This window comes from Papaver somniferum, chromosome 2 (assembly GCF_003573695.1).
Source record: "Papaver somniferum cultivar HN1 chromosome 2, ASM357369v1, whole genome shotgun sequence".
Classification (NCBI taxonomy): Eukaryota; Viridiplantae; Streptophyta; class Magnoliopsida; order Ranunculales; family Papaveraceae; genus Papaver; species Papaver somniferum.
The window spans coordinates 29,169,647-29,241,735 of NC_039359.1; the positions used below are offsets into that span (position 1 = coordinate 29,169,647).

The 72,089-nt window shown below is 36.5% G+C and overlaps 2 protein-coding genes across 2 annotated transcripts; one reads left to right on the plus strand and one right to left on the minus strand.

Moving 5' to 3' along the window:
- The first annotated feature begins 26,386 nt into the window (after positions 1-26,386).
- On the plus strand, positions 26,387-33,881 carry LOC113347235 (alpha-mannosidase I MNS4-like). The gene is made up of 17 exons (XM_026590848.1): positions 26,387-26,750; positions 27,296-27,415; positions 27,509-27,601; positions 28,175-28,261; positions 28,434-28,524; positions 28,820-28,875; positions 29,101-29,173; positions 29,353-29,462; positions 30,111-30,161; positions 30,377-30,465; positions 30,560-30,641; positions 30,730-30,843; positions 31,003-31,082; positions 31,642-31,777; positions 32,415-32,485; positions 32,852-33,098; positions 33,183-33,881. The coding sequence occupies exons 1-17, from the start codon at positions 26,628-26,630 to the stop codon at positions 33,447-33,449; spliced, it is 1,890 nt and encodes a 629-aa protein (XP_026446633.1). The 5' UTR covers positions 26,387-26,627; the 3' UTR covers positions 33,450-33,881.
- A 4,543-nt stretch (positions 33,882-38,424) lies between these two features.
- Positions 38,425-39,919, minus strand: LOC113347237 (auxin-induced protein 22D-like). Its single transcript, XM_026590849.1, has 3 exons — positions 39,522-39,919; positions 39,079-39,384; positions 38,425-38,984 (listed from the first exon to the last, which is right to left on the minus strand). Exons 1-3 carry the CDS (start codon positions 39,752-39,754, stop codon positions 38,909-38,911), a joined length of 615 nt encoding a protein of 204 aa, XP_026446634.1. The 5' UTR covers positions 39,755-39,919; the 3' UTR covers positions 38,425-38,908.
- Between the last annotated feature and the right edge of the window lie 32,170 nt (positions 39,920-72,089).

Consider the following 72,089-nt stretch of genomic DNA (forward strand, 5'->3'; position numbering starts at 1 on the left):
GCCGCACCACGTTTGAGTCTAACACCAACGTGCCAAAATTTCAGTGGCCATGACTACGCCAGGCGCCACTTGTACCATCGTGCCGCTGGCATGCACAAACTATGCCAGCCATTACACCGTGCCACTGGCATGCACGAACTATGCCAGCCATGCCGCAATGTCGTTGGCATGCACTAAAGGCGCCATTGTGCCATTATCAGGCGCCAACAGAAGGTAGCCATAATCAACGGCTACCCTTCCTCATGAGATTCAATCTCAGCCATCCAAGTTTACCACCGAACTGACAGACTTGTTGCAAATTTTAGGCGACCAGCCACCTAAGTCTAGTGTCCATGGATACGCCAGGCACCACTTGCACCATCGTGCCGCTGGCAAGCACAAATTATGCCATCCATTCCACCGTGCCACTGACATGCACGAACTATGCCAGCCATGTCGCTGGCATGCACTAAAGGCTCCATTGTACCACTATCAGGTGCCAACAGAAGGTAGTCATAATCAACGGCTAACCTTCCATGAGATGCAATCTCCGCCATCCAAGTTCGCCACCAAGATGGCAGGCTTGTGGAAAGTTTTTGGCGACCAGCCGCCTAAATCTAGTGGACGTGGCTACGCCGGGCGCCACTTGCACCACCGTGCCACTGGCATGCACGAGCCATTCCAGCCATGCCGCACTGCCACTGGCATACACCAAAACGCCACTGTGCCATTATCAGGTGCCAACACAAGGTAGCCATAATCAACAACTACCCTTCCCCATGAGATGTGATCTCAGCCATCGAAGTTTGCCACCGAACTGAAAAACTTGTGGAAAGTTTTAGGCGACCATCCAAGACAAGCCTAATAGCATCACATGCTATTTTCCTACAACAAGTCTCTTGGTTTTAACTTGCCACACGTAGCAAAGTGCTATATGTTTTCCACGAAAACACTCGAGACATCAAACATGTCACAAACTGGGGAATACTCATCAGGGTATTGGTCTGGCGGTTTACAGCGTGCGGCGTGCAATACGCATGTTACAAGAAAGTGTCATAAAGTGGGTCGGTTAGTAATGGAAATAAGTAATGGTGTAAACGGATCCTTCATTATGGAAGCATAATTCCTGACGTTACACGTTACTCCACTATTCCACCACTCAATCGTTTTCCACTTCCTACGAGGCCATGGTACATTTTATTACAACTTGTATAAATAGGTTTCACCTATTTCCACCAGACAACAAGTTTTGGTCGGAGAACAACATAGTATCCAGAAATCACCTTGTAGTTTTCCATTCTTCTATCCAGTTATACTTTCTGATACAAGTCATAAGCAACCACACCTTCAGGATCAACAATTCTGGTCTTAACATTTTCTTCGCTTTCCTCCCTAAGACCAACCCTTCTCCTTCACTTTGTGACCGAAGCAAGCCTGGAACGACCATTTCTTAGTTTAGGACAGGACTGTACAGATTGATCTCTCGAATCAAAAGTACTCCCGCGCAATACATTGTTTAGGGTATAGACTCGTTTCTCATCCACACATACGAATTTACTAAAACCAGCAGAAACTGTTTCACTCTCAAACACAAGTATATCACCAACTTATTTATTTGATAGGAGAATGAACCTGTGTGGTACCTTTAACAATCAAAAAAATAACTTTTAATGTGGAATAGTAAAAACCACACAAGAATTTTGTTAACGAAGAAAACTGCATCAACAGAAAAACCTCAGGACCTCGTCCAGTTTCGAGCAATACACTGTATAAACCGCTACTGACACTAGCCTACTCTCAAATTTTGGAATGTATTGTAGTTGAGAGCGAATTAACCCTCAAAGTAATTCAAATTCAGTCGCGCTCTTGTACGTCTCTAAACCCAACATGGTTCTACATACTTAATTCCCTTAGTTGACGTTTTTTTACAGCCTAAGAGTTGTTTTAGCCTCAGTGAATACTTTTGATACTTATATGCCTCTAACAGAGAAGCCTATTGATTTCTCTTCCGATATGTTTCAATCAAGGTTTAAAAATTTGTTTGCAGTAGACAAGTCTAGCAAACCTCACGGATCTTGAACACTTGCAATATTATTAAAGAGAATCTTAGACCACTGCCACCTCACAAGAACAATCCAAAAAACTCAAAGAAGAGTTTAGATATATATATATATTGTGGAATCACAAATTCTGGGACAAAAAGAACTTTTTGATTACTACCGATCTTGTTCCTGATCTAAAGATCGTGAACTTCAATAACTAGTAGAACAAGATCTGAATATAAGAACTATCAAGTATAAAGATAGTCTGACCGGGCTTCACGAATTCGTAAGTGAAGTATTCAAAGTCGTAACCTAATACAATTTTGTCAAAAAACCTAGGCTATAGAGGACGACTCTAGCTTTGCAACTACGGTACAAGAGTGTCAGGAATTAAGAAATCCAGTTATTAGAGTTTCTTTATTTATAGATTTTCAAGGCTATAGGTAGCTTTGAATTCAAGCTAACACTTTCCCAGTTTAAGTGAAATTCTAAGTTAGGAATTCATGTAAGTGTGCGAAAAGTTTGCCTAGAAATTACACAGAAGAATTTGCACTATTGTCCGGACAGTACGGAACCGTGCACAATGATAGTCCATAAAGGAAAATTAAGGTCGTGAATTTCCAAGCAATAACGGTGTTCAAGAACACTCAAGACTAAACAATAATCCACAATCCCAAAGTGAATTTGTGAATAAAGTTGTCTTAGAAGTGTATATGAGAGATACAGCAAAAGTGAATTATAACCATGGCCAAGGTATGCACAAATAGTATACTTAGCCCCAGGCCGTTCGTGTATACATACTGAGTATGCACTTAAGATCCAAAAGTAGGTCAGATTGACCAGGTATACATACTGAGTATGCGTACCCTTGGCAGTTGCGAAATCAATTCAACAAGATGTGCATACCGCGTATGCGTACGCTTGGTACTCAGCGAAGTCAAATCTAAAGGATATGCATACCGTTGGCAATTCACTAATTCGGATCAGAAAGGTGTGCATACTAGGTATGCGTACATCTGGTAGTTCTCGAAGCCAGATCAACTTGGTATGCATACTAAGCATGCGTACCTCCAAGCAGTTTGTTTACTTTGATCTCACATTCATAAACACTCCCAATAGAGTATACATATTAAGTATGCATACCTAAATGGTTCATGCACCGTTTTATTTGGAAATTTTCCAAAAATCAATCTAAAAAAAATAGTTTGTAAATAATAAATTGTTTTAGACTAAGATTGCTAAAGATCTATGAACATCCAATGCTCGAATCAGATTTTGAGAGTTTCAACAAGACAAGCTTGAACTCGAAATTTCTTTTTTATAATATTAAATATTAAAATCAGACTACAAAGTCTCGTAACATAGAATATTCGATGCAATAAAATAGGATAATTCGGTCTTCACGTACCTCTTTTTTTAATGACGTTCTCGCAAATATCTTTGTTTGTTCGTCAATCTTCAATCTTCGAGGTTATTCGATGATATCTGATACTCAACTACCATGCTCTAATCCTAGTCCACGACTTGACTTCAGTAAACTAGAAATCAAGATATGGTTTTGTACTTCTAATATTGACAACAAGTTTGAAATAGCAAAACTTGTGAGTTTGACCAAGCGATGCTCTAACATTTACCATATGAGCAAAAATGTACGACTCGCTTCTGACACTAGTGGTGCTCAATACTAGAGGTATTTTCGTTTCTATTTCCAATTGCAAGTTTTACGACAATGAAGAGGAAAATTGAAAATTTTGTATTTTCATTTTTATTTCACTTGGAAGATTTGAAATTACTCTTTGAGGGCGTTCAAAATCAAGTAGGTGTTTGAAAATTATTTATCTCAAAGGCGTTTCGTCAAAACAAATTAAAGAGTAAAACCGATGATATTTACAGATTTTTGTCTTTCGTTATTCGTTGGGTGATTTGCAAAAAATGAAATAATATTGTGTTTGGGGAAAAAGAAATTCTGTTTGAGGCAAAATCCGTTTTAATATTACGACGCTCTGATCTAGAAATCTTAAAATGTTTTCACTTCTCATTACTAGGAAACATTTTACTCAACATTTGACGATCTCTTTCTAACTAATTCTAAAATGTATATTTTTTTACTATATTTTAACCTTTTATCTGCAAAAACAATAACAAAGAAAATTTTTTTTTTTTGAGGGTAACCAATTTATTTATTTATTATTTTCTTAAGTGTTGGTTACAATTCTGGGAAAGGTAACTCCCATTTTGTCATTGAATACAATCTGTTGGACAAAGGCTGGGAAAGTGTGATCCCAGGTAGTTATTGCCACGGCTGTTGTGTGTTGTAGTTGATCTTTGACCGCTCTATTTGCCAATTCATCCGCAGCTTGATTCGCCTCCCTTATAGTGTGTGTGTGATTTTATAGTTTGGGATACCAGGTAGAAGTCGTTGGATTTCTTGTATCATTTGGGTAAGATACCATGGTTTTGGTTGATGTGATTGTAGAAGAGTCACCAGTGCTTGAGAGTCTACTTCAAACCAAATCCGCAACCATTGGTGTTGAGTCACCATTCTTACCGCTATGACTAATCCCCATGTTTCTGCCAGCATTGATGTGGTTATTCCTAAAGGTGTCGTCATGGCTCTTAGTAAATTTTCGTCACTGTTTCTGTATATGATTCCCGCCCCCTCCGGTCCTGGGTTTCCTTTCGAAGCTTCATCGGTATTTATTTTTATCCAGTGTATTTCTGGTATCGTCTTATGTAGATAGTCGTTGGTGTAATATTTTGTCGTTGTTGTCGTGGTGTTGTTGTGCCATTTTCCATGATTGATGTCGAGTGATGTTGTGCCCATTGGTATTCTTCAAACATTATCAAAATGATTTGGTACGTCTGCTAAGGAGTTTGTTGTTGTCTTTTGTAAACCTTCGCATTCCTTGCCAACAAAATGTGCCATATCGTGAAACCAAATAACGCCTTAGTTGGTGGTAGGTGGTTTGTAGATAACACCTCTTGGATGTTGGTGGGGAATATCGGTTGGTCTGTAGTAGGTTGTTGTTGTTGCTGATGGCCTTGACTTCGTCTTCCGCTATTGCTTCTTAACTGATATATTGTTGATTATAATTTGGGATTCTTGTTAGGTGTGTGATGATTAGTTGCCATATTTCGCTCGAGTTGTTGCATTCGAAGATTAAGTGTTCCTTTAATTCCTCTTGGTTGTTGCATATAGGACAAGTTCTTATGGTGGTGATTTGTAATCGATGTAGTCTTTTGAAGGGGGTTTCACGAGAAAGAGCTCCGGTTTTCTCTCCTTCCCTTTCTTTCTTTGTGTTCTTTATCACCTTATGATTTTGCGCTTCAATGGCGCAAAGTCAAGACAATAATCCGCCTGTTTTAGGCAATCATCAAGATAATCAACCTAAAAGGATATGGAATCAATCTCGAACAAGGAGCATCTATATCCCACGGAATAACGCTGCAAACCCTAATGCTATGAACCCTAATTTGACTGAGTTTGGGAAACAGCACGAAGATAGCAATCCTAACGCGTTTAGGAATCTGCATGAAGATGGCAATCCTATCGCGTTTAGGAATCTGCATGATGATGGCAATCAAGGCGCGCATAAGGAAGGCTCTTATGCGGCTATATTAAAGAAGAGAACACATGTTTTGTCAAGGATTGATGCTGAAACGCTCTCTCACCCTCCAATTCGTTCTACAACAAACAATGATGTTTTGATTAAAATTCCACGAGAGACTCATGCTAGAATTAAGGTTGTGTGGAGATTTAGTTTGTTTGGGCGTTTGATATTTTTCAAAACCCTAAAATTCGAGGATGTCAAAAAAGATTTATTGAATCAATGGAAGCTATCAGGTTCGATTCAATTTATTCCATGGAAAAAGGGATATTTTGTTATTAAGCTTGACAATGAATATGATCTAAAACGAGTAAGCTATGATGGTCCGTGGAGGATTAAATCTGAAACAGGGTTCCAACAACTTAAAATTCATCCATGGACGCCTATGTTTGATCCTGGGAAGGATAAGATTACCAGATCTGCAGTTTGGGTTCGTTTCACGGCTTTGCCAATGGAGTTTTGGGATGAAGAGACGATTTTTCGAATGGCAAGAGGGATTGGTAAGCCGGTTTCTGTTGATCCGCGTACTCTGCGTCATGAATATGGTTAGTTGTTGCTGCTTTGATCGACATAGATTTCTCTCAACCTTTAGGAAGGATTTTGATTGATGGTGAAGAGAATGAAGAAATTTTTGTTCAAGATTATGAAATTTTAAATAGGTCAAGTTTTTGTGATTATTGCAAATCTATTGACCATAAAAAATCTGATTGTAGAACAAAAAATTATGATAATTTGAAAGACAAGGCTGATGAAGAAACTGATCCTGTGATCAAAAAATCAATTGAAGCTGATATGGATGATCTTAAGAATTTCTGGCAAAAAGAACGTATTCCTAAAGGTAAGAAGAATGTACTAGAAGATCCTCCAATCATGGAGAAAGATCAAACTAACAAGCCTGGAGATGATCCAAAAACAATGAAGAATTCAATTCTTGAGATGGCTACTGGAAAACATATAATTTTCCCCGAGCATAGTGCTAGTTCTGGTGAAAAATTGGGTGAAGATGGTAATGAATCAGAGATGCACAATGATGGTGAGGCATTGTCTGTGTCGCATAATGATGGTGCGTCATTATCTGGGGTTCGCAATGAAGGTGTTGTCCACTCTGTGCAGCACAATGATGATGTTTTTCATTCCATACAACGCGGAGATGATGCCAACGATGGTGAGGGGACTCAGCCTGTGCTGCAAAATGATGGTGCAGAATCTGTTTTGCGCAATGATGGTGCTGAATTAGTTTTACGCAATGATGGTGCAGAACTTGCGGAACTGTGCAAGATAATTTGCGCAACGAGGATGATACTACTCTGGAGATGCAAGAGATGGAAGCTTATAAAACTTATGAGGCCATGAAAGAGACATCCCGGCAACGTGAGGTTGATGCTGAAGTTGCTAGAATTCAATAAGAGGTGGCTAAGACAAGGCTAGAGAATTTGAGGAAGAAGGTTTTAGATTTGCAACATGCCAAAACCCAGCCAAGTTTGGTTAATGTTATTGACAATTAACATGATGATACTATGGTAGCAGCTTGTTCCCCAATTGCTAGTCCGACTCCTATGGATGATCATGATGAAGCTAGTTTTAGTGACGCCACTAAAACTTCAAGAAGATCTACTCCGGCTAAATCTTTAGAGAACCTAACGCTTTCTAATAGATTTGAAACTGGGACCGAAGAAATTGATGAGGTAGTTATTGAAACTGATGACGAAGTTGCAGATGCGGTGGACACGGTAGCAACAAATACTTCCAAGGTAGTTGAAGAGGATGCAAGAAATTTGGAGTTACTTGCTAACAAAGAACTGGATGAGCGTGAGAAGAAGGAATTGGTTGACAAAAAAAAAAACCAAAAGTTACTAAAAAGAAGACTATTACTGTGGCAAATGTTAGTCAAGTTCAAACACGAGGCGGTAAATCTTCCAGACAGGGTTCGGCAAGCCCTTCGAAGAACAGAGTTAATTAATGTGTCTTTTATTGGAATGCTCAAGGCTTGGCTAAAGATGGTGCAAGGGCCAAGTTGAGTGAGCTTACCGCTTGCACAATCCTGATGTAATTTGTATTGCGGAGCCGCAGGTTCGTTGCACTACACGTTTTGTTAGGAATTTAAATTTGCTTGATTTTTGTGAAGATGTTATCACTAATGAGGTGAATGGTGAGAGAGGTAACATTTGGGTCTTTTGGAGGAATTCTCTGGCAAGGCCGAATGTTCTATCTTCTTCAAAACAAGCTATCACTTTGGATTTTTCTGGTAATTATATCACGGCTGTGCATGCTTCTTCTGATGCGGTGGCAAGGAGGTCTCTTTGGCGTCAACTGGGGTTGGGATTTATTTCTATTCCGTGGTTGGTGTTGGGTGATTTTAATTGTGTTTTGCATTTAGATGAAAAGAAGGGTGGAAGGCCGATCAAAGAAATATATATGAATGAATTTCGAAGTTGGATCTCTGACAATGGTTTGGTGGAAGCAGATGCTATTGGGAAGAAATATACTTGGTCTAATTGTCGGAGTGGCATTCATAGAATCGTTTCTAAACATGATAGGGCTGTTATTAATGATGCTTGGCATGATAAGTATGCTAATTGGAGGTGCAAAGCTATGCCAAGAATTTGCTCTGATCATTCCCCTCTTTTTGGTTTTGCTTTTGATAGTCCAAGGCCAAATATGGCTCCTTTTAGAATTCAGAAAATGTGGCTTTCTCACCCATCTTTTTTGGATTTTGTAAAGGAAAATTGGAGTGTCGGGTTGGATGGTGCGCCTCCTTTTGTTTTCATGTCTAAGTTGAAGAGACTGAAGGATGCATTGAAGATTTGGAATAGAACTGTGTTTGGGGATGTTTAGTTTCGCTTAAAACAAGCGGAATTGAATCTTGATAAGGAGAATGATATTCTGGATCAAAATGTTAGGTGTGAGCTGCAATTTTTGAAGGTTGTCGATGCCAGGAAAGCTGTTGATGAGGTGCGAACTGAATTGGCAGTTATGCTTAAGCAAAAATCGAGAACTAGTTGGTTAGAAGATGGTGATCAAAATACTCGATTTTTTCACAACACCATTCGAATGAGGAGAATCCAAAACACAATCTCTGAATTGAAGATTTCTACTAACTCTACTTTGTTTTTGCAGGATGAAATAAAAAATTACATTATTGATCACTACCGTGCAAAATTTAATGGTGGAGATGTGCATATTGATCCAAAGTTGTTTGAATATGAGCATGAAAGCATCTCAGCTGCTGAAAGTGCTTTTATGGATGCTATTCCGTCTTTGGATGAAGTTAAGGAAGTTGTTTTTGATCTGGGCGCGGATTCTGCACCTGGCCCTGATGGATTTACAGGTTCTTTCTTTAGAGTCTGTTGGAACATTATTTCTAGAGATTTTTTTAATGCTATTGCAAACTGTTGGGCGATGCGGAAAATTCCTAATGGCATTAACTCTAGTTTTATTGTTCTAATCCCAAAAAATAATAAATTTGATGCTATTAAAGACTATAGGCCAATTGGTTTAAGCAACTTCTTCTTCAAAATCATTACAAAGATTATGGCTACCAGACTTGGTACAATGCTGAATAAATTGATTTCTGAGGAGCAAGTGGCTTTTATGAAGGGAAGAAACATTCATGAAAACATAGCTTTGGCGTCGGAACTGATCAATGAGATTAGTGTGGAACGGAAGCATGGTAATGTTGGCCTCAAACTGGATATAGCCCAAGTTTTTGACACGGTTAGTTGGGAATTTGTTGTTGAGGTTTTTCGTCAATATGGTTTTTCTGATGCATGGTGTTCGTGGCTGCTTAATATTCTTAACTCTGCTCGGATTTCTATTATGATTAATGGTAGCCCTGAAGGTTTTTTCAGTATCACTAGAGGTCTGCGTTAAGGTGATCCTCTTTCACCTTTGATTTTTGTTCTTATTGAAGATGTCTTGAGCCGCAACCTCTCTAAGTTTTTTGCAGCGAAAAGTATGCAACATATGGTAAGTAAGAAAAGTGTGGCGCCAACTCATTTACTCTTCGCGGATGATATTCTTATTTTCTGTAAAGGTAATCTTCACAGTTTGCAGCATTTGAAGGAGATGCTTGGTATGTATCAACTTGCTTCTGGTCAATACGTTAGTTATGCCAAAAGCAAGTTCTATTATGGTGGCGACAGACATTCTCGTGTTGTTGCTATTGCAAAATTTATGGGCATGGAAAGGGCGCTATTCCCAGATAAATATTTGGGAATCCAATTAAAACCTGGTATTGTGCGTCATATTCATGTTCGACAAGTAATGGAAAAGATTATGGATAAACTGGCAGGTTGGAAAGGTAAGCTCTTGTCTTTTCAGGCTCGGCTAGTTTTGATTAAATCAGTGATTTCTAGTTATTTGCTTCATTCCATGGTTGTGTATAAATGGCCATGCACGGCTATCAAGTCAGTTGAGAGGGCCATTCGAAATTTCTTGTGGTCTGGAGATGCTGAGAAGCGTAAATACTTTACGGTTCTTTATGATGATTTATGCCGTTCTAGGCGTGAAGGTGGGCTTGGACTTAAGAAGTTGATTGATGTTAATAGGGCCATGCTTATGAAGTTGTGGGTTTCGATCCGTGACTCTGATAAGACTTGGGCCAGATTCTTGAAGGCGAAGTATTTCAAGATAAATGGCAACTTGATCGATTATAAGTTGGGTTCTTCGATTTTTCAAAGAATCAAATTGGTGCATAATTTTGTGCAAAGGCATACACGCTCAATTATAGGTAATGGTGCTAATACTTCCTTATTTTTTGATAATTGGTGTGCTGATTTTACAATTGCGCAAAGACTTGGCATCACTAAAAAGGGTCCTAATGATTTTAAGGCCAAAGTTAGTGGTATTATTGTTGATGGATCTTGGGTTATTCCTCCAAAGACTAAGGAATTGATGTTACGATGCAATATTGATGTTGATAATTTTCCTCTTATTGGTGGTGGAGATGACTACAAAATTTGGGACTTGGATAACAAGGGCGTGTTCTCTGTCAAGTCAGCTAAGGCTGCCATCAGGGCACCTGTAGAAATTTCGCCAACTGCAGCTCTATTCTCGAGAAGTGTTTTGCATCCTACTTTAAGTGTTCAGTACTGGAAGTTATTTAATAAGCAATGTTGCGCTACTGATGATAATATCATGAAGAAGACAGGTAGGGAGATGCCTTCTATGTGTCGTTTGTGCAGGAAGGATTGCGAAGATGTCAGCCATATTACCTGGCATTGCAAAATTGCTAAGAGGATTTGGAATTGGGCAGCTGATATTTTTAATCTGAAACCGAATGAAGATCTTGCGGCCTCTTACAAGGTTGCAAAAGGGCGGAGTAGGATGATAAAGGATCTGTGGCTTGTTGCAAATCTTGCAATAGTTACGGAATTATGGAAGTTGTGCAACAAGGCTTATTATGAGAACATGCGAGTTTGATGGCTTGAATTTAAGGGATGGGTTCATCAGGTAATTCGTGATAACTCAATTAGAATGAAGGGCCACATGTATAATTCCTTAGATGATTTGCGAATTTTGAATTTCTTTAGAGTGAAGAATAGATGTTGCAAACACTCTGTTCCAATTGCAATTGAAGTTACTTGGACGCCGCCTAATCCAGATGAGCTTATGATATCTTGTGATGGTGCATCACTTGACAACCCGGGCCAAGCTGGTTCTGGTATAGTTTTTCGTGATTCTAACTCGGCAGTTTTGGGAGTTTTGTGTGTTGGACTGGGCTGGCAGACCAACTTCTATGCTGAAGTTTGTGCGGTTTTCTATGGCGCAGTTGTTGCTCAAAGATGGAATGTCAAAAATCTATGCGTCCTATCAGATTCGATGAGTTGCATTTTTGCTCTCCAAAAAGGAGAGTTGCCGTGGAAGCTAATGCAGAAGTGGAGACTGGCGAAGAGTTTTTACAACAATATTAGTTATGTTCATAGCTACAGAGAGGCTAATTTTTCAGCTGATGCCTCGGCCAAACAAGCTTGTTTTTTGGCTGAGGAGAATTATGAGTTTTATGAGGGTAGGATAGGTTTTATTCATTCTGTTGAATGGCCTGGAAAGGTTTATTTTCGTTTTAAATAGGTTTTATTGGCGTGCAGCCTTTTGGCTTAGCGCTAATATATCCTAGTCCCTGTACAGTTTCGTTTTTTAATTCTCTTTTTGTTGACCGAGTAAAAAAAAGTAGTCTTTTGAAGGTGGGTAGACCATGGTTGGTGACTTTCCACAAGAAAAGTCAGATTTTTGGTGGACATTGTAGTTTCCATATTGATTTGAAGTCCACGGGGTGTTTTTTATGAGTTTGTTTTTGTTGGGGGTTTATTATTGAGGTAGTGAGTTGAATGTAGCCAGACTTGGAGTTGTAATTCCCGTTATTGGAGAAAGGCCAGATAATTTTGTCTTTTTGAGGGTCCCTTGGCAGGTATATGCTGATCATGTGTTGAGCCAATTGGGGTGTAAATGTATTGAGATGAGGGTGTGGTTCAAGGTATTTGAATGTTGATCAATGAATTAAGCAACTTTTGCGGTTGGTGGTAAGTGGTGGCTCATGATTTGCTGATTGGGTGAGGACAAGTGAGGGATCCAATTTAGGTTGATTGTTGTATCATTCTCATCTCCAATTTGTGATAAACGATGTACTTGCAAAATAGTAGACAAGTTAGCTAAACATTTCCAAAGGTGACTGGCTGACGATTGAGGCTTTGGGATATTTGTAGAACGATTTGTTGTTCCAAAATATTTCGATGTACATATATAGGACCAGACAGAAGTTAGATGTTGTTACAAATGCGAAACTCTCTTGGTTAGTAAGGACTGATTGTGTGTTTTACTCTTTCTAATTCCCAAACTTCCTACTGATATTGGTTGTGTGATCCTTTCCCATCCAATTGGGTGCATTTTCCTTGAGTGGCTGTCATGACCCAGAAGAAGTTTTTTGTGATTTTGTCGATTTTGTCATAGATTTCCACTGGGAGTTGTTGTACTTGTATAGTGTGGTTTGTCGTGGGTATCAATGTCGTCTTGATTAGGACCAATCTGCCCGCTTGATTCACACATTTAACGATCCATCCATTTTCCTTTCGTTCAATTCTGTTGAGTAACTCTCCTTATGGATGTGACGAGATTCTGCCTTTTCTAATTGGATTCCAAGATACGTTGGTGGCTCTGAGGTTGTGTTGATGTTGAAGGCCACTTGAAGTTGGAGGGTCATATCTGGGTTTAGCTCGGGATGGTGTACCAGTGATGATTTTTCTTTGTTGATCGATTGACATGCTGAGGCTGAGTATTTACCTAAGATATCTTGAAGTGTCGTATAGGATTTATAGTTTGCTGAGCACATGATGAGTAATCATCCGCGTACATGAGGTGTAAAATTGACGATGCCTTTTTTGATATCTTGATTCCCTGCAAAACTCTTTGTTGTTCGAGTACCCCCAAGTTTGTAGAAATCACCTTTGCACATAAAATAAAGATATATGGATAGGGGGTCACCCTGACTGAGGCCTCGAGTTGGTTTGATCCATCCTTGAGACGAGCCTTTGATGTTGATAGAGTATAAAACTGAAAAAGCGGGGGTCTAACAACCACGCCCAATATTTCGTTTAGGCAATCTGTATGGACTAACTCCAATATGATTCCAAGATAATCAACTAAACAGTCAGACTCAATCAAGGAAAATATATCCAAGAGTTATATCTTTGTTTCTCAATGTAATCGATAAATCAAACAGATAGAAATCCGCGGGCCTGATTATTATGACAAACAACTTGAATGGTACCAAAGACCAATGTTCAAGTGTCAATTACCTTCAATCAACAACCAAAGGTTGGATTTACCAATTGTTTGAACTACGCACAACCTGTGATATTTCAATTATATAAACAAGTATAATACGGAAAAGAAATAACACAGACACCTGAAGTTTTGTTAACGAGGAAACCGCAAATGCATAAAAACCCCGGGACCTTGTCCAGATTTGAACACCACACTGTATTAAGCCGCTACAGACTCAAGCCTACTACAAGTTAACTTCGGACTGGAATGTAGTTGAGCCCTAACCAGTTTCACACTGATTAAGGTACAATCGCATTCCTTACACCTCTGAATCCCAACATGACTCTACGCACTTGATTCCCTTAGCTGATCTCACCCACAACAAAGAGTTGCTACGACCCAAAGTCGAAGACTTGATAAACAAATCTGTCTCACACAGAAAAGTCTATTTTAATAGATAAATCTGTCTCCCACAGAAATACATACGAAGTTTTGTTCCGTCTTTTGATAAATCAAGGTGAACAGGAACCAATTGGTAATCCGGTCCTATATTCCCGAAGAGCAGCCTAGAAATATCAATCACCTCACAATAACTTAACTATATGGTAGTATAACAAGTTATTGTAGAATCACAAAGAATGAGACGAAAATATTTGTGATTATTTTTTATATCTTACCTATCGGAGATAAATCTCGATCAACTCTTAGAGAAGATAATACTCAATATGATAGAACAAGTAAGATCAGAACACACAACTACAGAGAAAATAGTTGGGTCTGGCTTCAGAATCCCAATGAAGTCTTTAAGTCGTTAACCTATAATGGTTTTAGGAAAAACCTAGGTTAAAGGAGAATCGACTCTAGTCGCAACTAATATCACACATGAGGTGTGGGGATTAGGTTTTCCACTTGCTAGAGTTCTCCCTTATATAGTCTTCAAATCAGGTTTTGATAACTTTGGAACAAAGCAATTAATATTCACCGTTAGATGAAACCTGATTCAAGATACAAGCTAATATATTTCCACTCTTAGATGGTCATTAGCTTGTTACATACAAATGAAATATACCTTCATTTAGACATGGGTAACCGTACCTAAACGTGTATATTGAGTTGGCTCAATAACAGTTAACCGAAGTTAGCCATATGAACACTTTTCACTTAACCATATTCATCTTAATACTTCTAGATCAAATGATAATCAAATGAATCTAATTGTGTTACTCATAAAGTTTTTCAATTGTTTATATTCTTATAGAAGTATACAAGACACAATTGAAACAAAATCGGATTGATTCAAAGGAATCAGTTCATGAACATTTTAGCCACAGTTTGTAAAGATTGCATTCCTTAATTTATAAATGTATTTTTTCATGAGTATGAAATCATATTTAACCGATTTTAGAACTTGAACCACTTAAGTTTGCAAACGGGTACGCAAACTTAAGTTTCGGACATTGGTCACAAGCCGACAATTTGCAAACGGGTATGCAAACTTCAGTTCCGGACCGAACTCAGTTGAAACCTTTTGAGAACGGGTACGCAAACTTGGTTCCCGGACTTCAACAGTTAAATCAGTTTGCGAGCGGGTATGCAAACTTAAGTACCTTGACTTGAACAGTTGAATAAGTTTGCGAATGGGTATGCAAACTTCCGGTCCTGAATTCCGTCAAAACAGTTCGTACACTAAGTACACAAACCGCAATATATCCAGACATGGGTTTTAGATCTTAACTCCCATTTCAATCATTGAAACATTATTAGAAGACGACAACAACTGTCCCACACAAACTATTAGCTTATAAGCAATTTTCAAGTGATCGAATGATCAATACGAAACATTCTGAGTCTACATAAAATGGCTGTCTCTCACAAATCATGTATGATGTTACTAGGTGATTTTCACATGATCATCTTTTGACTTTCGCCAAGAATAATGATGAACGTGGTTAAAGCAAAAATCTTTCCAACACATACTCGACAAAGATATAAGCGAGTTAAACTCAACTCGAAATATTAAATATGTATCATGAAAAGTCTATATAGCTATATGACTTTGCCTTAATAGGAGATAGAATAGAATAAACTTCTGCGTGAAAGATGAGTTCAAGTCTCCACATACCTTTCGTTGATGAAGTTCCACAAGCTCCCCTTAGTAGTTCTTCGTCTTCAATCGATGAACGTCGTGAAGTATAAAGCTCAAATACAAATTCTATCATAATCCAAGACATAGCTATAAGTATACTATAAATTAAGACTTATAGTCTTGACAACTAAACTTGACAAACAAGATTGAGATAGAAACGCTTGCGAGTTCGACCTAGCAGTGCTCTAACAATCTCCCCCTTTGTCAATTTTAGTGACAAAACTATCAATACATATGGATTACAAAATAAATAAACTTTGTAGTTTCTCATCCAAATGCTTGATTTCCTTGGTTCTTCAACATTCCTTGAATTCTTTGTCACTCCAAGTACTCCAGTGATTCTGAACGTGTTCAACTCAGCATCATAGTTGTTGAAGATCTGTATCCATAACAATAATCAACAAGATTGTTTTCATATTTTTATACAGTGTCATAATATTATCACACAACATAAAAGTTCAATTCACAATGAAACCCCCCCCCCCCCCCCCCCCTTAGATAATGATCCTTAAACCATATGTATTTGTAGTGTGAAGTACAAAATAATTCTCCCCTTTTTTGTCAATATAAATTGGCAAAGGTACGAAAATTAGCGGGATCATAATGAAATTCTCAAGGAGATACTTCATGACTAAAAGAGAACATATCAACTTTGTTTCGATGATTTCACATAGTGGAAACTTAGTGTATCCATCAAGGAGTTTGTAAAGATACAAGATAACTCCTACAATATTCCACATCCACACTCCCCACAAAGATTTGGCAATTAAGCACAAGTTCAATTAAAAACTCTCCCCCATAAAATGTCATTCCCGAAAGAACAACTAGAGCGACCTTACTTTTACAAGAAAAAAGGGATTTCTTTGGACATTAACAAATTACATGAAACATGAATTTGTATCCAGAAAACTCAATTAAATCAACCACAAAGAAACCTCAATGATTAATTTAATCGGAAATGCTCAACATAAGAAAACTTACGGAGCCATACAGTACTTTCACATAGAAGTGGATCGGGGAAATATCAATACTACGGAATATAAAAAATTTCATTCTATCTTTTATCAATATTTGCATAATGACATAATATACTTAACTTTTGACATAAATGGGACAATCATAGTTAATGGACCTAAACACACATATCCCATAACAATTTTTGCAATAGATGAAACCAATAAAGATTAATACTGCAAAATCATCTTCCAACTTAGAATTTAAATCTAAAAACATTGCAAGATGAAAATAGTTGGCAATATCTATGTGTAATCACAATATATGCTATTCCAAACCCTAGTTATCCTTATTAAAATGCAAGAATAAATTCTCATAAGAAGTTTCTTAGACAAAATAAAAATGATAAGAGATAGAGAAGCTAATCATCATCTTCATTATCGGAATCCATCCATGAGGCTTGAACTTTTTCCATTTCTTCCTTGATTTCGGGAAACTTTGTACGAATCACATGTAATTGTTCATGCACACATTTTACCTTGGAATTGATCTTACGCACACCCTTGTGAATTTGATGAAGAAGACTCAAGGTGGTAGGATCACAAGAAACGTCAAGGGAATCACATCTTTGTCTATTGCAAGCATTCGTCTTCATACGTTTGAAAGTAATCGAACGAACAATTTTGGGGGTTCCAATAGAATTTCCAATGGAAGCAATGAAATGTGCACGACATATTTGCTCAATTAAGCAAGGAAAACCTAAATTCTTGTTGGATGACATCATCGGGATCATTTTACAAATGATAAATCCACAAATATCAAGACCTTGAGCACCCAATTCAAGGAAATAGACTAACTCCGCAAAATCACGACTCCACCGAGAGTTCTCAATTGTGGAGGGACAAAAATTAGAAATGCCAAGTTTTCCGAAAATGATCAAAGCAAGATTAAGATCATGTGTAGGAATTTTCCCTTCAAACCAATCAACATTCCTGCCACAAAGACCATTAGATATGATTTTTATAAGATAGTCTTTATCCTCTTGGTCTAGGAAGGCAAAAATTACCCAAAGGAATTTTAATAATCCTTGAAATCAACTCTCTATCAACAAGAATCCTTTTTCTGTTTATCATAGTATTGAACTCTAAGTCATCCAGATTAATATCATGGATGTTAGCATAAAAGATTCTTGTGAGAGAGTCAAAACCTTCACCAAGACCATTAAAGATGTTACCAAGATTATATTTCTCAAAAACAAATCAAATCTTCTTCATGACCACATTCCAATTTCTTCTCTAGAATGAAATCACAAGAAGAAATATTTTCAAAGATCTTACACTAGAATCGTTGATGAATCTAATTCTAATATAATCTTGGTTACTTGGTATGTTCATACTCCTAAGAGAGGAAGAACCATGATTTTTTGACATCTTCTTAGAATCCTTATCGTCATTATTGATTTTCCCCATGAACCCTAAAATTGAGAGTAATAAGAAAGAGAAATTCTTACTTGATATGCTCCTTGAGAATGATGAAAAACCTTTGTCCTTTATTGACCACAAAAAACAGATTTAATGGAGTAACCTCGTGAACCCTAGAAATGCTCTTATTCACGAACTCGGACAGAGAGATGAAGATGAATGGTATGCGTACGAGAACCCTTAAAAGAACTCGGTAGTGGGCTTGGACCCGTACAAGTTCGGTAACCCATTAAGGGGAATAAGACTCCAATTCCAAAACTTGAACCATAAAGTTTGCACACTGAGGAGAATTTAACAGTGCGATAGATAAAGTAGTATAAAACTACATTATTTAACCTCAGGTGGAAAAAACAATTTCGTCAAATGAGTTTTTCTTCAAGGAAAAATAAATTTCAAAAATAAAACTAACCCATAATACAAAGACACAAAACTAATCAAACCGTTACTTGCCCCACTTCAAGTTATATACAAATGGGGTGAATCCAATCTTATTAACAAGAGGTTAGATGAGCAGAGGAAACCCCATGCACTTTCTCCGGTCGATATTTGTGAAATGTACCAGAAGTATAATCATATTAATGATGATACTCAGGTTTATTTGAAATTTTTGATTCCTTTTTCTTATGATTAAAGGAAGTATTTTTCCAATAACTGAAACTCGCAACACCACCAGTAAAATTTTTTTTATCGATTTTGACTGAGTTGCTAAAACTCGAATGTTTGTCACGAATGACATAATCACAATTTTTACCAGTACAAACCATTTCCTTAATCAAGACAAGTTGTTCCGGATATTTAAAAACGTTTTCAAAAGCCATAAACATATCTTTGTCAATTGATCCATCACGATAGTGTTCCTCAAAAAGATTAATAATAAGTATAATGAGGTTCCATATCCTTGAGCTTTTATGCACACGTTTCCTGCAATGAACTTTTTTTTAAAGGAATCTTTAATTTTTCCTTTAGATTGTTTTCCATCATCTAGGACTTCTAACGTCTTCGATGATGTGAGATTATCTTGAGAGACCAGCAGTCCTGAGAAGAATAAACTCTAAACAATCTTTGAGGATTTATGGTATGCACCATAGATGCACATAACAAGTTTCCCAAAGTGATTTCCCATAGGGACAGTCTTTAGGATCAAACAAACACAAACTTATTAGATTTATCGTGTTTGCCTGCTCTGATACCAATTCAAAAAGTGTGTGTGTGTGGGTGGGGTGGGGGGCGCTAGCAACCACACCCAATATTTCGTTTAGGAAATCTGTATGGACTAACTCCAATGCAATTCCAAGAGAATCAACTAGACAGTCAGACTCAATCAAAGAAAATATATCCAAGAGTTCTATCTTTGTTTCTCAATGTAATCAGCAAATCAAATAGATAGAAATTCGCGAGCCTGATTATTATGACAAACAACTTGAACGGTACCAAAGACCAATGTTCAAGTGTCAATCAACTTCAATCAACAACCAAATGTTGGATTTACCAATTGAAAAGAAATAACACAGACACCTGAAGTTTTGTTAACGAGGAAACCGAAAATGCATAAAAATCCCGGAACCTAGTCCAGATTTGAACACCACACTGTATTAAGCCGCTACAGACTCAAGCCTACTACAAGTTAACTTCGAACTGGAATGTAGTTGAGCCCTAACCAATCTCACACTGATTAAGGTACAATCGCATTCCTTACGCCTCCGAATCCCAGCAGGACTCTACGCACTTGATTCCCTTAGATGATCTCACCCACAGCAAAGAGTTGCTACGACCCAAAGTCGAAAACTTGATAAAAAAATCTGTCTCACACAGAAAATTATATTTTAATAGATAAATCTGTCTCCCACAGAAATACCTACGAAGTTTTGTTCCGTCTTTTGATAAATCAAGGTGAACATGAACCAATTGATAATCTGGTCTTATATTCCCGAAGAGCAGCCTAGAAATATCAATCACCTCACAATAACTTAACTATATGGTAGTAGAACAAGTTATTGTATAATCACAAAGAATGAGACGAAAAACTTTGTGATTACTTTTTATATCTTAACTATCGGAGATAAATCTCGAGCAAATCTTAGAGAAGATAATACTCAATACGATAGAACAAGTAAGATCAGGACACACAACTACAAAGAAAGTAGTTGGGTCTGGCTTCAGAATCCCAATGAAGTCTTTAAGCCGTTAACCTATAATGGTTTTAGGAAAAACCTAGGTTAAAGGAGAATCGACTCTAGTCGCAACTAGTATCACATAGGAGGTGTGGGGATTAGGTTTTCCAGTTGCTAGAGTTCTCCCTTATATAGTCACCAAATCAGGTTTTGATAACTTTGGAACAAAGCAATCAATATTCACCGTTAGATGAAACCTGATTCAAGATCCAAGCTAATATCTTTCTACCATTAGATGGTCATTAGCTTGTTACACACAAATGAAATATACCTTCATTTAGATATAGGTAACCGTACCTAAACGTGTATATTAAGTTGGTTCAATAACAGTCAACCGTAGTTAGCCATATGAACACTTTTCTCTTAACCATATTCATCTTAACACTTCTAGATCAATTGATAATAAAAATGAATCTAATTGTGTTACTCATAGAGTTATTCAATTATTTATATTCTTATAGAATTATACAAGACACGTTTGAAGCAAAATCGGATTGATTCAAAAGAATCAGTTCATGAAAATTTTAGCCAAGATTTGCAAAGATTGCATTTCTTAATTTTATAAATATATTTGTTCATGAGTATGAAATCATACTTAACCAATTTTAGAACTTGAACCACTTAAATTTACAAATGGGTACGCAAACTTAACTTTTAGAATTTGGTCACAAGCCGACAGTTTGCAAACGGTACGCAAACTTTAGCTCCGGACCGAACTCAGTTGAAACTGTTTACGAACGGGTACGCAAACTTGGTTCCCGTACTTGAATAGTTAAATAAGTTTGCGAACGGGTATGCAAACTTAAGTACATTGACTTAAATAGTTGAAAAAGTGTGCGAACGGGTATGCAAACTTCTTGTCTTGAATTTCGTCAAAATAGTTCGTACATTAAGTACACAAACCGTAATGTATCCAGACATGGGTTTTAGCTCTTAACTCCCATCTCAATCATTGAAACATTCTTAGAAGACGACAATAACTGTCTCACACAAACTATTAGCTTATAAGCAATTTTTATGTGATCGAATGATCAATATGAAACATTCTGAGTCTACATCAAATGACTGTCTCACACAAATCATGTAAGATGTTACCTGGTGATTTTCACATGATCATCTTTTGACTTTCGTCAAGAATAATGATGAACGTGGTTAAAGCAAAAATCTTTCTAACACATATCTCGAGAAAGATATAAGCGAGTTAAACTCAGCTCGAAATATCAAATGTGTATAATGTAAAGTATATATAGCTATACGACTTTGTCTCAATATGAGATATAATATAATAGACTTCTGAGTGATAGATGAGTTCAAGCCTCCATATACTTTTTGTTGATGAAGTTCGACACGCTCTCCTTAGTAGTTCTTCGTCTTCAATCGATGAATGTCGTGAAGTCTAAAGCTCAACTACACATTCTATCCTAATCCGAGACATAGCTATAAGTAGACTAGAAATTAAGACTTATAGTTTTGACAACTAAACTTGACAAACATGCTTGAGATAGCAACGCTTGCGAGTTCAACCGAGCAATGCTCTAACAAAAACGGAGGTGACATATTTCATGATGTAATCTATAAATATTGCCGGGAAGCCCACGTTTTCTAAGGTGAGATTAATAAAACCCCAATCTAGACTGTCATAGGCCTTTTTGATGTCCAATTTTAGCGCAATTTTTTATTTTTTTGTTGTGGGGTTTCTCTTATATGATGAAATAACTCCGCGGCTATCACTACATTATCATGGACGACTCGATTATGGACAAATGCACTTTGGAAGGGGCTAATCATGAATTGTAACAACTGTCGGATTATATCAACTAGAATTTTGTCAATGATCTTGTAACTCACACTAAAGAGTTCAATGGGTCTAAAATCGCTTGGTTTGTTGGGTTTTGGTTTTTAGGGATCAAGGTAATGTTGTTGTGGTTTATGGGGTGCTCAAGAGTGGAATGGGTAAACAAGTGGTGAATCATGGATATGACTTGGGTTTTGATTGAAGTCCAAAAAGTAGTGTAAAACTTACTTGTAAATCCATCTGGTCCCGGTGCCTTTTCTGAACCAATTGATTTGACTGCTCTCTCAATTTCTGTTTCTGTGACAGGTTGAATTAGAATTTGGCATTATGTGTGGGATAACCTGTTAGAGATACAATTAAACAAGGAGAGGTCAATGTTTGTTGCTGGTGCTACATATTTTTTGGTGTAGAATGCTAGTATCATTATTTTTATTGCTACTGGATCTGTTATCCACACTCCTTGCTCATACTGTAGCTGCGAAATATGGTTTTATGCGTTGATGGATTGTTGCCTTGGTATGAAAGAATGTATTATTTAGATCACCCTCTTGAAGCTATTGAATTCTTGACCTTTGCTTCCAATATAGCTCGTAGCAGTTGGATAGCATAGCATGTGTGTGTCTGAGGTATTGTTCGTGTTGCATCCAGTAATGTAGTTCTGGGCCTGTTGAGGTAGCACACTTGGATTGGGCCTGCTGGATTGCCTGTTCTGAGTCTTTAATGAGTGTAGGTAGATGCCAAAATGTAGCTTTGCTCCATCCTTGAAGTGCATTTGCCGTGTCTTGCATTTTTTTGAGAAGATTAATTGTTGGGGAGGCTGAGTATGAACGGTTCCATGCTTCGAGCACCACATCCTTCATTTGTGGATGTAAGAGCCAAAGATGTTATATCTTGAAATTCTTTGAGTATGGTTGCCTGAAGAATCATTGTCGCAGCAATAAAAGTGCATGGTCCGACGCAATTCTGGGAAGGTGTTGAATTGTCATTTGTGTGTGTAGGCCAAGCCATGATTTATTCCTGAGTCCACAATCTAGAATTTCCATTTATTTTCTCGCAGTTGGTTGTTTGTCCAAGTATATGGATCTCCTTGAAACCCCAATTCAATTAGGCCATTTGTATCGACAACTTCCTTGAGTAAGTTTGCATGGTTGTTACCTACGGGTCTCCCTCCTTTTTTCTCCATTTGGTTCAGTACCTCATTGAAATCTCCCATGAGTAATCAGGGAATATTATGTTGAGGAATGATGGAGTTGAAGGCTTTCCAGAAATCCCATCTTGCTTGTGGTTGCGGTGGGCCGTAAATACTAGTGAACATCCAAGGTTGCGATGAGGCTATCAGAACAATGTAACCATGAACTAAACTTTGATTATCTACTAGAACCGTCACAGTAAGGTTGGATTTCCATAGCAAACATAATTCACCTTTACGGCCATTACAAGAAACAGTGAAACTCTTATGATATCCTAACAAAGATTGCAAAAAGGAGATATGTGATGCAGATAATAAAGTTTCTGACAGAAATATGAGACTAGGACTAAAATTACGTACGTACTCATGCAATTTTTGAATTGTCAAGATGTTGTGACCCCCTTGACAATTCCATGCTAAGTAATTCATACTGATGGCGAGTGTTGGTCAGGACCAACAACTCGCAAAGGTGTAATGTTAGCAATGATTTCAGTTTCATCATCAAGATATAAATGCCATATTGGGGTAGGAGTTGAACTTGTTGTGGATGGATGTATAGTATCTTCAACAACATCAGCCATTGGTACGGTTGTTGATTTGGTGTTTTGTTGTGTAGCTCTGCTAATGTACATGATGGATCTTGGTTTTCTGATCCTCTGAGTAGGTACTTCAAACTGTGGTGGTGGAGGCCTGAGTGATTCATTCAGGAGGTCTGAGAGGGACTTGAATTTATGTATTTTTGGGGGTGGTGTTGGTGCTGCAAAGTTAGGAGTGGAGAGATTAGAAGATGCACGGGGGTGGGGGGGAGGGGTCTTAAATTTCTAATATCGGAACAAAATGAATATTAAGTATTAACCAAAGAAATGGGTCCAATGAACTGGGTAGGTATTTCATTCTCTCGGGACTTTCCTTTTATATGTCCTGAGTGGTTGTATCAGTGCAGGTCCCACTTTAGGTACAGGTTCAGTTGGAGCATGAGATTGTCCCGCTGTTGTTGATTGATCAGTTGGTGTCGGTGTAGGTGCAGTAGTTGGCCTTTCGGAATGGCTAGTAGTCACTTTCACACGTGGAAATCCATTTACCTTTGATACTTGGATATTAACTAGGGCCCCATCTTTCTGCAGAAAGTTTGTCAGTAATTGAGCATAGTTAACAATAAAGAAATTGGTGAGAGGTATTGACTGAGGTTTGTGTCGGCCCAATTGGTGGGTTAGGTTGTGGGCCCATGTTCATGAAGTGGAAATTCAGATTCGGGTGATAATATGGTCTTGTGTCGTGCCAGAAGTTTCCTGCCCTATCCTTCCTGTACCAGGTACAGTTGTGTCATACACATGTATCCCATATTTGACCGGACCTCCGAAATGGATCTGGGTTGGTGGTTGCCGGGCCATTTTTCCTTCATGGGCTTTGGTGATCAGTATGTCAGTAGCAACATTCTTTCGGCTTGCAGGTTCCTATGATTGTGTTGCATGGATAGAAGGTTCGGGTACTCGAGTTTCTGCAGCTTTGCCTTTGTCAGTATGTTCTTCTTTTTTGGAAGTCGGAGACGCAGTTCCCTTTGCAGCCGGATTTGGTGGAACTGGGGTCCAATTGAGTCCTTGCTAAATCCATCTCATTGGATAGGTGAATTGGGATCGGTTTTACTACTGTCTCTTGGGAGGTTTTGTTGAATCGGTGGTGGTTATAGTGGTGGTGAAGGTAGTGGTTGAGGTTGAGGTGGTGGTGGTGGTGAAGGTAGTGGTTGGGCTTAAGGTAAGATCTGTGGTTCTCCCTGGTTTGTTGAGCATGATTGTTGGGTTGAGGACGAAGCTCTAGTTGGTTGGTTAGATGAAGATGATATGTGAGTGTTAGGGTTTTGGGGTAGAGGTTGTTGAGCTTTCATTGTGCCGTTGAGGCAATGGTAGGGAAAGTCCGGGAACTGATCATCTTGGAGAGCATGGTCAGTTCTTAAGAACTTGGTGCACTCATTTTCTATATGACCAATGCATCCGCATCTGTAGCATATCATAGGCAAATATTCATAAGCATATTGTATCTTACTTGGTCCTTGAACATCCAGTAGAACACCTGGTAAGAAGGGTTTCTTCAAGTTCATCTTCAGTTTAGCTCTTGGTAGGTTTGAAATTAGGTTTACATCTAGAACAGTGCCAGCGTTTCTCAAAAGTTGCTCGATGGATAGTTTGTCCACCAGAAACATTGGTAAATATAAAACCTGTAACCAGAATACTGCTACAAGAAAACAATTATTAGGATTAGTCATAAAATTACCGTACTCTTCAAATAATACCACCTGGTTAGAGATAATCCATGGTTCATGAGCAAGGATGGCATTCTTGTCACTTTCATGAAACATGATCATTTTGAACGCTTCCGAGTTAGGTATTGTTTCAACTTGCATGATGGTGGTGCCAGTGTTTCTTTAGAGCATGGTAAAGTCCTGACTTGCTAAACTTCGCAGAAAGCACCATAACTGCAAGACAGTGGCTTTGTGAGCTTGCATGAGATCTTTCATCCTTTTTGTGAGTTTAAAAAGGACAATATCTTTATGTTGAAGATGATGTGGATGGTGAAAAATTGAGGATGATGGGTTTAGGTTCTGTTGCTGATACTGTAAAATGAATCTTTCCCTTTATGGAGATTCTGTTCTTGAAGGTGCTGATGATTATGTTCTTTTTGTAAAGATGTTGTGGAGGGGAGTAAAATAGATGTTGTAGAAGAATATGACGACGAGTTCGAGGATGCGGTGTAATTTTTTATGGGGGAAAAAGGAGATTTGTAGGTAATAGAAGGATGATGATTACCTTCTCTCGTGAGAAGAGAAGAAAATGGGAATCTGTGTTGCTTTTTAGGCGTGGGATGCATGGGTGGTAGGGGTGATGATGTCTCTGATGGTTGTGGCGGCCGCTGTTCATTGGGTGATTGTTGTTGATCAATCATTGGTCACATTATAACCTAAAAAGGAACTCTGAGAAAGGTGGGGAGAGATCGGTGAGAAGACAAGCTTTGGTAGACAAAATCTCAGGAAATCGAACTTAAATATTTTTCTTACAAGGTTTATAACACTATCTGAATTAATTTCACCCACTTGATGATGAACGTAAGGTTCAAGAACACGTTGTTATTCCCCAAGAACAAGATAGATGAGTGATTTGCGAATTTTGAGTATCTTGACTTCAGTCAACTCAGACGGCCAATCTTTACCAACATTTCTTTACCAATCTTTACCAACATTTCTTTCTCGCTGTAGAACATAAGAAAAGATCCTCTAATAACTCTTGCATGCACCAACAAAATTTAGTCGCCTGCCCTAACCAGGTTAATGGTGCCAAAGTTATATCCCTCCTCCACCCACTCAATCCCTCCCTCCCTCATCTAGATCGGATCATTATCATGTGACACTCCCCCTTTTTTTAACAAATTTTTAAATAATCTCAGATTAACGGGAAAAATTGAATAGAAAAAAAAGGGCACCGGGCTCAGATTTGCAACCATACGGCGGCTTCAATGAAACCCTCACCCCCAAATCTCCTCACCTTCCATTTTATCCTTATAGTTCTCTCATTTTTTATCCATAAATCTCTTGCTGTAGGTGTTGATCGGGATGAGGCTAAACAACTTAGGGACGAGGTACAATTTCTTTATTAATTGGAGTATTAATTTCCCAAATATATTTATCTTAAATTTCTAGGGTTTTGTAATCTACTTTTATTTTACAATTGTTGTGTGAAAATTTTCAAAAACTATCAAAAACCCGATCTTTTTGATGGGTGTATCGACAGTAAAGGATAGAGTAGACTGACTATGAGGTGCAAGGCTTGAAAATATGTTGTAAAGTCACAGTAGGGGCATTAGGTTATAGTTCTTTCATTTTGGCAACTAATAAAATGAGGTTGCTTTTTCACAATTTTCTCTTATGTACTTTGTGCATTATTTAATAATTTCTGTTTTTAGTTCTTGTGTTGTGCCTAAAACATGTTGATGACTTTGAATTGTATGTTCCTTTATGGAATAATTGGCTGAAACCAAACTTCATTGCTTCTACTTCCTAGTACAATTAACTCTTGTATGTTCCTTTATGGAATAATGGGCTGAAACCAAACTTCATTGCTTCTACAATGAACTCTGGCTTAAGGTTTTGGGGTGAACTAAGGTGTAGATACTCTTGTTTATAGGTGCGGGGAATGTTCTATCATGCGTTTAACGGATACATGGACCACGCTTTTCCACTGGACGAATTAAGACCACTAACATGCAAAGGAGAAGATTCACTTGGTGGTTATGCTTTAACTCTCGTAAGATGATTGATCCTCACTTGTTTCTCTAGTGCGCTCTCTTTTAAGGTCTGGCTTAGCAGAGTATAATTTATGGTTTTGCTAATTCGGCAGATTGATTCTCTGGATACATTAGCATTACTTGGTGACCGGGAGCGATTTTCTGCTTCTGTTGAATGGATTGGTAAAAACCTTCGCTTTGATATTGTAAGTAGTCATCGTCGTGATCATCCGGTTATCTCAACTACACACCCTATTCAAGTTATAAACCTTTATTTTGTTCTCACAAGCGATTTGGTTGTCTGTTTAATGTTTATGATGATGCATGACACTTTAAGCCCTGTTACATTATTACGTATCTTCTATATGGTTGTGGTGAAAAATATGAAACTTGTGTATAGTGTGAGGTGAAGTAGCATCCTTTTCAGAATACACACCGCACAGTTTAACAGAATGAATGTGCATCAAAGAAAAGTTACTGAGATACTGAGACTGATGAGGTCATAGCACGTATAACTATTTACCATCCTGAGCAAATGTCATTGCGATATCTAGATGTGATGCTTTTTTATTGGTTAATGATTAATCCTATTTTTGGTGTAAATGTCAAGTATAGAGACCAGCTCTGTAGTTCATTATGCTCTTTTCTTGTTTGGTTTGCTAGTGTTGACTAATCTCTTTTCGTATTATGATTTGCTTAATTGAAAAAGATTCATTGAAAATATGTGTTACAAGTCATTCTAAAAGAATTCTATTTTATTTTGTTTGGGCCATTTGCAGAATAAAACTGTATCATTGTTTGAGACAACAATCAGGATACTTGGAGGCTTGCTTTCCGCACATCTTATTGCTAGTGATTATGCTACGGTATGCTCTATATTTGTATTTGAACTTTGAGGTACCTAACATATGAGCTCATAACTTCACGTAGTTAGTCAGTTTGTGTTTTTGCAAATGTGACAATGATTTGCTGCTTCAACTTTCTTTCTGGCTTTAGTGTTAAAAATCTCATGAACTCTTTGGTCAACTTCTATTTTAGGGAATGAGAGTTCCATCGTACAACGACGAGTTACTCCACTTATCTGAAGATCTAGCTCAAAGATTGTTACCAGCATTTGACACTCCTACAGGTAGAACTTGTTTTTCCTCTGTGGGAACTGAGTGATTTGCCTGGAAATTTAGTTAATCTTATCATTTTTTGCCGTGTACCATGTTGAATATGGCTCTTTATAGTTTTTATAGCTGTACTTAAAATGAATACTCTTGGGTTACCTGACTTTGTGGTTTCGATAATGTGGATCTTGTTAATTAACATTGTGTATCTTGCCAATGTTTTCTACAACATTACGTCTCATCAGATTGTTCTTGTAACTGTAGTATGGTAGACTAAATGTAATTTTATTGGTAACATATGTTTTATTGCAGGAATCCCATTTGGATCTGTCAATTTATTGCATGGGGTTGATGATGATGAAAGCAAGGCAAGGTCTCTATGTTTCTTTTGACCCTCATAAATATTAGATGTTTCATTAGCCTTAGGGGACCTTCCACGGATTTGGCCTATAGAACATACTGATCTGCATTTAGTTGAGAACCTAATTATACTCATTGATTTTAGTGGAAGTCATCTGGATTGTATGAAAAACCAAATAGTCATCATCATGACTTCTCAATGAACCTAAATCATCTCAGTTTTTTGTATGTAGATAACTTCAACAGCTGGTGGAGGTACTTTGACTTTAGAATTTGGGGTGCTAAGTCGCTTGACAAACAATCCAGGTAATTGCGACCTGTTGTTGGGTAACTTGAGTTGATTCTTGTTAAGTTTTTATAGCAATCATGGTATGTCTTATTAAATGGCAAGTTTAAATTCTGTTTCTTGTGATTATTTGTTTTTTTACTCTTTTATGCCTGATTCCTGTAACAGTCGTGTACGATTTTGTTTTGATTGTCTGCAGTTTATGAGCAAGTTACGAAGAATGCGGTGCGGGGATTATGGTCGCGCCGATCAAAACTTGACCTTGTTGGCGCTCATATTAACGTTTTCACAGGTGAATGGACACAGAAGGTAACTCCTGTTATCTCCATTGTTTCTTATGTTGAAGATTGTCTAATGTATTTTCTGTGAGCTGGACAGAGGGGCTCTTTGTCTTTCGTAGGTCGAGAACAAATAATTGCAACCCTGTTTTATTTTTGACATGAATAGTTATAATATCTATGAGGAATCGGCACCGTCCAGTGCCTACAACTTTGACCGAGACAAAAGTAAAGATTTTATTTGCTCTTATGTTTCCATTATATTTGAACATTTTAAATTGAAGCAAAAATGAAATTCCAGTTTTTGTTAACAAGACGTTGTTCCTTAGATGAATGATATCTGTCGCTTAAGATGCACTGTACTCTAAAGTTTCAACAACTGTGCTAAGTATGGACCATCGATCAGTTTAATTTAGTAACATTCAACTTTTAGTGCAAAATCCATTAGCTATTGTAGCTTAAGTACCATCAGAAAAGTCATACTTGTACTTAAGGTAATTATTCTTGATTCATGTAATGACTTGGTTACATTATGGTCATATTCAGTTTATTTGTGACATCATTAAGTTCTCTTTTTCTTTCACGAGTTAATTCATGTGATTGTCCTTTTACTTGTTAGTCTCTTATTGACATGACAAATTTATATCTTGTTATATTCCCATGTTTAATTGCTTTGCAGGACGCTGGAATAGGAACAAGTATCGACTCCTTTTACGAGTATCTTCTGAAGGCAAGTTCTAGTTATCTCAATATTGGACAAAATCTCCACTAGCTGGATTTATTAGGGAATCAAATTGTAGAAAGTAAATTCTCCTGGTTTAGATTCCAATTACTGTTTGTCTTTCAGCTTTTAGATAAAGGCTACATGGTTGTCAGTTGAGACAGGCACGTATTATAGGATTTTTTCATAACCAGGGTATCTTTTGTTGGCATCTTGTTCTTCAGGCCTACATATTATTTGGAAATGAGGAATATCTATTTATGTTCCAAGAAGCTTATAGGGCAGCAATGCACTATCTCTACAACGATCCTTGGTAAGATTCGGTTATCTGCCTGTGGCTTTATGATTCCAGCATTTGTTAGGTTACCTTGATGCATTTGAAAATTGTACTTTTAAAACATCTGTAGGTACGTAGAGGTGAATATGAACTCCGCTCAACTTGTCTGGCCACTGTTTAATAGTCTGCAAGCATTCTGGCCAGGACTTCAGGTACTTTATTATTTCTTATAATCCCTGGAGGCTTTTAATCCCTGGAGGAGTTAATTCGTGGGAAGTTTAATATATTCTTCTTCGCAAGGTTTTGGCTGGCGATATTGACCCTGCGATTAGAACGCACGCTGCTTTTTTTAGTGTCTGGAAAAAATACGGCTTCACTCCAGAAGGATTTAATCTTGCTACATTCACTGTCCAGGTGTGTTCATTTAACACTCAAGAATTCAACTTTTGCGATTCATGTAAATTACTGTTTCTTCTTTTGTAGGCAACTAGAGACTTATGAAAGAATACTCCGCTATAGTATTATGTGTGGATTTCTCTTTGCTATATGACTTGTAGTCTTTGAATTGCACAGTATGGTCAAAAGAGTTATCCCCTTCGTCCAGAGTTAATCGAAAGCACATATTGGCTGTACAAAGCGACCAGAGATCCAAGGTCAGGTCTCATTTTGATTTACTGTTAGTTTTACTCCGAAGTTTGGTGGTTCTTTGAAGGTTTAGAAGGTTTTTCTAACAAATGATTTAGTTAGAAGTTTCTTGAAATAAGGAACATCATTATAGAAATCTTGCTACTAAAATACACAAAAATCTGTAGAATTTATAGGGGTTGCACTTTCTTTTATCTAGGTCTTGCAGATTTAGTGTATTTCCATTCCTTCAGGAGAAGGTGAAAAGCCTATTGTGTACCAGAGGGTTGCAAAAGTTTGTGCATTTTGGGTGGTCGAATTCTGAATCGTTTGGCCATCAAAATAAAGTTTATTTCCATATTGAATAGAACTATAGAAACCAACCATGTAAATTTTTGCTTCAAAAAAAAAAATGTAAATTTCATGGTAGCTGTCTGGTTATGAATAAAGGCTTAAGAAAATAAAGTGAAAAATGAACAGAAGCCAACCATGTAAATTTCATAGTAGCTATCTGGTTATGAATAAAAGGCCTAAGAAAATAAAGGGGAAAATCCTTAACTTTGCTGCTTATCTGGCTGTTCATTGTAGGTATCTTGATGCTGGGCGGGATATGGTTGCCAGCCTTCAATATGGAGCGAAGTGTGCGTGTGGGTATTGCCATATATCAGACGTGGAGTCCCACGTACAAGAGGACCACATGGAAAGCTTCTTTCTCGCAGAAACAGTAAGGACCATGACTAGCAGTTAAAAATGTGTTTTTTAGTTTCTTGTATCAGCGAAGTTGTTGTTTTTTATGGAATTGGGTTGCACATTCACAGCACCCCCTGGGGCCACCCTGCCTGACTAATTTGCTGCCCCAAAGACAAATGTTGTTTTGCCTATATAAATCTTAACATCTGATCTTTATTTTGTAACATTGGTTGGTTAATAGTGGTGGACTGTGCCAGAAAAAGAATACCATGAGTCAGATGGATTTGTAAAATCACTTAAATATAACTGACTTTAATTTTGGCAATATGGCGATGCTCGCTTGACCCAGCTCTTGGTAGTACAACCATCTGGCAATGGTGTAGATAAGGCAAAATGGTCCTAGATGATTTAGTTGTTTGGGACTATCCAAGACCAAAGGCTGTTTAACAATCAAACTATATCTGTAAATTAAGTGATCATGTTTGCTCAATTTGGTGACTAAGGAACCATCAGTGCCGAGTAACTACCTTTTATGAGTATGCTGGAATGCTGAAGAGCCTACCAGTCCTCCTTGCATTATACTTACATTTTTCTTTATATTTAGATTTTTTTCCTGTTTCATTATGTTTGCTTCTGTTTCTTATTTACGTGCATCATGAATCTCCTTACAGGTAAAATATTTGTGGCTTCTTTTTGACTTAGCTGCGGGACCCGACAACCTTGTCGAGAATGGGCCATACAAGTAAGTGCAAATGTATCCAATGGAGTCTAGACTCTAGACTAATTTATTTGGTGTTTTCTCACATGAGGTCATGGGTCAGTCACTTGTAGCAGTTTAAGTCCTCCTGTCAAAAGCGGTGAACAGAAGGACTTCTTTTTAAGTGGAAACCCACCGAAAGAAGTCATTTCGGTGGTGTTAGTTCAATTGTTGGTGTGGAGTGGACTGTTTGAATTCCATAATTCGAGTTTGTGGTTTTCCTGCTGAACACACTAGTTTTCAACAATTGACAAAGTTTCACTAGATTGATTTCATCAAGTAATAAGTAGTAACTCAGAGAAAAAGTCCATCATGGTTTTCTTGTTTGATATTAGTCTTCGCTTCCTGCAGGTACATTTTTAGCACAGAAGGCCACTTATTGCCTGCGACGCCAGAAATTTCCCTGGTAAATGAACAGTGTTCTTATTTAGGTGCATTCTGCAGAGCTTATGATGCAAGGCGTAAATCACCTTTCAATGCCTCAGATGATGCTTCTCAAGAAAGTAATGGGTCAAAGCTCCACTTTAGTTGGGGTTCAACTAGTTTTTCTTCTGACCACACATTCCATGGATCTGGTTCCAGATCGGGGTTGATTAAGGTATGCCAGTAGGGTGTTCTATGCAGCATTTCTATGTACTGGCGCTTTATTATATGCCTTGAATGTTTTCTTTTGTTTCCGCAGGGTCTCTGCCCTGGACTAACTCATGGACAGAAGTTAGGTATATCATATCTAGCTGAAACAGATATAACTCACAAAGCTGACCAAACAAATCAACAAGAAGTTACTTTGGTGCAGAGTAATTCTGTGATGGTTATTTCTAACTCCAAATCCATACCTCGAACCGAGAAGAATGACCTCGGTGACATACAAGATCCTAGTCCTACCAGCTCAGAAGTGACCCATCCGGGCCATCCCAAAAATGAAGGCGATGTGCCTGCTTCTAGTTGAGAAAGTCGGTTAAAGAGATGGATGTATGATATGGTTTCAACCTCACATGTGGCCTCCCAACACCCTATCGTCTTTTTGTGGTTAGGGTGCAGGGATGAATGATAGACCAGCTCTGCAGGTAGGTTGTATGTGAAACAGAACCCAAAATATACCCCCTACGTGCCCTGGAGAAATTATCAATTCATTTTCTGACGATTGGGGTGTCTACCTTGGGTTGCTCCTTAATTTTGCTTAGGAGAGTTGTATGGAATTCATACATGTATAGAGAGTTAAATAGTTTCAGCTCACTGTCTGGATCATAGTATGCAGTTGTGCACTAGTGACTACTTAAAAACATCTCTACCTCTGTTATACAGATAATTTATGAAAAATTACACACAAGGAAAAACTTTTTTTTTAAGAAAAAAATTGATTGATGAAGAATCGCTAAAGAAATTTACATGTGTACCATTTTATCATGTTAATATAGCTGCCCTCGCTTGAATCGAGTTTTTACTTATCAGGGACTTCCTCAAAAGAAGACCAGCAAATTTTCGGTACAAGCTAGGTTTGAATTCAGATCTGTGGGTTCATCAAGTATGGGGTGACTGCTGAGCAGCTTACGTATGCAGGGAGGTAACAAAATGGAAGCTTTTTCAAAAACTAGGAAAGCAAGTGGTTCATCAAGTGGAGATAAAAGCTAGATAAATAGTTGGGTCCTTTGATCACCGCCAAGGCGCAGCATACCGCATTGCATTTGATATGCAATGTTAGACTCGATATCTCCCCTTTTCGCCAAACCCATATCCTTTATGAATGGTGATTGCTTTGGGAGATTAGAGGCATCATCCGAAGGCTATAAAGGAGCCATTTTCATTTTTGGTACCAGACGAGTCATTATGTCACAGTAAAACTTCTCGAGAGCTGTCAGAGCCTCGTACTAAACCGTCTCCATGCTAATCTTTTGATCCATCCAATCTTCTTCTTTCAAATATATTCTCCGTATATTATTATGCCAAACAAATGTTTGACAGAATTCCTCAACCAAAATTATTATAATGATGGGAAGAGTGGACAACCTCATCAAGCCTTAGTACTTCGCGAACAGTTCAAAGAGCTGAGAGTTTAGGCAACTGAGATCCTTATTTGGGGTATTATCTTAGCTTGCTCACAATTAAGAATCTTACCCAGAGTAGAAGAAATTCTCTTATGGATATGTGGGACAGAAACACTTGACGATTAGTCAGTAGTTCGTTACATACTACACATGTTTGCAAAGTGTAGAAGTGTTGAAAACGGTTTTTCAACTATTGCAGAAATCTAATAGGAAAAACTTGTCCTGTTATAGCACTACGATCTCAGCTTTTGCAAATCATGAAACGGCAAATTATGCAAGTCCTCATTTTTGGCAAAATTCTGGAAGAAAATATTAAACCTGTTCGAGTAACTTTTCTTGCGGTCTTGACCGTAACCATGGAGGTCTTGTGAATGGGGAAATAGGTTTCTTAAACGAATGACTGAAAGGAATTGTGCTTGTAAGATTGATCTTAATGACGTGCCGGTGTGTTGAGAAATCGTAGATATATCAATGTAGAAACACTCAGAGTCTGGAGTTCTTTGCCTGCAGCTTGTATTATTTACAATAATACGGAGTTGGCTGAAATTGCAGCCACATGGTTATTTGAGATTAAACCAGATTATACTAGTAATTATGTTATTCTGTCAAACCTTTATGCTTCTGCTGGAAGGTGGGATCATTTCGCAAGAGGTAGAAAGAACAGAGGTTCTAATTGGATATAGTTGCAGCTTGAGGTTCATGAATTTGTCACATTTAGTTTTATAATCATTCATCATTTCATTTAGATTGAGAAGATGTGACGCTGTCGGGAGATTATACAATGGAGATCAGAAAATTCCGATGGATCTCAGAATTCCCGTTATTTGTTTGTATCATCTATTGCATCATTTACCTTTCATGAACTCTGAAACAAAACCATCCATATGTAGGCCCACTTAAACAGTTGTAAGGATTTCCATTTCAGTACATAGGCTGGGTGAGTTGAATTTTCTATGTCAGGTAAATAGTTTCCTTCCATCCCACTTAGTGTAAATTGCCATGTTTGATATAATTTTATCTGTTTTTGTAGGTGGTCAAGAAACCAAAACATTTTTAGTCTTAATAACTGGTCTTCTAGTAGTCATATGTGGGACTCAAGTTATCAAGTGGTTCCAGCAGAGATGATTTTGTACATCTTACTGTCAACAGGTGTTCTACTTAATTATGTCAAGCGGCAAAACTGCCTTCTTCACGCAGGTCCACCAAAACTTATATAATAAGATTATTTATGTTTTAACAATGTTCATGTTCCTTTGATACTGTTAATTTCTATTTAGCTGATCACTCAATAATCTTCAATGTGGAACTGTTAACTTGGTAGTTGATTTTGAAAACAGTTTGGCATATACTGCAGGGTTTGAGAAGTCTCAGTATTTGTAGTCAGAAATTTTATTGAACGAATTGGTATAGATGTTTATTATGGGGTTTTACCTTTTAGAAAACCTTTTGAACAGTTTATCTTTTCTTATGAAGCATCTCCGAGTCTACTATAGGATGCTGTAATTGAAAATTCATTGTTCACATGGGCATCTATTCTTCAATTAAAGAGACTGCAGAGCAACTTAGTGTCTCTGTGTTTCTTCTGGTCTATCCATAATACTCAGTGGGATAAGCCGTAGAACATCTAAATAAATATGAGAGGTCATTTTGTAAAACTATAAAACAGTGGTGCATATGTCACACAGCATATACTTAGTGATACTTTGGACTCCTAGAACTGTTTCAATGAGCCCGCCTTGTACTTGTTGTTCTAAGCTCTAACAATAATGAACTGCAGTATACCTCGTCAATGCAATGTTGAACCACTTAAATTGCTTAGTATCAAGATGGACCTCTTGTAATGCTAGCTTTTTTGTGTCAAGACGGCCATCCTGTAATGCTGGCTTTTTGAACCATATTTTCTGACAGCTGTTATTGAATTGCATATTTACGTAGTGCTTAAAAACCTACTACCATTTAGATAGATTTAATTGTATGTAACAAGTTTGTATCTGTTAGGCTGGTAGCAAAAATAGACTGGAGAACTATGAAGTTTCAATTTTTTGCAAGTTAGCAAGAAGAAGTTCAGCCATTATAGTGATTGTCTAACAAAAAAACACTCACCCGGAGATTTATTTTCCGGTATGGCATGTCTTATTTTATTTTAATAGTTTTCAAATCTCTATATCTTGATAAAACTAGCAAGATTAAGGTAAGATACTGTTCCACAGAGCCAATTGTGAGCAGAGGAGAATAACCTTCTTCCATGTGGTACAATCAATGGTTGTAGCTTTTATGAACCTATTAAAATACACCATTATGCAAAGGGGATAGATTCCTATGCTTCAAACCATTAATTCTGTTTCTGCAAATCCATAGCCTAGTTCTAAAAACCATTTGTCAACTGTCTGGTCAAGTGAAACTTTGGGACAATAAGCAGACGTGATAGTTGTTTGATTCCGTTCCCATATTGTTTATGTAAGAAAGTTACTCTTATAAGTTTTTAAAAGTTAGGTGGCCGGTTCTTTAAAAGCATTTATTGTTAGTGATTAAATGATATATATAAGAATATAGTTTACGTCATGATGGTCGTTTCCGTTTATATAGTTAATGTATGTGTTATAGCAAACCAAAACATGATTGAACATATTAAAGATAGGAGAACAACAATAGATGAAGTACAAGTCCATCCCGCGTAGCTAAAAATTTCAAGAATCGTGGTACTTGTAAATCTGAAAATGCATTATGTCTAACATCTGTTCTTTGCTACTTTATATGAACTGGGGTTAATTGCAGTCTTAGACATTGCATGATGGAGCAAAGACTTTTAACTACAAAAGAGGTACATGAACCAACTGCAGAAATATGTAACTGTACATCATACACATAACATGTGAGGATGTTCTTTCTTTTAATAACAGGAACCTGGACAAACCTTCACTAGTTTACTACATGGACAGTCAAAAGTCTCCTAGTAAGGCTTTTTATGCAGTTTTACCTTTGGAACTTACTTTCCGTTGAGTTTAACAGTTAAAAATCGTTTTACAAATATCTTGTTCATGTTTAGTTCACAATTGTGTCCCTCTTCACCCATTAGTTAGTGATAACCTATCCTGTACAAGACTAATATCGCCTCTTTACTCACTAATATTAATCGTTTCTAATGTTGATACCTGACACCTGCGCAGATTTACATCATCACTAGCAGTGGAATAACCGAATAAGTATACAGAATCAGCAATGGGTGCGGCTTTCCACTACCGTTTCTTTGCTTGACATGTAGCATATCGAGATCGCAAACATATATAGAAATTTCATAGAGAGAGTGGGTTACTGGGTTGCATTTGCCTTTTCAGTCTACTATGATTCTTTGAATCTGATCCCTATTTTCAGTTTCTCATGCGTTAATGTATAAAAGTAAAAACAATAATTTGTCTACATGATGATTTGTTCTAGTTTTACTGCAGGATATGGTAAAATACTGAGCCAGTGGATATCCCACCAGGTTGCATCAACTTTTAAGGGATATGTTCATGTGGTAAGTATGGCCCAAACTGAAGGAATAAGTCTGATCCTAGTGTGGCTCAACTTGGATCTAAAATAAATTGCCCCATCAACCAGTGTCTGCCTTACAGCAGATAATTATGACATACACATGTGCTGCCCATGAAGGTGATACCACATTTATTAATTTTATTTTGATTTACATTGCCCATCTTATCTGATATCAGATGATCACACAGGTAATAATTTTCCGACCATTGAAGAATAGTAGTTACAGGTTTTCCTTAGATATCTTCTGTGTGGTAAAGTGTTAATCAAATGCACCCGCTTTGGAATGCATGTCATGCATTAGCAAGAGTAACAGAAGAATATAATGTTCTAATCCATGAACATATGCGCAAAATGTGGACAAATATTTGGATATATTGTTTATATCATCATATGTACAATTCTGATGGGATCAGGAGAATATTCTTTATCTCTATCTCTATTTATGTAGTTTCTGTTTGATAGGGATAATATTGCACGAAAATAATTAAGTACATCACAAAGGCTCGCTTATCTTAAGCCTGCTGCCATGGATCTTGGTTCTAATGACAATATATGTAGAATGAAACGTAAACTAGATCAAGATGTGTGATTGGACGATTTCTTTTCCTCCTTTTGTCCAGCTGTTAAGAGCTATTGAAGCCACCTTTAACAGGTGATATGGGAAAGAGGGATTCAGCTCTTGCTCTGTTTCTTCTAGGAGAACCCAAGCAGCTGCATGAGAAATGTTTTTCTGCTCATGCACGTAAGACGCAATTCCTTTGTCTCTACAAATCTCCGTTTGATGTACTGAGATTCTTGATTAGTTAGCATCTTGATTATTACTTCCGTTCTACGCACGGGAACCCAAACCTCTAGCTTCTGATCCTCTCATGATTCTCAACTTTTTGCACGATGAGATGAACATTCTGTAAGAACAAAGATGACTCATGTCAGATAAGTGATAGGTATATGAAAAGAGAGATCAGGGTATAGAGAGAATTCTGAAGAATGAGAACTTACCCCCATGGGACATCTCCAACCAGCATCCAGTCACCATCTTTGTCTTCGTAAGTGGGTACAAATTCCGAACCATTGTAGCCTTGACTCTCAAAATAATGACCCATATTGAATTTGAACATATTCTCCAATGCCTTGAGAAGTTCTTGATATCCCTCATAAACTTTAAGATCAATCTTTCTAAGGTAAGGAGCTCCATCCATACTAACTTTCACATAAATTCCTGAATTCTCTCCTTCGATGTTCTTCTTCGGTTGCAGATAGTTTTTCCTGTAAGATCTAACTGGTGGCCATCCAACTACCTGTTGCCTGCAATGATCATGTCCAGACCCGTTAATCAATGATTGATGATATCATGTTAACCAACAAAGTATATCAAAACCATTTAAATATATAGTTATAGTGATTAAATTTGATTAAACCCTGAATAAATTTGGATGACTTACTTGGCAGGTGGCGCGACTAACCGGTCGCTATCCCTAGCATCAGAAACATCTGAACAGTTGCTTTTGGATCCACATTCTTCTTCTTCGTCTCTCTCGGCCACAGTTCTTTTGTTGTTGGTTCTGGAAGACAACTTTAGTTTCTCATCAGGCTGATCAATTCCAGGTAAGCCTAACCTTAGCTCTGTGGCTTCAAGGTTAACAAGTTCATTCTCATATTTCACTGCGATTTCCATTTTTCAACGATCCTTCTATGATCTTGAGCAACCTTTTCTGATTGATTTAGAATTTGATATTTCTCTTCGACCGTTAATGTATGTTAGATTCCGGCAAGTCTTTCTATATTTCTTTCCAAATTGGAATAGTAGCTGTTGTTAGAAATGGTTGATGGTTACTGATAGAAGAAGGTGTTTTATAGATAGTATGATAATAAGGAGAGGGACAATATCTAGGGATTTATTTCTCATCACATTCATGAAGTTAGAGACATACACAACTCAGCTGTCGGTCACATGAACATCATATTTGAGAATATTGTCTATACTTTAGGGGGGCAAAATTAAGGCAAGCTTAGGCGTCCATGTTAAGATCGAGACCCACTTGATCGCACGGTTTAGACGCGTTTATAAAAATCTCCATCGTGAAGATTGACGATTAATAATCATTATCATATCAAAGAGCTAAGGAAGGAAGCACCCCATGTGATGAGTATATATGTGTTTGTGTGTATATATACATGTAAAGAATGAAAATGGACCTTCATGTACTTGACATGTATATGTATTCGGTGTCAACGTTCTCTGTGTCGGTCCACTTCTTTTTCGTTCTGGTTCCATGCTAAATTGTTGGAAGTGGAAATGAGATAGGGTAAAAATGTATTAGTGTGTTCAGGTTGGTTCGTGTTATAGGTGTAGGCATTAATATAGTTCCTGAGATATTTTAGTCAGGGATTAACAAAACAGCAGCGAGCTTTTGTTCTGTTAAAAAAAATGGTGCATCTGCAAAGTGAGATCAAGTTTGTATTTTGGTTATGTATCTTACAATCTTACTTAGCTGGCAATCAGCTAATTCTAAAAGCTCTGAATGTTAGCTGACGGAGTGTTTTACCAGGGTCATGGAATCAGATAAAACTTAAAAGACATGGCATCTCCATATTTCTAGAATAGGCATCTTGAAGTTTCTGTTCAGCTCAGATTAGAAACCATGTATTCTGATTCTGGCCTATATTAGTCAAAATTTAGGCCGTATGTTGACGGTACATGTAGCATGATGTGATGTGGGATACTAGCTGAACATGGTCAGCTCTCATCACCAATTCCGGGCCTTCTCTTAAATCTTATATATTTAATAGATTAAAATGATATTATACTAATTGTATTGCGCAGTTGTAATATTTTGAGGTTTTTAAATCCGCAGTATTGCGCAGTTGTAATATTTTGAGGTTTTCAAATCCGCAGTGTTATTTGGCTCCCTAATCTCCACCTCCTTATTTTCCTCCCTATAATCTAAACCCCAAGTTAGGAGAATGATGAACCCCACCTGAACCTGAATGCGAATCTCGATATGGATGTGGGGCTTAGATTATAGGGAGACGAATAGGGAGTCAACTAGCATTTCCGTTTTTAAATAATGTGTATATCTGATGCTTCAAAATTTTATTGTCTCACAACTGTTAAAATGTGATTAGGAAACAAGCTATTTTGGTTCAAGGGCAGGCATATAATCAATACAAGACATATATAATCTTCTTCATTAACTTTGTCTATCAAAAACAAATCATCTGATAATTGTGAAATCATTGATTACATCTCTTTCGGCATCGAAAATCGAGTAGGTTTAGCTAGCTCATATATTCTGTGCTTGTTCCCTTTGATTAATAGACATGATCTCTCCAACATTTTGAAGTTAATGAAAATAAAAATTCACATAAACTCTGATTTAACAAAAGATACAAATCAATAAATAAATCGTACGAAATTAGCAAAGTAATGAATAAACATAAACAATTTGTGCACTCTCGCTTGCGTGCGTTGAAAGGGCACGAATCAGTAACAAGACCCGAGTAAATCATACAGATTATTTGAAAAAACATGTACAGTGAACTTGTATTGATAAATCAAATATGCTTTGTAGATGTTTACAAACAATTTAGTATGATATATTTACCCAAGAAATTCGTTTGTTCATTGTAATGCAAGCAAAGAGTTGTTTGTGTTTTTGAAGTGTAATTTCCTAGTATCCAAGAAGATACCTTGGGAAACAATGTAGGAAATAAATGTGACTGTTGTGAAATCTCTATACATATATATATATCTCAATCTTTAGGGCTGTCATAGAGTCATTACTTGTTCGGAGACGGGACAAAAATCTTGAAACAGAAATATGTATCAAAATATCGATACAGAGCTTACAGATATACAGTACATGATATAGTATGTTAATTGTCAAGTGGCATATATCTTAAGAGAATGCTAGTTCTGTGTTAACCTGGAAACTATGTTCTAAGTAACTTCGTGGTTTTGTGTCCCTGGTTGTTTAGCAATCGTTGATGGGGGGCAATTCACTCCTAGGACCACTATAGGAATGCTCATATTTTTCTAGTCCCACTTGATCCTACATTTCTTTGCACCTCTTGCTCAATTTCTGTAACCGGGAAGTTTCACATCTCCATATTTTTAAAATGTAGCACTCACTGTATCTGAACTGTGTTTGCAGATTTTGTTTTATGTTGGGAAGATTATTTCCAAGATTATATCAAAATCAATGATGCATTATGAAACTAGATATCACTCCAAATAGTTGTCGCTTATTCGCGACTCTTTCGCTGTATAGGGAGTGGTGGTATTGGCTGGTACCTAACCCTGTTAAGTGCACTGCGCCTCAGATGGTCTGCCAAGGTAATATTGGATCCTTGGTTGTTGGAGTACTCGAGATCCGCCCACCCCCGACCTGGACCTCACACGTTTAGCTACTTGCATTAATCTACACATTGGTGTGAAACGACAAGGGCATTTGGGGAGTACAAACTGGTGATACACATGCCTGTACACTTTGGGTTTCCTCACCTAAAAGGCGAAGTCACGTACCCAGCAGGCAGGCAGGATATGTCCTACACCAACTAAGGTACGTTCGAGGCAAGAATATTTATTATTAGATGTTAGTCATACACGTGTCAGAGACATCACATGGGCCCATACTTCTCTGCACATGAGAGTTCGTTAGGTCAAACATTTTGGACCACTTGAAGTTAGTTACCAGTTAGTTAATCGAACAGTTGTTAATATCATCATCATCATTCATCGTCAGGGGATGGATTCTCTGACTAATTATGTCGTTGGTAATCAAAGACGCGCACTAGTGTTGCTTCATTATTTTTAATCAACCATGACAAATAAAAAATGTATTTGAACTAGTTTATAAACATGGTTTTATGTTCTTTTTGAAAACAACTTGTATAAAAAAATTCAAATCATTCTGTTTCTACCCAGAGAAAAGTTTTACCATTAAATTTGTTTGCGAATCCCCGTTTTCAGAGTATTCAAAAAGGTAGTGTTATTTTGAGGTGTTAGAGCAAACATTTCCGAATAACATCAATGACATATATCACTGTTTCAGGCTATTTTCGAATGATAAATTTGAATCATGATTTGGTTCCGAACAATAAATTGTTCTCCACCGAATTTGATCAAGTATGAACAAATGTTCATTAAACTTAGTCATTATATTTCAAGAAATTCGTAAACTAAATAATTAATTCTCGACTCGAAATTCTTGTCTATGCAAGCTAGTCTAATTAGTTATGCGACCATCATCTCAAATATAGAAAAGTGAATATAACTTGAGAAATAGGTGGTTCAGTCTTCACTTACCTTTTGTTGATGAAGTTCTCCAAAAGCTTCGGTTGATCTTCGCCTTCAAACGGTAGAACGCAAATGATGACTAGTTCGTTTCTCAACTCCACTATCCTAGCCCGAGACTTAACTAATTGTAGACTAGAAATCAAGATATAGTTTTGACAACTAAATTTGACAACAAGCTTGATATAGCAACACTTGTGAGTTCGGCCGAGCAATGCTCTAACACCCTCGTTATTTAAGTGATGAAAAAGTTGGTGTTGTACTTGGTACCTCCATTTTCAAAGAGAAAAGAATGTAACCAGTCAATTAACCGAGGCGAGGATCACTTTATTATATACTAAAGAGCAATTTACCATGTATACTTATATTGAATAGTTAATGGTGATGATTTCCCAGGATACAAAGGTTTCTCTTGAAAAGACGAGGGTACCGAGTACACTACCAACTCCTTTTCATTTTTCCTATATCAGATACACCTTTGATATAATCCTTGTTGGAGATGGAACATAATACAAATCAGGTGTAATTTAGGTACTAGCATTCTTACATTAATTACAAAGATAAACAACATAATGCGAAAATAAAGTAAAGAACACAACACATATTATTTTCTCAACAAAGAAAACTGCTTGGAAAAAAAAATCCTCGGACCTAGTGTCATATTGAATACTCTCAGAATTAAGACGCTACACTCTTGCCTACAACGCAATCTAGTGTATTATAGATATAACAAACTAACCCCAAGTTACTTAGCTTCCTAGTTATCCCTGCGCCTACAACCAATTTTACCAACACACTGAATCCCTTAACAGAAGTCCACTGTCAAGAGTTGATCCAATATCCATTGTGAAGATTATCGCTACCAACCTCACAATCGGTATAAAAAAGTCAAGGATTTTTCGTTTAAGATCTGAAATACCTTGATATAATCAGATCTGAAACTCCTTGATAAGATCAATCAAGATTTACGATTATCGAAAAAACATACTCGACTACAAGTATTATGTTTACAAAAGAAAACAAATTATCGATCCACGTGATTTATGTTCATCGAAATAAACAACTTGTTAAGTCTCGATCAATCAGGTATAGCAGATAATCACACCAAGATAAAAATATCAAAGTCTTCAATCTTCTTAATCTTCAAAGTAACAACCTGCACAATAACTTAATTTCCCTATAGACCTGTCATGCAGAACATATTCTGTTAACAATGACAAATCGATTAACATATTCTGAATCACTTGAATCTGTATAACCCGATTTTCATAGTTTTTGAGTGACCTTAGTACAAAAGAGAATGATCATGCAATAAATAATAACTGATCTAGAAGGTAGTCATATGTTAGTTCAACAAGTACAATCAAAGAAAGGTTAAATAAAAATATAGTTAACAAACAACGATGCAAGGTATAGGAAACTATACTTTGTAACTCATACAATAACTTATAGAAGCAATTAATGTATACCATTACTTCGACACTTTGATCATAGATAATGATCAAGTCACCTTATATACTAAATCAATGTAAACAAACTTCGTATATTATGTTTTCAATTAATAAGACTGTAAGAACTAGATATGAATGGAATAATTGTTTAATAGTTACTAATATCAGTTTGAAGGATGATGTCTTTGTCTATTCTTAAATACGCCTTCGAGTCTTTAACGAATAACTAGAATTTGTCTTCGCTGTCCTAAGTCCAACCCAACGAGGTTGACTTTAGTAAGTAATTCGAATCGATTTAGATAAATATAGAACTACTATATTCGGAATACAAGACAGTGTCATCAGTCTTACAAACTGAGAAAACTGTAATATGTCTGAAGCCGTATTACATGCATTCGTACACATAGAGGAGTAGCTATATATCGACTTTCAAATTTGTGTGATATGCATACTCGTATGTACATCATGGGAAGATCTGTTTGTTTCATGATTCGGATAGGAATGTATATTCATATACAAATCATTGTAGAACTGTGGTAAGGGAACCAGGTTAAAATAATCAAACTGGTATGCGAGCCAAAACAGTTCTATATTCTAGAACCAGTTTAGTACCAAACCAGTACGCAAGCTGAATGTTCTGTGAACTCCGAAACCGGCATAGTTCTTGAGTTTGCAAACCAGTACGTGAACTAAATTTTTTTGTAGACTCCGGAACTTTGAATTGGTTCAAAGTTTGCAAACCGGTACGTGAATTGAAAAATTCTGTAGAGTCCAGAACTCGGTAATTGCATAAGTTTGCAAACCGGCTTACGAACTGAGAAGTTCTGTAGACTCCGGAAATCTGTTGTTGCATATAAGTTTTCAAACCGGTCCGCATACTGTGACTTAGCTGATTCATGAACGATTCAAGTACTTGAACTTTGTACATTTACAAACTATGTTGATTATGATTCAATTGCAATTAAATTATTTCTATGAAGTAATTTTCATTTGATAAATTCTCTAATTACCACTAGAATCATTTGATCACATGATTGTGACTCAATATTAATGTCTTAATGAACATGAAAATGAGTGTTAAGCTTTTAAGTTCAAATAAGCTAGTTTCGGCTAACCATGTTGAACATAGTCTTTATACACGGTTCAGTTACGGTTTACCTAACCATAGTGTATATCTTGTATATGTGAATAAGATTCAAAGCTTTCATCTAACGGTGAATATTGTTTGCTTGGTTCCAAATCCATCTTAGCTTAAACCTAAAGCAACCTAGGCTTTGAAGTCTATATAAGGGGAACTCTTGGAAACTGGGATCTTTGAATCCTGACACTACTTTTTGGTGTATCCTAGTTGTATCTAGAGTCGTCCTCTCCGTAAACCCTAATAGGGTTTAGCGATTACAAAGAATTCATTGGGAGAATCCAGGTACATTTATATTTTATCTTGATAACTTGAGTATCCTGATCTTGATTGTTTGTAGAGCCTTGCTCCATCAATCAAGATAGATAGTAATCAACAAAGTCTCTTCGTCTCATACTTTGTTGATTCTGCAAGTTTTATACTTGTGAGGTGAATAATAATCTAGGTTGCACTTCGGGTTGCATAAGTCTGGATTTTGAGGATAACCATACTTTTGTCTAAGTTGCTATCGATTTCTATAATCTGGATCTATCGTTTGATCGTAAATCGGGTTATCAATAACATGCTTAATCTGTGGGAGGAAGATTTGGTTTAAAGTCTTCAATTGAGTTGGGGCAATTCTTAGTTGGTGTGAGACCGTCTAAAGGAATCAATTGCGTGGAGTCCTGCTAGGACTCAAGAGGCGTAAGGAGCGCGATTGTACCTGAATCAATGGGAGACTGAGTTCGGGCTCAACTACATTCCAGACCGAAGTTAATTGGTAATAGGCTAGTGTCTGTAGCGACTTAATACAGTTTGGTGTTCAATCTGGACTAGGTCCCGGTATTTTTCTGCATTTGTGGTTTCCTCGTTAACAAAATTTCTGGTGTTTGTGTTGTTTTTTTTCCGCATTATATTGTTTATCTTTATAATTAAAATATCACAAGTTGTGCATTGATCAATCACAATAGATAGGTCCAACCTTGTTAGTTGGATAAGACTTCATTGATCCTTGGACATTGGTCTTTGATACCGTCCAATAACTCTTTTTGTAGTTAGGTTCACGGATTCAATTCTGTAAACGTTCTAACAACGAGAGAGAGAGAGAGAGAGAGAGAGAGAGAGAGAGAGAGAGAGAGATACAGAGAGAGAGATAACTCCAGGCACTTTCCTTGAATGGGTTTTTACTCTCGGAGTTGTGTTGAGTTTGTCCATACAGATTACCTAAGAAAAAGTTGGTGGTGTATTTTGGTACCCCGGGAGAAATCAGAGGGGACCAAGTACACCACAATCTTTTCGCATCAATCTATATAAGACACACCTTGTGTGCTCTAATATAAACATAGACTTTCAAGAAGATAGAAACCACAAGATGTTACTTGTTATATAGTATAAGTTCGGACCGAACCAACCATTGGATCAAACCAAGTGTTTGATTAACGTATAGTGAAGTTACTTTATTATAACTAAAATAAAATAATAAATAAAGTAAAAGCATACAATAAGATTTTGTTAACGAGGAATCCGTAAATGCAGAAAAACCCCGGACCTAGTCCAGTTTTGAATACTCTCATAATTAAACTGCTATACGAAGACCACTACAAACTTCATATAGTTGTGACCAAATAAACTAACTCCAAGTTACTTAGTTCCTTTAGTATCTCTGCGCCCAAAGACGACCCCGGAGGGAAAGCAGGGAAAGCTCCACTTTGGGGCAGCAGACTAAGGGGGCAACAAAATAGGAGTGTTATTTATCCTACCAACTGAGAAAAGAATTGGGACGAATATATGAAGATTGAAGAAGAAGTAATTTTTCAACTGATTGAATACCGACTTCAATTGGTGTTGTTAATAATTTTTAATGTTTTGAAATAGTTAAATCATCTCTCTTCTATCTCACAAGTTTTTCGATATCTCTTTGTCTCTCAAGTTTTTTGATCTGTCTCCATGTCAAGGTAAGTTTTAGGGTTTTATTAGTTTAAGTAATTTAGTCAATGGATGCGCTATTGATTCGAAATGCGACATAAATTTGGTTGCAATTATATTTTTTCAGGTATTTTCTTTGATGCATGTAACTCTACTCCATTCTATTTTTCGGGAATTTTGATCACAAATATCAACTCAGTTTACTCAAAATCAATATCCAGTTTGCATACATGTTCACATAAAGCATATTTTCTTGCTATTCGATAACCTTACAACTATATTGTTAAGATTTAACGTTCAAACCTTGCTGGAATTCCTGCGTCAAAAACACACAACATATGGCAAGTACTTCAAGACTAGAAAGTCGATATGGAGATGCAAACTACTCTTATGCATTTTAGCTATACATGTGTTTTCCTTTCTGAATACAATAATCATAGACAATGGATCATGGATGCGTTAATGTCAATTAACAATATGAAAATTAAATTGAAGCATCTTAAGACAAGGGGGAAACATTTTTGGGTCTGCTTTAGGGCAAAAACTTCTCAGGAACGGCCCCGTCTGCGCCTACTACCAATCTGGTCAATTCACGTGAATCCTAAAATAGAGTCCACTATCTTAAGTTGCTTCAGTTCTTATGAAGATTTCTAGCATTCAACTCTTTTGGATCGTATTCCGGAACAACAAGGACTAATCTGTACTAGGTAACCACTATAAATCTTAATAACAAAGATATATGTTGAGTTATACAAAATCTCTCTCGTTTAAAAGTTTGAACTCCTTTGTATCGGTTTAGATCAACCAAGGTCTAGATATCGAGTTAATCAAATATTATCTCCCGACCTATCAGATTCGGATCCTAAAGAGAACCACTAAATGGTATATCGTTGATTTACACAACAAGTTATGGAATCTTATCAAAGATAAACCAACTTGTTGGATCCCAACCAATCAAGTGTGCACGAAGTATAATTACAAAGATCACAAACCAATAAAAAATCTTCTTGTCTTCAAATATTTGGTCTTCAATATACCTGCACAAATAACTTGATTCCCTTATGCACAGAACGGAGTAAATTAACAATAGATAATCACAAGCCTATCTTCAAATCTAAAAACAGATCTAAACTTTGTCGATCCTTGATCTACTTCGAGTATCCTTATATCAGAAGAAAATGATCACAGAATAAACAAACTAGGTGCAATCAAGGTTTAAGTATCATCAGTCAATAAAATAAATAATCTAAAACTAAAATAAATACGATTCTAGTTTCCCACCAAAATTACTTCTACACGCTTCTTGATCCCACATAATTCTTTAAAGAAGCAGACATAAGAGATTCTTCCTAATTAGGTTACTCTCCTCACCAAGTGGGTATTACGAATACAAAATGAAGTGTGTGTGCCAGAATAAGTTTGTAAGAAGGACAAACTACACTATTTATAGACCATGGTAGTTTGGACACCAAGGAATTTCCGTAACTGAAAATATCAAAAGATGTGCAATAAATGCCAGTTTTCGTGTTTTGTCTAATTCCAATTAATATACCGAAATCTCTCATGGATGATAATTTAATACTAGCATACAAGTATGCTTTACTAATATATTCTCTAGAAATATGCTTTACCTATTGGGAAAGCAAAGATATATAAATTCGAAAACCAAAATAAAACATTCTCAAATATTTCGTTTTGGGATCTCACTTTGAGCATCAAGGAATGTCTTAGAACAATCAATAAATAGGATTTCAGCACAAGTTTAAATGCTCATAATGTTGACGTTGTGAACTTTCCTAGATATCAACTCACATTATGATATATATATCTAAACCCTAAATTGTGTACGAAAATCGGAAATACAATTACTATTAGGAATTGGTCCTGCAAGTGATCCCCAAGATAAAGATCGGTTCTGCTTAACATATCCAAGTAAGGATCAGTCCTTAAGGACCCCCAAGTAGGGATTGGTTCAGCAAATTAAAGATCCTTGAGATTCCTTTCAACTACGAAATAAGTTTCGCAAGTCTACTTCTTTATAGACTTATGTAGTTAAACGTATTTTTCAAGGCATGGAATCAGCCTAAAGTTCAACATACAATCTAGTAAAGAACTACAAAGATAGTGTTATTTTGCATAAACGAAGTTTAAAAGATAAACGTTAATCTTTGTATTTCAATATACCAAAGTTGTAACACAACTTTTTTTAACTTCCCTTGACACTTTGTGTTAGAGAACTGCTCAGTCGAACTCGCAAGTTTTGCTATATCAAGCTTGTCATAAATATTAGTTGCATAAATCTATATCTTGATTTTTAATTTATTTAAGTCAAATCTCGGACTAGGATTAGAGTCTGGTAGTTGAGTACCAGACATCACTGAATATCCCTAGAAGATTGAAGACTGAAGATGAAACAAATACCTTTGGAGAACTTCATCAACAAAGATGTATGTGAATACCTAACCATTCTATTTACTCACAAGTATTACCGTTCTATCTATATGATACTATTTTGTATAACTTCGAGGATATTTAATATTGAAAAGAAGAAGTTTCGAGTCAAGCTTGTCTTGTTAAACATCTCGAAATATGATTCAAACAATGGATGTTCATAGGTCCTTAGCAATCTTAGTTCGAAATAATTTATTTTTCAAAAACTATGTTTGTGGATCATTTGAAATTTGCCCAAGCAATAATATTTATATCTTTTGCAATCGGGAATATTTCAAACATCAAAAAATATTGTTAAAAAAAAAATACTGAAATATGGACTCATGGTAGGTACGCATACCCAGTTCGCATGGATATGTGAAGTTTTAGAATATAGGTAGGTATGCATACCCAGTACGCGTACCATGGTTTTCTGAATTCGTGAATAAGGAGAGGCACTCATACCCAAGTTCCCGAGTTCGTGAATAGTCTTAAGGTTCACATACCCGGTACGGTTCGTAGGTACGCATAGTCTCGCATACCTACCAAGTACTATTTAGCAGATGCTCGTGAACTATTTTCATAAATACGTTTAACATTGTTACGACTCACGTGAACAACTCTAAGACATTTTTTATCATTAAAACACCTTGTGTATGTGCATCATGATTCAAGTTTTAAGTGTTTTAATGAACACGATTATGCTTATGAGTTCTAGGGCATACTTTCCATGAACTATCATTTACACACGGTTCTGGTACTCTGGACCATAGTGTATATTCTTCTATATAATTTCAAGACAAACTTCTCACATGCTTACATGAACCCATAACAAGAGTTTCATCTAAACAGAGAAAGTGATTGATTGAATCTCAAGTTATTTAAGCTTGAATTTTAAGTAACCCTAGTCTTGAAAGTCTATAAATAGAGAGACTCAAATAACCAAAAAATTTAATCCTTGACACTTCTGTACTCTAGTTGTTTGCTAGAGTCGTCCTCAAGAAACCTAGGTTTCTCTGAGAAACATAATTAGGTTTACGACTTAAAGACTTCAATTAGGGATTCGTGAAGCTAGGCCCGACTATCTTTACCTTGATAGTTCATGTATCCTTATATTGTTCTTTATGTTATTGAGGTTTTATTAATCCTTTTCAGGAATGAGATAGATAGAAATCGCAAAGTTCTCTTCATCTCAAACTTTGTAATTCCTTAAGATAAATATCTAAAACTTTTTTTTATTGATCGTTTTAAGACTGTTCTTGAGACGTGGTTAATAATCCAGGCTTCTCAGCTAACTGAGTGTAAGTATTCCATATTTGTGAGGTTTGCTAGCTTTTTCCATTGCAAACATATTTCCAAGTTTTGAACTATCGATCTAAAGGAAAATCAAATAGGCTTATCTGTTAGAGGCAAATTGGCATCAAAAGTCTTCACTTAGGATGAAGAAACTCTTAGTATGTAAAGGACGTCAGCTAAAGGAATCAATTGCATGGAGCATTGCGAGGTTCAAGATACGTAAGGAGCAAGACTACAACTAAATTGGTTGGAGAGTTAATTCAGTCCCACCTACATTCTAGTCCGAAGTATGACAATAGGCTAGTGTCCGTAGCGGCTTAATACAGTTCAGTGTTCAAATCTGGACGAGGTCCCGGGGTTTTTCAGTAGGTGCATTTTTCCTCGGTAATAAAAATTCTGGTGTCTTGTGTTTTTCCTTTTTTGCATTATATAATTTTATTTGTATAATAGGAATAACACAAGTAATACATAATAAATCTTCGTAGATAAGTCCATATTAATTGTGATCAATTACCAGACTCGTTCTTATAGAATTCTTATCTTAAAATATGGATAACAAGTTTCATACTTAAAGAATTCAGATTCAATTCGTGGTCGAACTGACAAGTGTTTCTATCTCAAGCTTGTTGTCAAATTTAGTTATCAAAAATATATCTTGAATTCTGGTCCACATTTAGTCAGGTATCCAATTAGGATAGAAGTGTGTGGTTGAGATTTGGATATCACTTTGTTTTACCGTTTGAAGGGGAAGATCAACAGGAGCTTTGGAGAACTTCAACATCAAAAGGTAAGGAAGACTGAACCACCTATATCTCAAGATTTCACCCTTCTATCTTAAAGACATTGTTGCATGACTAAATTAGACAGTACACGCATAATAAAAATTTCGAGTCAAGTTTATCTTGTATATCTTCTCGAAATATGACATTGAGCAATAAAAACATTTGTTCATACTTGATAAATTTGGTTTAGAACAATTTATTGTTTATAACTTAATTATGATTCAAGATTTAATCATTTGAAAATAGCATGGAACAGTGATATGTGTCACTGATGTTATTCGGGAATATTTCGAATTAATTATTAGAGAGACATAAAACTACTGTTAATCTGGATACATGACAGTCATATCGTTTCACATACTGGGAGAACTGTTAGAAGTCCAGAGTCGCAGTACATGTACTCAGTACACATACCGGCATAGATATAGTTCGGCAACAACTTTTTGGTATGCATACACGGTATCCATACCATAAAAAGTCCGTTGATCGTGAACCAGGGAAGGTACGCATACCTAGTATGAAAACCGGAAAATACTTGTTGGTTTCAAAACCAAATCAGGTACGCATACCATAAAAGATCAGTGAGTTCCTGAACTCGTTTTTGTCTTAAGAGTATTCATACCTGGTACACGTACTATGACAAGAACATTCGCGAACGGGTACAATACATGTACTTACACTGTCGAATATTTTTAGATACATCAAAATTATGTCTTTGAGATAATCGGCATTTGAACAACTCTCTAAAAACACTATCTAGATATTTTTGATCTTATGTGTGATTCAAGAAAAGTTTTAAAGTGTTATATGAAAATGGTTAAGTTTATCATTCAATTGGCTAGCTTCGTCTAACCTTCATGAACATGTCATTATACACGGTTCGGTTATGGTCCATCCTAACCAGAGTGTATATTCTACTATGTTAATGTCAAAGTCAAGTTTTTCATATAAAAATGATTATTGATTGCTTGGTTCCAAAGTTAGCTTAAACCTAAAGCAACCTTGACCTTGAAAGTCTATAAAAGGAAAACCTCAAACAACTGGGATCTTTGAATCCCTGACACTATTCTTGTGTGTCCTAGTTATAAACTAGAGTCTTCCTCTCCTTAAAACCCTTCTAGGGTTTAGCGACAAAAAAGAATTTGCATGGGGATTCGTGAAGCCAGGTCCATCTATCGTTACCTTTATAGTATGTGTATCCTGATCTTGTTTTGATTGTTGAGCTGCTCACTTAAATAAGATAGATAGAAATCACAAAATTTCTTCGTTTCAGACTTTGTGATTCCAGAAGTTTCGACTTGTGAGATTACTAATAATCTAGGGTGCTCTTCGGGAGTCATAAGACCAGATTTTGAGGTTTGCCAGACTTTGTTTATTGCAATCGATTTCCTACCTCACCTTGATTATCAGAACGGAAATCCAGCATATAGATATAACTTCGCATGTTATGTTTTCAATATAAACGATTTGAAAAAAACATAGATAGAAACAAAGAAGTCAAGTTTGTATTCACTAACCTCGAACGGAAGGATGATATGTTCGTTGATGTCAATAAGTCTCCAGGTTCTTCAGAGTAACATGATTTTGTCTCAACATTTCCGGACTTCTTAGTATAACCTAACGAAGTTGACTCTAGTAATCTTATCAAGCAACTCAAGTTTTGGAGCTAAAATATGAAAACCACACTTGACCTACCAACACTTGGTGGGTTTAACCGAGCAACGCTCTAATAATCTCCCTTTTTTATCAATTTTAGAAACAAAACTCTTTTAGATATGGAGAATAAATGAATTAAAAATTAAAGATATTACATTAAATTACAGTCTCTTAACTCATTCTTCAGACGCTTGATTCCATGTTTCAACAGTTTAATAACCTGAAGATATTCAGAAAATAAATGTTGGTGTTGAAGCATTTGAATAACAAAAAGATTTACCCCCCCTAAAGGAAAGCTAGGTATATATTCAAGCCGAAAAATATTTATTATTCTCTTTCATAGTATGTAATACTACACAACATGATATGTTTCTCCTCCTTAATCAATGCTTTACTCTTTACGTTTAGAGATATACTTTTCCGCACATATATAATTTCTTTGTGATTATGAGTCAACGTATACTCCATATATTTCTTCCCATCTTTGTCATAAAAATGACAAAGAAATGAAAAAATACAACAAGTATTTCGAAAGAACCCTCAAGTTTAGAAGAACTCGATACAACCTATAAGAGTTAAGCAAGAAGTTTATTCCACTCCTCTTCAACCGTCACTAGTTACTGGAGATCGATGTTTTAACTATTTCTTCAATAAATAGGTTCATCAACCTATGATTTGATAACTTAACTGAATAGAACTCAAGCAACTAATCTTAACTGATCTGAACTTACCGTAATCCAATTTACGATAATCTATTATTATCAAACAAGTAGAACCCTCAAACACGGAGAATTTAACATATACAAAACCTATCATTATCATTGATCTCACACATTCTCATCTTCCCCCTATAGATTGACCCTCATCCATTTTTGTGACCGAACTGACTCTGGAACGGCTATTTTCTGGGTTCAGGCCGGAGTCTTGCAGATTGATCTTGAAAATGCGGGGGTCTAACAACCACACTCGACAATTCGTTTGGCAACCTGAGAAGACTTACTCCAATAAACTTTCTAGAGAATCAACTAGACTGTCAGACTCAATCTAGAGTAAAGTATATCAAAGAGTTTAATATCTCTAACTCTTAATTCAATCCGCAATCAGCAAATAGAAATCTGCGAGCCCGATTGAATATATAGGAGTTACTTGAACGGTACCAAAGACCAATGTTCAAGAGTCAATCAATGTAAATCAACAACCAAAGTTTGGGTATTCTAATTGATTGATCTTAACGCACAACCTGTGATATTTCAATTATATAACAAAATATAATACGGAAAAGAAATAACACAAACACCAGAATTTTGTTAACGAGGAAACCGCAAATGCAGAAAACCCCCGGGACCTAGTCCAGATTAAACACCACACTGTATCAATCCGCTACAGACTCTAGCCTACTACCAATTAACTTCGGACTGGACTATAGTTGAACCATAATGAATCTCACACTGATTCAAGGTACAGTTGTGTTCTTTACTTCTCTGATCCCAGCAGGATACTGCGCACTTGATTCCCTTAGTTGATCTCACCCACAACCAAGAGTTGCTACGACCCAAAGTCGAAGACGTGATAAACAAATCTGACTCATACAAAAAAGTCTATAGATTGAATAATCTGTCTCCCACAGAAATATCCAAGAGTTTTTGTTCTGTCTTTTGGTAAATCAAGGTGAACAGGAACCAATTGATAAGCCGGAATTATATTCCCAAAGAACAGCCTAATATTATCAATCACCTCACAGTAATCTTAATCGACTAGCGAAACAAGATATTTTGGAATCACAAACGATGAGACGAAGATGGTTGTGATTACTTTTATCTTGCCCATCGGAGAAATTAATCTCGAGTCAATTATTTCAATTGTACTCAATACGATAGAATCGAGCAAGATCAGAAAACACAACTACAAAAAAAATTAGTTGGGTCTGGCTTCACAATCCTAATGGCTTCAAAATCCCAATGGCTACCCAATGGAGAACACGCAACTACAAAAAAAATAGTTGGGTCTGGCTTCAATTGTACTCAGTCGCTAACCTACAAGGTCTCGATATAAACCTAAGCTTAAAGGAGAATCGACTCTAGTTATGCAACTAGTAACACACAAGAGGTGTGGGGATTAGATTTACCAGTTGCTAGAGTTCTCCTTTATATAGTTTTCAAATCAGGGTTTGCAATCCAAGTTACCTTGGTAACAAAGCATTCAATATTCACCTTTAGATGAAAAACCTGATTCAACCAAGCTAATATCTTTCAACAGTTAGATCGAACTTAGCTTGTTACACACAAATGAAATGTACCCTCATTTAGTTTTATGTAACCGTACCCAAACGTGTACACCATGTTGGTTCACAAATAGTTAACCGAGGTTATCCATATGATTACTCTCATATCAACCTTATTCATATTAACCATAACTAGTTCAAATGACTCAAATGAAACTAGTTAAAGAGTTGTTCAATTGTTATATTCTCATAGAATTATACAAGAACACAATTGAAGCAAAATCGGTTTGATTCACTCGAATAAATCATGAACATTATAGCCACGATTTGCAAAGATTGCATTCCTTATTATATAAATGTTTATATTCATGTTTAAAATCGATTGCAGAACTTTAACCTTCAAATATGCAAACGAGTATGCATACTTGAAATACCCGGACAAAAATTGAGTTATGCCAGTATGAAAACGGGTATGCGAACTTCAAATACCAGCATAATTTCTCGGATATGAACCTGTATGCCAGTATGCAAACGGGTACGCATACTTAGGTTCCCGAATTTCTCAAACCAACAGGTACGCATACGGGTGCGCATACTATGGTTCCTGGACATGGATTACATATGTGCAAGAGTGTACAACATGACATATCCAATAATGGTTAAGTGTTCTAAACTCTTATTTCAATCATTGAAACTTTCTTAGAGGATGATAATAGCCGTTTTCACACATTATTAACATCAAAGCAATTTTCAAGTTATTGAAATAATCATTATTACGAAACATCCCAAGACAACACCAAATGATTGTATCATAAAAACCATGTAAAATGTTACTCGGAAATTTTCACATGATATAAGATGAACTTGGTCGAAGCGAAAGCTTTCCAACACATATTTCGAGAAATATGTAAGCGAGTTAAACTCAGCTCGAAGTCTCAAACGTGTATATCGAAAATTATATTGTAATAAGACTTATGTCTCAATATATAAGATAGAGTAGAAATAGACTTTCCAAGTGATAGATGAGTTTAAGTCTCCATATACCTTTTGTCGATGAAGTTCCACAAGCTCCCCTTAGTAGTTCTTCGTCTTCAAATGATAAACGCCGTGAAAACTAAGCTCAACTACACAATCTATGTCCTAGTCCGAGACATCTATAAATAGGCTAGAAATCAAGACTTATAGTTTTGATCACTAACATTGACAAACATGCTTGAGATAGAAACGCATGCGAGTTCGACCGAGCAGTGCTCTAACAATCTCCCCCTTTGTCAATTTTAGTGACAAAACTATCAATACATATGGATTACAAAATAAATAAAAATTTGTCAATAAAAATTTGTAGCTTCTCATCTAAATGATTGATCTCCTTGGCATCTTCAGCACGACTCGAAAACTTCGTCACTTTCAAGTACTCCATGATTCTAAACGTGTTCAAATCAACATCATAGTTGTTGAAGATCCGTAGCGATAACAATGAGAAAACAAATGCTCTCAATCATTGTTATACAGTTTCATAGTATTATTACACAACATCAAAGTTCAATTGTACCACAACTTTGACAACAATACTATGGTGATATGTATCACTCCCCCTTAGTCAATACTTCATCTCAACATGAAAACCACTCCCTCTTACATAATAATCCGTAAACCATATGTATTTGTAGTTGAAACTACACATTAATTCTTCTCCTTTTTTTCAATATAAATTGGCAAAGGTACGAAAACTAGTGGGATCCTCATGAAATTTTCATAGAGATACTTCATGACCAAAATAGAATAGCATACCAACTTATTTAGATGCAATCATAAAGCCGAAGCTATATGCATTCATCAAGGAGTTTATAAAGATACAAGATAACCCCTAAAATATTCCACAGCCGCACTCCCCACAAATATTTGGCAATTAAGCAGAAGTTCAAAAAGAACTCTCCCCCATTAAATGTCATTTTCGAAAGAACAACAAAGGCGACCTTGATTTTACAAGAAAAGAAGGATTTCTTTGGACATAACCAAATCACATGAAAAGATGAATTTGTATCCAAAAATCTCAATTGAATCAACCACAAAAATGATCAACTCAATCGGTCTTACTCGACATAAGAGAACTTACGGAGCAACACAGTATGTGCACAAAATGTGGATCGTAGATCGACCAATACTGTGGAATATAAAAGGATTCATTCTATTTTCCATCACTATTTGCACAATGACATACAATAGACATAATCCTTGTAAACAAAAGTTTTATCCTTTCTTCCATCAAATAGTGACATAAAAGGCTTTAAATTTTGTAAGTCAAAAGTTCATTCTATATTTTATCAATACTTTCATACCGACATAATAGAGATAACTTTTGAACAAGTATGGGACAGTCACAGGTTCACGGACGTAAACAACATATCCCATAAAAATTTGCAACATATAAAATCATAAAGATTAAAATTGCAAAAATCATCTTCCAAAAACTTAGAATTTAAATAAATAAATTTAAAAACATGAAGATGAAAACGTTGGACATATCTATGTGTACTCACAATAATTGTTATTCCAAACCCTAGTTATTCTTCTAAAAACACAAGAAATAAATTCTCATAAGAAGATTTACTAGACATAATACAACCCTATGAAACATTTCACTTACTTTGAATACTCTTCTCATATTACCTATATTCATCAAGCTCGTCTCGATCAGACCAATCCTGGATTCAAGATTATCCATCTTTTCTTCAAGTCTTTTGGAAGATGATTCAAGTTCACTCTTCAGAGCACGTACTTGTTCCAAGACGAGATTCATGGTTAAAGAGATATTATCAAAATGAGAGACAGAGGTATTCCCATTAGAAGAGGAATCATGCTTGTTGGAGTACATCTCATTATCAGAAGAGTCAAAACGAACCTTCTTAGAAGGAAAGAGAACAGTCCAAACATCACTTTCCTTGCTTGAAAGACTTGATGAGGACATGATTCAAGAAAAATGAAATGCTCACATCAAGAAGAAAACTTCTTCTTAAGAAGGAGTGAAGATAGGGAATAAAATTCCCAACAAGACCTTTGACCAAAACCCTAACAGAATTTGGTTATCCCTAAGAAAAAGTCTTTACAGGAAAAACCGTTCACGTACACAAACGATTCTTGAAAAAATTGAAGAAAAACAAACAGAAACATAGTCAGATAAGGTATTTAACAGAAATATCACAATCCTCTTGAAGTCTATGACTCTTGTCTAAGAGAGAAAGACAAGAATCATCTGAAAACAAAATTACAGATTGTAATCCTTCCAATCCCAAAAAGGACTGGGTGACTACTTACGACGGGGAAAAAAAATTGTTTTCCTTATTTATGTTTTGCCTTCAGGAAAGAAGAGTTACTCACATCATTATTTTCCCTTTTTAACACAGTTTTGAATACCTTGTTTGTTGATTTTCGCAAACTATGAATAGCTTTGGAAATCTTTTTTGAAAGGAATGAAGACTCCATGGTCAATTTCCTTTTCATCTTCGGAAAACAAGGTTTAACATAGAAGAAATATTCTTGATTTTTAGTGCATACAATTTCTAGATGACCCTGATTTTCATACAAGGAGACCAAACTATTTGGTAAGTCCTTGTAGTTCTCCACATCATACTTTTCAGAGTGATTTGAGAATGACATAGAATCAGGAGTAATTTGTTGATAATGCTTAACAGAATTAATCGAAGAAGTTCGATATTTCTTATTAGTATCACAACTATGTGTGATAGCAACTTCATATCTTAAATTCAACAGTTGACATTCCAGATCTTCAATCTTTTTAATCAAGATTTTATTTTCCAGTTGAAACTCTTCTGGAGAAGTAAGATTGTGCATCATGGGATAATCAGGAATGTTAGGAGGACAAGTGTGATTATCAGCAAAGAGGTTAAGAGAACTTTCACAGATATCATCCTCAGGACAGTAGTCGAGATTAACCACCCATGCTTTAGCTAAGTCATTTAACTTTTCATCAGAACTTTTGGAAGTATCATGAATACTTCTATATCACTTAGAACAAGTTTCATGATCATAATTTTTCTGAACTTTTTTATCCCTTTTTCTGACTGACCGGGCATTCTTTTGAGACTTTCTTTTATTCTGTCTAAGAGTTTTCTTAAGATGTTGTATAAATAGTGACAGAGTTGAATTAAAGCAATTCTCATCCCTTATATCAATCAATTTAGGATGTCGAGACCTTTTATCATATGTAGCAATATGATTGCTTAACAAGTGACGTTTTTCTCTTTGACAGAGTTCAAGATCGAAAATATTAAGCTTTCCAACAAGAGTATTTCTGGAAAAGTGTATCAAGGTTATTTCCCTCAACAATGGCATGCTTCTTAGAATCGTATCTAGATGGCAGCAACCTGAGAATTTTCATCACAATGTCCTTTTCAGGAATAGTCTTACCTAATGCAAAGGATGCATTAACAATTTCAGAAACTTTATGGTTAAACTCATCAAATGAATCTTCATATGCCATACGAAGGTTTTCTCAATCAGAATTAAGGTTTTGAAGCCTATTTCCTTTTCACGGGTATTCCCTTCGAATACGGTTTATAAGATATCCCAAGCATCTTTAGACCGAGTGCACGTGGTCACATGGCGTTGAAGATATGGGGTAATGGCATGTATGATGGCATTCAAACCGTCGGAGTTTTGCTTTGTAGCAAGAATCTCAGTAGCGTCATATGCACCAATATCCTTAGGAACTGTCGCATTCCCTACTGCCACAACGGGAGCATCATATCCATTAACTACATAAACCCATGATTAAAAATCACACGCTTGAAGAAAGGCACGCATAGCAATTTTCCACCACAAGTAATTGAGCCATCGAAGACTGGTGGTATGTTTATAGAGATAACACCTCTGTCCATATCAGATCGCTACAAACACATACTTATGAGGTCTTTAATGTGTTTGCCTTCTTTGATACCGATCGAAAATGCGAGGGTCTAACAACCACACCCAACAATTCGTTTGGCAATCTGAGAGGACTTACTCTAATACACTTTCTAGAGAATCAACTAGACAGTCAGACTCAATCTAGAGTAAAGTATGTCAAAGAGTTAAATATCTCTAACTCTTAATTCAATTTCCAATCAACAAATAGGAATCTGCGATCCCGATTGAATATAAGAGGAGTTACTTGAACGGTACCAAAGACCAATGTTCAAGTGTCAATCAATGTAAATCAACAACCAAAGGTTGGATATTCTAATTGATTTATCTTAACGCACAACCTGTGATATTTCAATTATATAAAAAAATATAATGCGGAAAAGAAATAACACTGACACCAGAATTTTGTTAATGAGGAAACCGCAAATGCAGAAAAACCCTGGGACCTAGTCCAGATTGAACACCATACTGTATTAAGCCGCTACAGACTCTAGCCTACTACCAATTAACTTCGAACTGGACTGTAGTTGAACCCTAATCAATCTCACACTGATTAAAGGTACAGTTGCGTTCCTTACATCTCTGATCCCAGCAGGATACTACGCACTTGATTCCCTTAGTTGATCTCACCCACAACCAAGAGTTGCGACGACCCAAAGTCGAAGACTTGATAAACAAATCTGTCTCACACAGAAAATTCTATAGATTGAATAAATATGTCTCCCACAGAAATACCCAAGAGTTTTTGTTCCGACTTTTGATAAATCAAGGTGAACAAGAACCAATTGATAAACCAGACTTATATTCCCGAAAAAAACCCTAGTATTATCAATCACCTCACAATAATCTTAATCGACTAGCGAAACAAGATATTGTGGAATCACAAACGATGAGACGAATATGTTTGTGATTACTTTTATCTTGCCTATCGGAGAAATTAATCTCGAGTCAATTATTTCAATTGTACTCAATACGATAGAATCGGGAAAGATCAGAACACGCAACTACAAAGAAAATAGTTGGGTATGGCTTCATAATCCCAATGAATTCTTTGAAGTCGTTAACATACAGGGTATCGATAGAAACCTAAGGGTAAAGGAGAATCTGAAAAAGCGGGGGTCTAACAACACCACCCAATATTTTGCTTAGCAATCTGTATGGACTAACTCCAATATACTTTGCTAGAGAATCAACTAGACAGTCAGACTCAATCTAGATTAAAGCATATCAAGGAGTTAATATCTCTCTCTTGTTTTGATTTACTCGAGCTAATAGAAATCAGCGAGTCTTTAATCAAACACAAGGAATAACTTGGATGGTACCAAAGACCAATATCAAAGGATCAATCAATGACAATCAACAACCAAAGGTTGGATTATTCTAATTGATGATTTAAACGCACAACCTGTATTATTTCAATTACAAAAGAAATTGAAATAACACAGACACCAGAAATTTTGTTAACGAGGAAACCGCAAATGCATAAAAACCTCGGGACCTAGTCTAGATTGAACACACACTGTATTAAGCCGCTACAGACACTGGCCTACTCCAAGCTAACTTCGGACTGGACTGTAGTTGAACCCCAATCAGTCTTCCTCTGATCCAAGGTACAGTTGTACTCCCTATGCCTCTGATCCCAGCAGGATACTGTGCACTTGATTCCCTTAGCTGATCTCACCCACAACTAAGAGTTTCTACGACCCAAAGTCGAAGACTTGACAATAAACAAATCTGTCTCACACAGACAAGTCTATCAAAGGATCAATCTGTCTCCCACAGATAAATCCTAAAAGGTTTTGTTCCGTCTTTTGATAATAATCAAGGTGAACATGAACCAATTGATAATCCGGTCTTATATTCCCGGAGAACAGCCTAGAGTTATCAATCACCTCACAACAATCTTAATCGTATGGTAGCGAAACAAGATGTTGCGGAATCACAAACAATGAGACGAAGATGTTTGTGATTACTTTTTATATGTTGCCTACCAGAGATATCAATTTCAAGCCAGACAATCTGATTTTACTCGTACGACGTAAGATGCAAGATCAGATCATACAACTACGATAAAAGTAGTATCGGTATGGCTTCACAATCCCAATGAAGTCTTTAAGTCGTTAACCTGGTTTTAAAAGAAGAAAACCAAAGGTTAAAGGAGAACCGAATCTAGTATGAAAACTAGTATCACACGTGAGGTGTAGGGATTAGTTTTACACAGATTCTAGAGTTCCCCTTATATAGTATTTCAAATCAGGGTTTGCAATTAAGTTACCTTAGTAACAAAGCAATCAATATCCACCGTTAGATGAAAACCTGATTTAGATTCAAGCTAATATTTCTCAAGCGTTAGATCGAAAACTTAGCTTGTTATAACACTTGACAATGCACGCTTCTAGGTTTGTTAACCGTACCCAAATGTATGCACTTGTCGGTTCAACAATAGTTAACCAAAAGGTTAGACATATGAGCATTTCATATCAACCACGTTCTTCTTCACCATAACTAGTTCAAATGACTTCAAATGAACTAGTTAGAGAGTTGTTCAATTGCAAGGAAATCTCATGTACTAAATAAGACACAATTGAAGCAAAGATGATTTGATTCACTTGATTCGGTTCATGAACTTTTATAGCCACGGTTTGCAAACTGCATTCCTTAGTCTTTTTCAGTTTAAGTTCAGAAATCATCTTCATATATATAACCTTCTCAAGTTCGCAGACTAGGTTCGCGAATTTAAGTTACCAGGGCAGAGTTTACAAACTCCAGCAGAAATTCTCGGGTATGAGAACTTCGCCAGTTCGCGGACTGGGTTCTCGGACTGAGTTCGCGGACTTAGCTTCACGCAAGTAGTTTGTCAACTCCAGCAGAAATTCTCGCGTTTGAGAACTTCGGCAGTTCGCGGACTTGGATCACGCCATTCTTCTGGTTCTCTTGATCAAAAAAGTTCGCAAACTTTGGTTCAAGGAATAAGACTTATACATAAATGTGTTTCCACAAGAATGCTTATGTCCACCATTGATTATGTAATCTAAACTCTCATTTCAATCATTGAAACATTCTTAGAGGACGTTATGTAGTTGTTACACCATTTCTCGTCAATGAATTTTCAAGATGATTGAAACATATCATGACTTTCGTCACATGGTAAAGATAAACTTGGTTAAAGCGAAAAGCTTACCAACTCATATTTCGAGATATAGATAGGCGAGGTATACTCGGCTCGAAGTACCAAATGTGTATAATCAAAATATATATATGTAGCATACGGCTTCTTGTCTCAAAGAGTAAGAGATAGAGTAGATAGAATTTTGAGTGATAGAGAAGTTCAAGTCTTCACATACCTTTTTCTCGAGAAATTCCACCAGTTCCTTGAGTAGTTCTTCTACTTTTATGATGAATCTCCATGAAGTCCTTTAGCTCAACTACACTTTCTATCCTAGTCCCAGACTTAGCTATAATAGACTAGAAATCAAGACTTATAGTTTTGATCACTAACATTGACAAACATGCTTGAGATAAAAACGCATGCGAGTTCGACCGAGCAATGCTCTAACAATCTCCCCCTTTGTCAATTTTAGTGACAAAACTATCAATACATTTGGAATACAAAAAAGATAAAGAAACTTTAGTATCTCCTATTCCACATGTCTAATCTTCAACATTCCTCGAAATCTTCGTCACTTCCAATTACTCCAATGATCCCAAAGGTTGTAAGTTTGGCATCACAGTTGTTGAAGATCCGTAGCTATAACAATGAGAAAGCATCAGTCTCGATCATTGTTATACAGTGTCATAGTATTATTACACAGCGTCAAAGTCCAATTGTATCACAACTTCAACAGTACTACTATGGTGATATGTATCACTCCCCGTTAGTCAATACTCCATCTCACATGGAAACCACTCCCCCTTACACAATGATCCTAAAACCATATGTATTTGTAGTGTGAACTACATATTAATTCTCCCCCATTTTGTCAATAAAATTGGCAAAGGTACAAGAACGGGATCATAATGAAATTTCCGAGAGAGACATTTCATGACAAAAGAAAAAATACATACCAACTAATTTAAATGCAATCATAAAGCCGAAGCTAAATGCATTCATAAGGGAGTTTAAAGATACAAGATAACCCCTCTAAAATTCCACAGTCGCACACCCCTCAAGATATGACCATTAAGCACAATTTCAAAAGAACTCTCCCCCATTTGATGTCATTCCCGAAGGAACAACAAGACAAGAGCGACTTTAATTTCGAAAGAAAAGAAGGATTTTTATTGGACACCAAAACCATAGGAATGATTTTTATACCCAAAAACTCAATCAAATTAATCACAAGTAACCCATGATTAATTTAATCGGAATACACAGTCAAATTAAACACAAAAAGTGATCAATTCAATTTATTATGCTCAACATAAGAGAACTTATGGAGACACGAAAATACTCAACTAGATTAATTACAAGAGAGCCCATAATTAATCTAATTGGAATACACAACCAAACTAATCACAAAAGTAATCAATTTAATTGTCCTTTGTTTTGCTCGACATAAAAAAACTTACAGAGCAATAACTAAATAACCAAACAAGATGATTTTTAATTTAGTTTAATATGCTCGACATAACATATCTCAAGGAACACCAACTAAGATAACAAATCAACTTGGTTGTATAGTGCTCAACATAACACACATTACAGAGCCTCACCGTAATACATAAAATATGGATCAGGGATGATCAATACTGCAGAATACACAAGGATTCATTCTATTTTCCACCACTATTTGCATAACGATATTAATAGACATAATCCTTGAAAATAAAATATTTTAACCTATCTTCCATCAAAGAATTGATAATATAGGCTTAACTTTTGTATTTGTCAAAAGTCCATTCATTCTTTTATCAATATGTGAATACCGATCACGAACGACTTTACTTTTGATAAAGTATGGGACAAACATAGTTCACGGACGTAAACACCAATATCCCATAACAAATTGAAATATAACAAATCATAAAGATTAATACTGCAAAAACATCATCATCCAAACAGTTTTATAATTTAAATCAATAAACCTAAAAAAGAACAAGAAGATGAAAAATAATAGCTATGTGTAGTCACAATCATTGCTATTCAAAGAACTAGTTATTCTTCCAACTAAATCAAAAAGAAGACATACTAGGCAACAATATCTTTGAGAAATTCTTTATCATTCCCGAACTCCTTGTCGTCAACAACCATTGGAACATAAGGTTCGTGGAGATAGGAGTTAATATCAACAAACCGTCTTGGCTGATGATGTCGAACCAGGGCTTTCTGAATTTCCAAAGATCTTAAAACACAAGCCTTTATTTCACGAATCTTCTTTCTTACTTCCTTCAACTCATCAAGAACATCGGAAAACTTCTGAGAGTTAGAAGGGACAACCCTTGGCTTTCTTGTATTCCTCCTCTTTCTTTTCAAGGACGGAGTTACTAGAGGTTTCTCTTTTTCCTTGATTGATGGCTTAACAATCATGTTGACATCTTTTCCATCCAAAGACATGATGCTTAGAGAACATTTATAAACAACTGGTTTTTGTGAGTGGAATTCACAATCTCATAAAGCAGTCTTAAGATATAAAGGATATCAGAGAGGAAAAAGGAATGTACGGTTCGCAACCTTTAAACAGGTTCGTGGACGTCCAACTCTAAACCCTATAAAGAGTAGAATTGTCAATAATAACCCTTTATTTTATTTGATAGACAGGAAAACAAACCTAAGAAAAAAACTTTTCCTAAAGCCTGAGCGGTACACAATCTTATCTCTTTTGATCAGACACATGAGACAAGATTTACCAAACAACACAATTAGTTTGTGCTGTAGTGAACAACAATTTGTCCACCATTTTCCTATTGAGAGGAATCCTCTGACTTCTGTCTATCAAAGAGATTTGACCAAACCTTCTTCTCTAATGGCCTCATTTTGTCTTTGGAAACCAACTTCTTAGACGAAGATAAAATCTTACATACCTCAGCAGTCTTCTGAGCAAGTTTAAGCTTCCTTTATAATCGATTTGCTCTTTGTTGAAGTTTGTTGGCATGCCTCACTTGATGTTTGTACTTTTAACATCTTGATAGTTCATGACCCTTCTGAGAACAAAACGAGCACGTCAATCTTGGATAGTATTCAGGCATCTGTGGTGTGAATGCAGCTAGACACATTGTAGATCCTGAAACATTACAGACAAAGTTTTCAAATGATGGCTCAAGTGATTCTTCCATCTTGATTGGATTCTCTTCTTCACCGAAACCATCAAGGTTGATATTTGTATTGCTACAATTATTAAAATCAATGTTTTCACATAGAAGACCAACACTTGATTTCCTATCTTCATCAGAATCATAGATATCATACATCTCATCATGTGTTACAGCAAGACCTTTGTTCCCAGTGTATTTTATACGATTTGGGCACTCGTTTGCAAAATGACCAACACCTTTACACTTAAAGCACTGTGACATATCCTCGTCATCATCCTCGTCAGCATCCATGTTTTTAGGAGGAATGCGATTGTGAGGTTTATCTGATGACCAAGGTTTGTCTCTTGAAAACCGTTTACTTCTCTTCAATAGAAGATCCCTAAACTCTCTTTTGATCAAGGAGACTGATTTGTCAAGATCTTCATCCGAAAAATCACCCTCAGACTGATCATCCTCAGAGACATAAACACTTTTACTTTTATCAAGTAATTTAGTGTTCTTCTGTGCTTTGAAGGCAACATCCTTTCCGATTTTGGATGTATGCTCATGATCAAAGATATTTAGATTTCCAACCAATGTATTTCTAAAAAGATTATCAAGGTTATTTCCCTCAACGATGGCATGCTTCTTAGACTCGTATCTAGATGACAGCGATCTGAGAATCTTCATTACAGTGCCCTTTTCAGGAATAGTCTTACCCGATGCAAAAGATGCATTAACAATTTCAGACACTCTGTGATTAAACTCATCAGATGTATCTTCATCTGCCATACGAAGGCTCTCCCAATCGGAATTAAGGTTTTGATGCCTAGCTTCCTTTTCACTGGAGTTACTTTCAAATACGATTTCTAAGATATCCGAAGCATCTTTAGACCTAGTGCTATTTGACACATGGTGCTGAAGATTTGAGGTAATGGCATGTATGATGGCATTCAAACCGTCGGAATTTTGCTTTGCAGCAAGTATCTCGGCAGGACTGTATTCACCAATATTCTTGGGAACGTTTACATTTCCAACTGCCACAACGGGAGCATCATATCCATTAACAACATATACCCATGACTGAAAATCACGCGCTTGAAGAAAAGCTCGCATAGAAATTTTCCACCATAAGTAATTAGAGCCATCGAAGACTGGTGGTACGTTAATAGATATAGGACCTCTGTCCATAGAGTCAGATCGCTACAAACACAGACTTGTAAGGTCTTGAACGTTTTTGCCTGCTCTGATACCAATTGAAAAAGCGGGGGTCTAACAACACCACCCAATATTTCGCTTAGCAATCTGTATGGACTAACTCCAATATACTTTGCTAGAGAATCAACTAGACAGTCAGAATCAATCTAGATTAAAGTATATCATGGAGTTAATATCTCTCTCTTGTTTTGATTTACTCGAACTAATAGAAATCAGTGAGTCTTTAATCAAACACAAGTAATAACTTGGATGGTACACAAGATCAATATCCAAGGATCAATCAATGACAATCAACAACCAAAGGTTGGATTATTCTAATTGATGATCTAAACGCACAACCTGTATTATTTCAATTATAAATATAAAACAATATAATGCGGAAATTGAAATAACACAGACACCATAAATTTTTTAACGAGAAAACCGCAAATACAGAAAAACCCCGGGACCTAGTCCACATTGAACACACACTGTATTAAGCCGCTACAGACACTAGCCTACTCCAAGATAACTTCGGACTGGACTGTAGTTGAACCCCAATCAGTCTCCCGCTGATCCAAGGTACAGTTGTACTCCCTACGCCTCTTATCCCAGCAGGATACTGTGCCCTTGATTCCCTTAGATGATTTCACCCACAACTAAGAGTTGCTACGACACAAAATCGCAGGCTTTGACAATAAACAAATCTGTCTCCCACAGATAAACCCTAAAAGGTTCTCTTCCGTCTTTTGATAATAATTAAGGTGAACAGGAACCAATTGATAATCCGGTCTTATATTCCCGAAGAACAGTCTAGAGTTATCAATCACCTCACAACAATCTTAATCGTATGGTAGTGAAACAAGATGTTGCGGAATCACAAATAGTTAACCGAGGTTAGCCATATGATTACTCTCATATCAACCTTATTCATCTTAACCATAACTAGTTCAAATGACTCAAATGAAACTAGTTAAAGAGTTCTTTAATTGCTATATTATCATAGAATTATACAAGAAGACAATTGAAGAAAAATCGGTTTGAGTCACTCGAATCAATCATGAACATTATAGCCACGGTTTGCAAAGATTGCATTCCTTATTATGTAAATGTTTATTTTCATGTTTAAAACCGATTTTAGAACTTTAACCTTCAAGTATGCAAACGGGTACGCATACTTGAAATACCCGGACTAAGATTGAGTTATGCCAGTACGCAAACGGGTACACGAACTTCAAATCCCAACAGAAATTCTCGGACATGAACCTGTATGCCAGGTTGCAAACGGGTACGCATACTTAGGTTCCCGAATTTCTCAAACCAACGGGTACATAAACGGGTGCGCATACTATGGTTCCCTGACATGGATTACATATGTGCAAGAGTGCACAACATGACATATCCAATAATGGTTAAGTGTTCTAAACTCTTATTTCAATCATTGAAACTTTCTTAGAGGATGACAATAGCCGTTTTCACACACTATTAACATCAAAGCAATTTTCAAGTTATTGAAATAATCATTACAAAACTTTCCAAGACAACACGAAATAATTGTATCACGCAAACCATGTAAGATGTTACTCGACAATTTTCACATGATATAAGATGAACTTGGTCGAAGCCAAAGCTTGCCAAGACATATTTCTAGAAATATGTAAGCGAGTTAAACTCATCTCGGAATATCAAATGTGTATATCGAAAACTATATCGTAATACAACTTATGTCTCAATATAGGAGATAGAGTAGAAATAGACTTTCCAAGTGATAGATGAGTTTAAGTCTCCACATACCTTTTGTCGATGAAGTTCCACAAGCTCCCCTTACTAGTTCTTCGTCTTCAAATGATGAACGCCGTGAAAACTAAGCTCAACTACACAATCTATGTCCTAGTTCGAGACATCTATAAATAGGCTAGAAATCAAGACTTATAATTTTGATCACTGACATTGACAAACATGCTTGAGATAACAACACATGCGAGTTGGACCGAGCAGTGCTCTAACATATCTCTCGAGTTCAGGTACTCCCGTGCAGTACATCTGTTAAAGTTTTAAACAATTTGCTTAATTGCGGATCCGCCTATCGTAAAACTCTTCAATTTTATTAAAAAACCAGAATTTCGTGTTTACATATCAACAATGGGCCACACATACATGGGACCAAGGCCTTACAACGCCCCCCTCCCCCCTCCTTGTGTGGTCTTATATTAATGCATCATATATAGTACTTCATATGTAGTTCTCTCCTCGGTTACCACCGTATCTAAGTCTAATGCCTCATTAAAACCTCGCCAGGAAAACCTAGAGGGACAAAACCTGAATTAAGGATAAAGAGTATAATATTAAGAAAACTTTGAACAAAGTTGAACTCACATATATTGCCTCCTTAAAACTTTGAACAAATACTCATACACAACACCCTTTCTACTTCTCATGAGTGATTCGTGAAAGCCCATTATTGATGTGTAATAGTAATATCGCTACTACTAGTTGACTTGTGCTGAAAACTGTGGCGATACTCCTTGCTTTGTTATGATGATTCTGAAAGCGGTTTCGCTTTAAAAACTATCATGTTTCATTTTTTTGATTCAATTATTTAGTAATATCTATGTGTTATATGTAGATCTTCAATATTCGACATTTTCCTAGTGTATATGTTGTTGTCTCACAAAAAACCTTATCGAGTAACAAAAACCCTATTAGAGCACTGCTTGGCCGAACTCGCAAGCGTTTCTATCTCAAGCTTGTTGTCAAGTTTAGTTGCCAAAACTATAAGTCTTGATTTCTAGTATACTTATAGCTAAGTCTCGGATTAGGATAGAAAGTGTAGTTGATCATTAGACTTCACGGCGTTCATCGATTGAAGACGAAGAACTACTAAGGGGAGCTTGTGGAACTTCATCAACAAAAGGTATGTGGAGACTTGAACTCATATGTCACTCCAAAGTCTATCTACTCTATCTCCTATTTGAGACAAAAGTCGTATAACTATATAGACTTCGATTATACATATTTGATATTTCAAGCTGAGTTTAACCAAGTTTCTCTTATATTCTTGACGAAAGTCAAAAGATGATCATGTGAAAATCGCCTGGTAACATCTTACATGATTTGTGTGAGACAATCATTTGATGTAGACTCGGAATGTTTCGTATTGATCATTCGATCACTTGAAAATTGCTTTGAAGCTAATAGTTTGTGTGAGACAGCTATTGCCGTCTTCCGAGAATATTTCAATAGTTGAAATGAGAGTTGAGAACAATTGGATATAAGCACAGTATGCGTACTTGCATATGTGTAATCCAAGTCCGGGAACCATGGTATGCATACCCGTATGCGTACTTTTTGGTTTACTAGAGGTCCGGGAACTAAGTAAGCATATCGGTATGCGTACTGGTGTGAGGTTCAAGTTCCGGGACTTTATACCCATTCGCATACTGGCGAACCCAAACTTAGTCCGACCACTGAAGGTATGCGTACC

Coding starts and splice junctions, on each gene's coding strand:
- LOC113347235 (XM_026590848.1), top strand. CDS start 26,628: ATGAAACCCTCACCCCCAAATCTCCTCACCTTCCATTTTATCCTTATA. Junction 27,416..27,508: donor GTGGTTATGCTTTAACTCTC/GTAAGATGATTG, acceptor CTAATTCGGCAG/ATTGATTCTCTGGATACATT. Junction 28,525..28,819: donor AGCATTTGACACTCCTACAG/GTAGAACTTGTT, acceptor GTTTTATTGCAG/GAATCCCATTTGGATCTGTC.
- LOC113347237 (XM_026590849.1), bottom strand. CDS start 39,754: ATGGAAATCGCAGTGAAATATGAGAATGAACTTGTTAACCTTGAAGCC. Junction 39,385..39,521: donor TTAGTCGCGCCACCTGCCAA/GTAAGTCATCCA, acceptor TGATCATTGCAG/GCAACAGGTAGTTGGATGGC. Junction 38,985..39,078: donor GTTGGAGATGTCCCATGGGG/GTAAGTTCTCAT, acceptor TTGTTCTTACAG/AATGTTCATCTCATCGTGCA.